Consider the following 72,089-nt stretch of genomic DNA (forward strand, 5'->3'; position numbering starts at 1 on the left):
AGTGATATACCAGAGGACAGGTGATTTTTACACTCCACGATTCAGAACTTGTCCGCCCTGCTTTTTGAGTTTGCATGGTCCACCGCTTTGTATCTGAGCTGTCGTTACTCCTAAAAGCTTCTACTTTACAATATTAGTGCTTAAAACTGATTTGGGCAGATCTAGCAGATAATAATAATAGCACTTACAGGTGACCAGGGCAGATCTAGCAGATAAAAATAATAGCACTTACAGTTGACCGGGGCAGGACTAGCAGATAATATCACTTACAGGTATATGGGAACGATCTAGCAGATCTGAAATTTCATGAACGGAGTTGTGGTAAAGGTGGCATCCTACGACAGTGCCACGTGTAAAGTCACTAATCTCTGCAGTATGACCCACACTACTAGCAATGTCTGTCAATGGAGATTACATGACTGTTGCTTGATTTTATGCACCTTTTTGCAATTGGTGTGGCTGAAACCCCTGAACTCAATAATTGGAGGGGTGTCCAAAGTCTTTTGCCCATATTGTATGTCTGCCTTTGTTCGGCATCTTTCATGATCATTTGGGGCAGGAAAAGATATTAACAGAAAATGGTCTAAATAAAAGGTTCATTTTTGTGTATCTACTGACATGTCAAATGTCATTGGTGGGGGCATATTATCTGGGACCGCACCACGGCTTGTTTGACAGCTATTTGAATGGGACTGTAATGCAGATGCTCGGTAGAGTCCCAAAGATGGACCCTGTCTAATCCCACAACTGTTGTGGGGGGTAGGAAATGCAGCAAAAGTCACTACAGCTGCTTAATATTCATTACCCAGCATGAAATGTGGTCAAGAACCAAAACCTCTTTTTAGATGGTCTCTCCTATTTGAATAAAAGAGGGGAGCCTAAGTGTGTACACCCCCATCCCATTACCAACAGCTTTTGCCCTAATGCCTCCACCTTTTAATAAGTTAAACTCCTGGATGTCTTATGTAACTATGTAAATAAACGGACACAAAAAGTGATGAGTGTTAAAGTTTTCTATATACAGGATTTTATTTCATGCAAACAGATAACGTGACAGCTCGTTGCATGAAGGATTGAAAAAAAACTATCGCCAAAAATATTGATAAAAAATACTCCACGGAATAACTTAACAGCATTAAAGATTATTTTATAAATACAGTACAAAAAATCCTTCACACATGAGAAGAGTCCAAGTTACGATTCAGAAGACAGATCTTGTCCCCCATCATTCAAAATGGTATCACCCGCTAATTACAGCTATCTATATTAACCCATTCCCGCTGTAGCCACTTTTGACCTTCCTGACAGAGCCTCATTTTTCAAATCTGACATGTTTCACTTTATGTGGTAATAACTTCGGAATGCTTTTACCTATCCAAGCGATTCTGAGAGTGTTTTCTCATGACACATTGGACTTTATGTTACTGGCAAAACTTGCTCGATATGTTCAGTATTTAATTGTGGAAAAACACCAAAATGTAACGAAAAATTTCAAAATTAGTATTTTTCTCAACTTAAATGTATCTGCTTGTAAGACAGGCAGTTATAACACACAAAATTGTTGCTAATTAACATCCCCCATATGTCTACACTAGATTGGCATCGTTTTTTGAACATCCTTTTATTTTTCTAGGACGTTACAAGGCTTTGAACTTTAGCAGCAATTTCTCACATTTTCAAGAAAATTTAAAAAGGCTATTTTTACAGGGGTCAGTTCAGTTGTGAAGTGGCTTTGAGGGCCTTATACAGTGAAGGAAATAAGTATTTGATCCCTTGCTGATTTTGTAAGTTTGCCCACTGTCAAAGACATGAACAATCTAGAATTTTTAGGCTAGGTTAATTTTACCAGTGAGAGATAGATTATATATAAAAAAAAAAAAACAATCGCATAGTTAAAATTATATATATTTATTTGCATTGTGCACAGAGAAATAAGTATTTGATCCCTTTGGCAAACAAGACTTAATACTTGGTGGCAAAACCCTTGTTGGCAAGCACAGCAGTCAGACGTTTTTTGTAGTTGATGATGAGGTTTGCACACATGTTAGATGGAATTTTGGCCCACTCCTCTTTGCAGATCATCTGTAAATCATTAAGATTTCGAGGCTATCGCTTGGCAACTCGGATCTTCAGCTCCCTCCATAAGTTTTCGATGGGATTAAGGTCTGGAGACTGGCTAGGCCACTCCATGACCTTAATGTGCTTCTTTTTGTAATGGCAGGGGGTAGGGAGACGGACAAGTGAGCCCTAATCTACCCGCCACTCTGTCCCTGCCTACTTGCAACGACCCGCCCTAGGCGACGGGGTACAACTGGGCGGCAGTCCCTGCGCTCAGTAAGTGCACGACAAACACGACAAACATACAAGGAACACAAGCAAGGAAAAGGGGCCGTTGCCCACGGCAACACCGTGAGCAACCAGAGTGGTGAACGAGCCGAGTCAAGCCAGGAGTGTGCGAGGTACAAAACGAAAAGCAGAAGAGTAGTCGGTAAGCCAGGGTCGGTATGGAGCAGGATCAAAAATAGCAGGAGCTGTAGCTGGGCCAGGAAACCACAAGGAAAGAAACAAAAGCAATAACAAGCACAGAGGGACAGGAAGTGCAGGCTTAAATAGACCGAGGGCGGGAGCTAGCTGAGTCTGGCCAGGTTACGATAGGCTCTCCCACTCCTAAGCCTGCCAGCCTGAATGGTGGAAGCAGGAGTCAGTCTCAGGGATGTATTCTCAGGTGCTGACTGATTAGTTCTGGGAGTTAACCCTGCTGTGCCAGGCAGATCCTTTACAGTACCCCCCCTTTTATGAGGGGCCACCGGACCCTTTCTAAGTGGACCTGGCTTACTGGGGAAACGCAGGTGGAACCTCCTGACCAATACCCCAGCGTGAACATCCCGGGCGGGTACCCAAGTCCTCTCCTCGGGCCCGTATCCTCTCCAATGGACCAGGTACTGGAGGGAGCCTTGCACCATCTTGCTGTCCACAATCCTGGCCACCTCGAATTCCACCCCCTCCGGGGTGAGGATGGGAACAGGAGGTCTCCTCGAGGGAGCCAAGGACGGGGAGCAGCGTTTGAGGAGGGAGGCATGAAACACGTCGTGTATCCGAAAAGACGGGGGTAACTCCAGCCGGAAGGAGACAGGATTGAGGACCTCAATGACCTTATACGGCCCAATAAACCGGGGAGCAAACTTCTTGGACGGAACCTTGAGACGCAAGTTCCTAGACGACAACCACACCAGATCCCCGACCATAAACAGGGGGTTAGCAGAACGTTTTTTATCAGCCTGAGTTTTTTGTACGCTCTGGGACACCTCTAGATTTTTCTGAACCTGGGCCCAGACTGTGCACAGTTCCCGATGAACGACCTCTACCTCAGGATTGTTGGAACTACCAGGTGAAACGGAGGAGAACCGTGGATTAAACCCAAAATTACAAAAAAAAGGAGAGACCCCTGACGAGTTACTGACCCGGTTATTAAGGGAAAATTCGGCGAGGGGAATGAAAGAGACCCAATCAAATTGACAGTCAGAGACAAAACACCTTAAGTATTGTTCTAGAGATTGATTAGTCCTCTCCGTTTGGCCATTGGTTTCAGGATGGAAGGCAGAGGAGAAGGACAGATCAATCCCCAACTTCATACAGAAGGCTCTCCAAAACAATGAAACAAATTGTACCCCTCTGTCCGAAACAATATTGACAGGGACCCCATGGAGACGCAGGATGTGTTTGACAAACAAGGTAGCCAACGTTTTGGCGTTGGGTAGTTTCTTGAGGGGCACAAAGTGGCACATCTTACTGAAGCGGTCCACCACCACCCACACCACCGACTTGCCTTGGGATGGAGGCAAATCGGCGATAAAATCCATGGAGATATGTGTCCAAGGTCTCTGGGGAATGGGCAACGAACGCAGTAAGCCCGCTGGTCGGGACCTGGGAGTCTTGGACCTAGCACAAACCTCACAAGCGGCGACGTAGGCCTTAACGTCTTTAGGCAACCCAGGCCACCAATAATTTCTGGTAATGAGGTGTTTGGTACCCAGGATGCCTGGATGGCCAGATAGTGCGGAGTCATGATTTTCCCTAAGTACCCTTAGCCGGAATTGCAGGGGAACAAACAGCTTGTTCTCAGGAAGGTTCCCGGGAGCTGCACCTTGATCAGCAGCAATTTCAGAGACTAAATCAGAATCGATCGAGGAAATTATTATACCTGGAGGCAAAATACAAGCAGGATCTTCCTCCGAAGGAGGGCTGGCCATGAAGCTACGCGACAGTGCATCAGCCTTAATATTTTTAGACCCAGCCCTATAGGTAACCAAAAAATTGAATCTGGTAAAAAATAACGCCCATCGAGCTTGTCTCGGGTTTAGCCTCCGGGCAGATTCTAGGAAAACCAGATTCTTGTGGTCGGTAAGGACCGTTACCTGGTGCCTAGCCCCCTCCAGGAAGTGGCGCCACTCTTCAAATGCCCATTTAATGGCTAAGAGTTCGCGGTTGCCAATATCATAGTTACTTTCAGTTGGCGAAAACTTCCTGGAGAAGTAGGCACAGGGGCGGAGATGGGTGAGGGACCTGGTACCCTGGGACAAGACAGCCCCCACTCCCACCTCAGATGCGTCAACTTCCACGATAAATGGCTCCATTTGGTTGGGCTGAACCAGCACCGGGGCCGAGACAAAGCACTTCTTAAGGACCTCAAAAGCCTGGACAGCCTCAGGAGGCCAGTGGAGGAGATCAGCACCTTTGCGAGTGAGGTCCGTAAGGGGCTTAGCGGTGACCGAGAAGTTAGCAATAAATCTCCTGTAGTAATTAGCAAACCCCAAAAAACACTGTAACGCCTTCAGGGAGGCAGGTTGGACCCATTCCGCCACAGCCTGAACCTTGGCGGGGTCCATGCGGAATTCATGAGGAGTGAGGATTTGACCCAAAAATGGAATCTCCTGTACCCCAAACACACATTTTTCGGTTTTGGCAAACAGTTTATTTTCCCGAAGGACCTGGAGCACCTTCCTGACATGCTCCACGTGGGAGGACCAGTCCTTGGAAAACACCAGTATGTCATCAAGGTACACTACCAGAAAAATCCCCAGGTAATTTCTCAAAATCTCATTTATGAAATTCTGGAAGACCGCAGGGGCATTACACAACCCAAAGGGCATGACGAGGTATTCGAAATGGCCTTCGGGCGTGTTAAACGCAGTCTTCCACTCATCCCCCTCTTTGATGCGAATAAGGTTATACGCCCCCCGTAGATCCAATTTAGAAAACCATTGGGCCCCCTGAACCTGATTAAAGAGATCAGGAATCAAAGGAAGGGGATACTGGTTCCTTACCGTGACCTTATTCAGGCTACGGTAGTCAATGCATGGCCTAAGACCACCATCCTTCTTCCCCACAAAGAAGAAGCCAGCACCTACCGGAGAAGAAGAGGGACGAATGTAACCCTTGGCCAGGGATTCCTGGTAATACACTCTCATAGCTTCACGTTCGGGACAAGAAAGATTAAATATCCTACCCTTAGGAAGCTTAGCTCCTGGTACCAATTCGATAGCGCAATCGTATTCTCTATGAGGAGGTAACACTTCGGAGGCCTCCCTAGAGAAAACATCAGCGAAGTCCTGAACAAACTCAGGTAGCGTATTCGCCTCCTTAGGGGGAGAAATAGAATTAACAGAAAAACATGACGTACAACATTCATTACCCCATTTGGTTAGCTCCCCAGTATTCCAGTCAAACGTAGGATTATGCAACTGCAACCAGGGAAGACCTAGAACCAAATCGTACGATAATCCCTGCATCAACAGTACAGAGCATTGCTCCAAATGCATGGAGCCAACAAGGAGTTCAAAAACAGGGGTATGCTGTGTAAAATAACCATTAGCAAGAGGAGTGGCATCGATACCCACTACCGGGACAGGTTTAGGCAAATCAATAAGAGGCATAGCAAGGGACATAGCAAATTCCACAGACATGATATTAGTAGAGGACCCTGAATCCACGAAAGCACTGCCGGTAGCAAACCTACCACCAAAAGAGACCTGAAAGGGAAGCAAGATCTTAGTACGTTTCATATTTACGGGAAATACCTGTGCGCCCAAGTGACCTCCCCGATGATCACTTAGACGCGGAAGTTCTCTGGCTGCAACCTTACGCTTAGGACAGTTGTTCACTTGATGCTTGTCGTCCCCACAGTAGAAGCAGAGACCATTCTTCCTGCGGAATTCTCTACGTTGTTGGGGGGACACGGAGGCCCCGAGTTGCATAGGTATCTCTGAATCTTTCGGGGAGGAACGAAGCAACGGAGCTTCGGGAGGCATCATGGGGGAGTCGGAGGAGAAAACACATAAACGTTCACGTTGTCGTTCCCTGAGACGTCGGTCAAGTCGTATCGCTAAAGCCATAACCTGGTCTAGGGAGTCAGAAGAGGGATAGCTAACTAGCAGGTCTTTCAGGGCATTCGACAGACCCAACCTAAACTGGCACCTTAAGGCAGGGTCATTCCACCGAGAAGCTACGCACCACTTCCGAAAGTCAGAGCAATACTCCTCAACAGGTCTCTTACCCTGACTTAAGGTCACCAGCTGACTCTCGGCAAAGGCAGTCCTGTCAGTCTCGTCATAAATAAGTCCGAGAGCAGAAAAGAAACAATCAACGGAGGAAAGTTCAGGGGCGTCAGGAGCCAAGGAGAAGGCCCACTCTTGGGGCCCTTCCTGGAGCCGGGACATAATTATACCCACCCGCTGGCTCTCAGAACCTGAGGAATGAGGCTTTAAACGAAAGTAAAGCCTACAACTCTCCCGAAAGGAGAGAAAAGTCCTCCGGTCCCCTGAGAACCGGTCGGGCAACTTGAGGTGGGGTTCAAGAGGTGCGGTGAGGGGAACTACCAGGGTAGCATCAGGCTGGTTGACCCTCTGAGCCAGGGCCTGGACCTGTAGGGAGAGACCCTGCATTTGCTGAGCCAGGGTCTCACGGGGATCCATAGTGGTGTCAGGGACCAGGGGTAGACTAGGTATGGGCTTGTTATTATGTAATGGCAGGGGGTAGGGAGACGGACAAGTGAGCCCTAATCTACCCGCCACTCTGTCCCTGCCTACTTGCAACGACCCGCCCTAGGCGACGGGGTACAACTGGGCGGCAGTCCCTGCGCTCAGTAAGTGCACGACAAACACGACAAACATACAAGGAACACAAGCAAGGAAAAGGGGCCGTTGCCCACGGCAACACTGTGAGCAACCAGAGTGGTGAACGAGCCGAGTCAAGCCAGGAGTGTGCGAGGTACAAAACGAAAAGCAGAAGAGTAGTCGGTAAGCCAGGGTCGGTATGGAGCAGGATCAAAAATAGCAGGAGCTGTAGCTGGGCCAGGAAACCACAAGGAAAGAAACAAAAGCAATAACAAGCACAGAGGGACAGGAAGTGCAGGCTTAAATAGACCGAGGGCGGGAGCTAGCTGAGTCTGGCCAGGTTACGATAGGCTCTCCCACTCCTAAGCCTGCCAGCCTGAATGGTGGAAGCAGGAGTCAGTCTCAGGGATGTATTCTCAGGTGCTGACTGATTAGTTCTGGGAGTTAACCCTGCTGTGCCAGGCAGATCCTTTACACTTTTTGAGCCACTCCTTTGTGGCCTTGGCTGTATGTTTCGGGTCATTGTCATGCTGGAAGACCTAGCCACGAGCCATTTTTAATGTCCTGGTGGAGGGAAGGAGGTTGTCACTCAGGATTTGACGGTACATGGCTCCATCCATCCTCCCATTGATGCGGTGAAGTAGTCCTGTGCCCTTAGCAGAGAAAGGGGAACGAATGTGCAGGAAGCACACTGCGAAGCCAAATTTCCCAGCCACTAATAAATATGTTGAATTAAAATATAACTTTTATTATTTTACCACTAAAGATGTCCATAGGGACATATGCAATGAGCACAGACGAATAGCACAGACGATTAAAATTTCCAGCCAGTATTAGTTTAGCAGACGCTCTATTAACACTCTCTCTGCATGCTTGCCGGACAGAGTGAGAGTGAATTGAATTTGTTGGGCCAGCAGCTGCAGACTGCTCAGCCTCAGACTGTCGTAATGAGCGTGCTCGGATTGCTAACAGGATCTGGCTGTTTAAAAGATAAAGTATAGCCCCCCCGACATGTTTCGCTGTTAACACAGCGTCCTCAGGGGATCAAACGGCCCATCGCGCCTTCCATAGACGCAAGCGGCGCGATGGCGCCATCGTGCCGCTTGCGTCTATGGAAGGCGCTGATTTGCAAGGCAGAATGACTTGCCCTGTCAATCTGCGCCTTTCAACGTTGCAAGCAGCGTGATGACGCCTTTCAATGGCGCAAAGAAGTAATCGTGCCGCTTGCGTCATTGAAAGTCGCTGAATGGCCGGGCTTGGAACATACCCGGCCATTCATCTCTTATCCCTAGGGGGGGTGGCAGCGGCTGGTTTCAGTGGCACCGCCGCCCTTAGAGAGTCAGCAGGCCGCCGACATGGACGGTGCGGCCCTGGCACCCATCCCCACCTTCCCTCTTAGTTGTGCCCGAGGCACATGTCCCGCCTGCCCCCCCCCCCCCTACCCTGGACTGACCTGTTTATTGAAAAAAAAAACAATGACAGGAAATGTGTACATCACATCCCTTGTGGTCTATGGCTGTTAACCCCTATTTTGACAAACACATTTTTTCAGTTTTATTATTGTACCCTGCCGGTACGCTGGTAGCAGGGAGTGAGTGGCGCTCGCCCCTGGCTTAAACTAACATGGGTCGGCACGGTTATGTGACGTCACCGGCCGACCCACGAGTGCGAGACCACCTGCGCACACGGGAAGTTTGAAATGTAATGACATCACTTTCAGATATGACATCACTTTCTGATCTTTGGGGACCCGACTGCTGGAGAACTGCCGCACAGCTCTATTCAAGTGAATGGGGTCGGGTTGAAGATCCCCGCACCGCTTGTGTCGTTTAACCCCAGTAAACCTGCTCAGAAGGGAGCAGGTCTGCATTGTCACCGGATGGCGCGGGAGCGGGATTAAGGTGAGTATGTAAAGTTTTTTTTATCCTAATACAAATGTGAGCAGCATTTTCTACAGGGGGGCTCTATCTACAGGGGGCTATATACAGGTGTGGGATATATGTCAGAAACTATATAAAAGGGTGGGCTATATCTACAGGGGGGCTATATACAGGGGTGGGCTATATATGGGGAACTATAGGGGATCTATATGTGAGGCTCTATATACAGGGATTGGCTATATGTGGAGCACTATTTATAGGGGGATATATAGGTAGGGCACTATCTACAGGGGTGGGCTATGTGTTTGACACTATATACAGGAATGGGCTCTATGTGGAGCACTATCTATAGCGCAAGCTATATGTGAGGCACTATCTACAGGGATGGGCTATATGTTGGACACTTGTGGGGCACTATATACAGGGGGGCTATATGTTGGGCACTATATACAGGGTTGGGCTATATGTGGGACACTATCTACAGGGGCTCTATGGAGTCACTATCCACAGGGGGATCTATGTAGGGCCCTATCTGATAGCGCAAGGGTCGCTTTAATCATCTCTCTTCAGACTGGCAAGGCCCTTGCATGGGCAAACCCTATCTGGGAGAGACAAGGACCAGAGACCCATGACTTCCGGGGATTCCTCCGGACATTTCGCGCGGTGTTTGAGGAGCCTGGACGAGTCTCCTCTGCCGTGGCTTCCTTGCTGAACCTACACCAAGGAGACATCTCCATGGGGGATTACGCCATCCACTTCCGCACCCTGGCGGGAGAACTGTTGTGGAACAATGAGGCCCTGGTGGCTAAATTCTGTCATGGACTGTCTCCTAACATTAAGGACGAACTTGCCGCTCGAGATCTGCCGTCTACCCTGGATGACCTCATCCTTCTGGCCGCCCGGATTGATAGAAGGCTCTGAGAACGGCTCCAAGAGGTTCGTCGGGAGGGAGGTCTTCCTAGTCCAGTCTCTACCTTGCTGCAACCCCTGCTGTCCTCAGATGCCAATCCTCCTAAGGAGTCTGTGAGAATGGACCAATGTAAGCTATCTACCCAAGAGAGACAACACAGACACACTTCGGGACTCTGTCTTTATTGTGGCCTCGGAGGCCATCCTGTGCGTCTGTGTCCCCAAGAGCCTCAAAGTCTAGGGTTGGAAGGAGAGACAACCTTGGTCAACGAAGGACTAAATTGTCCGTCTAAATTGTCCATACCCGTGACCATAGTGTCCGGTGAGAAAACGCATCAGGTCTCTGTGTATCTGGACTCTGGATCCGCTGCTAATTTCATTTGTAGAGACCTGGTGGACCTTCTTCAATTACCCACTACCCCTGTGGAGAGGCCGTTGATGGTTGCATCGGTAAATGGACTACCTCTGCCAGACCCAGTTATAGCTGTGACCAAGCCGCTGAGGCTCCAAGTAGGGGCTCTCCACTCTGAGCTTCTATCGTTCTATGTTCTATCCAAGGCCTTTAACCCTGTGCTCCTGGGCCTGCCTTGGCTCCGACTACATGCCCCAGTCCTGGACTGGAACTCTGGAGAGGTTCTCCAGTGGGGCCCCGAGTGTCACAGCTGTTGCCTGGTGCAGATTCGTTTGGCTCAGCCTCCTCTGCCTCGGTCATTGGCAGGATTGCATGGTCATTATGCTGCATTTTCGGACATCATCAGCAAAAGGGAGGCGGAGATGCTGCCCCCGCACCGGGCGTATGACTGTCCTATCGAGCTGATTCCTGGTGCATCCCTTCCCCGTGGTAGGGTATATCCTCTCTCCTTGCCAGAGACTCTGTCCATGTCCGGCTATGTTAAAGAGAAATTGGAGAGGGGCTTCATACGGAAGTCTTCCTCCCTGGCTGGAGCCGGGTTCATCTTCGTCAAAAAGAAGGATGGCTCACTGCGTCCTTGTATTGACTACCGGGTCTCAATCAGATCACGGTGAAAAATAAGTATCCGTAGCTACTGATCTCAGAACGGTTTGATCGTATACGTGGTGCCAAGATTTTTTCCAAACTAAACCTGCGTGGGGCTTACAACCTAATCCGGATTCTCCAGGGTGACGAATGGAAGACTGCATTTAACTCCGTAATGGAAACTATGAATATCTAGTAATGCCCTTCGGCCTGTGTAATGCTCCCGTTGTCTTCCAGGAGTTCGTTAATGACATTTTCCGTGATCTCCTCTATGTTTGTGCTGTGGTCTATCTTGATGACATCTTGATTTTTTTCTCCAGATCCTATGACGCATCAGAGACATGTCCATCAAGTTTTGCTGCAGTTGAGAATCGTCTGCACGCCAAGTTGGAGAAGTGCGTGTTTGAAAAAGATGCTCTACCCTTCATGGGCTACATTATCTCGAATATAGGTGTCAAGATGGATCCTGAAAAGGTAAAGTCTGTGCTGGAATGGCCACGCCCTCAAGGCTTGAAGGCCACACAGCGATTTCTGGGATTCGCCAATTTTTACAGACAGTTTATTCCAAACTTCTCCTCACTGACATCTCCTATCTCTGACCTCACTAAGAAGGGCATGAATGCCAAGGTGTGGACTCCTGAGGCAGAGTCCGCATTGAATAGCCTGAAGAGTGCCTTAACGTCTGCCTCTATCCTCCATCATCCAGATGTTTCCCTACAGTTCTCGTTGGAGGTGGACGCATCCTCTGTCGGTGCTGGTGCACTCCTGTACCAGAGAGGTTCCAAGGGCAAGTCAATGGTATGTGGATATTTCTCTAAGCTCTCCTGCCCAAGGACATTATGGACTTTGTTTCTTCCTGCTCAGTGTCTGCAGATAACAAGGTTGCTAGCTCCAGACCTGCTGGCCTGCTCCAGCCATTGCCTGTGCCTGATGCTCCCTGGCAGCTATAGCTATGGACTTTTTCACTGACCTGCCTCTCTCTGCTAGATGCAGTACTGTCTGGGTGGATCGATACAGCTTCTTATACCACACCGCATGGTGCTGTATTACTTCAGGACATGATCTGACAAGTCCACCCCTCCCATGTACCTATTGTAGTCCAGGATGCAGTCTGGTTTGGGGTTCTCTGTACTGGTACCTCGTACAGGTACATGGGTACTGGTGTGGCCATGTATTGTTGTCAATACAAGGACATCTCTCTTGTCCTTGACACACAATATGTTGCTGCTAGAATGTGCCCTGCTCTCACCCCTTCTTGTTTTCCCAAGCAGAGTCTTAGGAAGGCCTCTCATACTTTTTCTAGCAGTGCCGCATGCCGCAGTACTTCTGGAAGCGAGGCACATAGATAGTGGGAAGCTGGTATAAAAGTTATCCAGGTAGAGGTGGTAACCCTGGTCCAGCAGTGGATTGCACCAAATCCCACACAAGTTTTGCATTAAGTCCCAGTAAGGAGGGGCATTCTGGGGGCTGAATACTGGTGTCCTTCCCTTCATATATCCTAAATTTGTACGTATACCCTGATGCACTCTCGCACAGCTTATACATCTTCACGCCATACCTTGCCCTCTTACCCGGCAGGTACTGGCGGAATTGAATCCTCCTTTTAAAATGTACCAAGGACTCATAAATAGAAATACAATTCCCGGGGGTGTATTTTTGGGAAAACCGGGCACTGAAATAGTCTAATAGGGGTCTCTGTTTATACAAACGGTCAAAACTAGGGTAATCTCGGGGTGGGCACTGCTCATTATCAGTATAATGTAAGAAGCAAAGTATTGCGTCATAACGCATCCTGGACACGGCCATGCGGTACATCGCGGTGTGGTATAAGAAAAAGCCTCTTTTTTTGTTATTTAAGGTTCCAGTTCAGTTCTGAAGTGGCTTTGAGGGACCTATATATTAGAAACCCCTTTAACCCCTTCCCGCTCCTTGACGTACTATTACGTCATGGCAGCTGTATCGTTCGCGCTCCATGACGTAATAGTACGTCACGGGAGTAACGGCCGTTTCGGCCGTCCTCCCGACACATACAGGAGCTGTGACGCTGCTGTCTTGTTCAGCAGCTGTCACAGCTCCTACAGCGGGGACCGATCGCTGTGTCCCCGCTGATTAACCCCTTAAAAGCCGCGTTCTATAGAGATCGCGGCTTTTTAGGGGTTAAGCTGCCATCGCCGGCCTGCTACGCGATAGCGGCCGGCGATGGTGACTATGGCAACCGGACACCAAACAATGGCGTCCGGCTATGCCATAGACGGAAGCCTAGTGGGTCCTGACAACGTCAGGACCCACTATGCTTGCTGTCAGTGAGTAGCTGACAGTTCTAATGCACTGCACTACGCATGTAGTGCAGTGTATTAGAATAGCGTTCAGGGCCTCCTACCCTCAAGTCCCCTAGTGGGACAAAGTAATAAAGTAAAAAAAAAGTTAAAAAAAGATGTGTAAAAATAAGAAAATAAAAGATTTAAAAGTAATAAAAGTAAAAATTCCCCCTTTTCCCTTATCAGTCCTTTATTATTAATAAAAATATATAAACAAACAAATAAACTATACATAATTGGTATCGCCGCGTCCGTAACGGCCTGAAGTACAAAACTATTTCGTTATTTATCCCGCACGATGAACGCCGTAAAATAAAATAATAATAAACCGTACCAGAATCACAATTGTTTGGTCACTTCACCTCCCAAAAAATGGAATAAAAAGAGATCAAAAAGTCGCATGTACCTAAAAATGGTACTGATCGAAACTACAGTTCGTTACGCAAAAAATAAGTCCTCGCACGGCTTTATTGATTGAAAAATAAAAACGTTATGGCTCTTAGAATAAGGTAACACAAAAAGTTAATGATTGTTTACAAAACATATTTTATTGTGCAAACGCCATAAGACATAAAAAAAAACTATAAACATCTGGTATCGCCGTAATCGTATCGCCCCGCAGAATAAAGTGAATATGTGATTTATAGCGCACGGTGAACGCTGTAAAAAAAAAAAGAATAAAAAAACAAATAGTAGAATTGCTGTTTTTTAGTCACCACGCCACTTAAAAATAGAATAAAAACTGATCAAAAAGCCGCATGCACCCCAAGAAAACTACAATGGATTCCTCAAGGGGTCTAGTTTCCAAATTGGGGTCACTTTTGGGGGGTTCCCAATGTTTTGGCACCACAAGACCTCTTCAAACCGGACATGGTGCCTAATAAAAAAGAGGCCTCAAAATCCACTAGGTGCTCCTTTGCTTCGGAGGCCGGCGCTTCAGTCCATTACCGCCCGAGGGCCACATGTGGGATATTTCTCAAAACTGCAGAATCTGGGCAATAAGTATTGAGTTGCGTTTCACTGATAAATCCTTTTGTGTTATAAAAAAAATGGTATAAAGAGGATTTTCTGACAAAAAAAATAATTTACATTTCACCTCTACATTTTTGTGAAACACCTAAAGGGTTCATAAACTTTCTAAATGCTGTTGTGAATACTTTGAGGGGTCTAGTTTCTAAAATGGGGTATTTCATAGGGGTTTCTAATATATGGGCCCCTCAAAGCAACTTCAGAACTGAACTGGAACCTAAAAAAATAAATAAATGAGGCAATACTTCGCTTCTTACATTATACTGATAATGAGCCGTGCCCACCCCGAGATGACCCCAGTTTTGACCGTTTGTATAAACGGAGACCCCTATGAGACCGTTCCAGTGCCCGGTTTTCCCCAGCATACACCCCGAGAAGTTTATTTCTATTGATGAGTCCCTGTTACATTTTAAAGGGAGGGTTCAATTCCGCGAGTACCTGCCGGGTAAGAGGGCAAGGTATGGCGTGAAGATGTATAAGCTGCGAGAGTGCATCAGGGTATACCTACAGGTTTAGGATATATGAAGGAAAGGCCACCCCCAAACCAGACTGCATCCTGGACTACAATAGGTACATGGGAGGGATGGACTTGTAAGATCAAGCCCTGAGGCCCTACAGCGCTATGCGGTGTGGTATAAGAAGCTGGCCGGGCACATCATACAGATGGCTTTGTACAATGCGTACGTGCTACGTCGATGTGCAGGCCAGACGGGAACTTTCCTGGAATTTCAAGAGGTGATTATCAAGAACCTAATCTTTAGGGACCAAGAAGGGGGGGCACCCAGTACTTCTGGAAGCGGGGCCACACGCATCGTACCAGGGCGGCAACACTTTCCAGGGGAAGTTCCCCAAACTGGCAAGAAGGGAAAAAGTCAAAAGAGGTGCAAAGTCTGCTATAAGAGGGCGATAAGGGATGACACAATATATCAATGTGACACGTGTCCCGAATAACCAGAGCTCTGTATGAAAGAGTGTTTTAAAATTGATCATACATCCCTTGGTTTATAATTTACCCCAATTTTACTTACCCTGATGCACTCCGCACAGCTTATCCCCCCTCGTCTTTCCCCTCTGAGCCCTGCTGTGTGCCCAGGCAGCTGATAACAGCCACATGTAGGGTATTGCCATACCCGGGAGAACCCACATTACAGTTTATGGGGTGTAAGTCTCCGGTCAAAATGCTCACTACACCTCTAGATGAATGCCTTAAGGGTGTAGTTTTTAAAACGGGGTCACTTCTTGCGGGTTTCAACTGTACTGGTACCTCAGGTGCTTCTGCATACATGACTTCGCACTAGAAAATCCCCAGTAGGGCAAATGGTGGTCCTTTCCTTCTAAACCCTCCCATGGGCCCAAACGGCAGTTTATCACAACAAATGGGGTATTGTGGCCCTCACAACAAATTGCGCAACAGAATGGGGTATTTTGTTTCTTGGGAAAATAAGAAATTTTCAGCCAAAACTACATATTATTTGTAAAAAATAATTTTGTTTTCATTCCCAGCCCAATTCAAATAAGTTCTGTGAAGAAACTATGGGGTCTAAATGGTCACATTACCCATAAATGAATTCCTTGAGGGGTGTAGTTTCCAAAATGGGGTCACTTCTGGTGGGTTTCCATTGCTTTGATACCTCTGGGGCTCTGCAAATGCGACATGGCAGCCGAAAACCAATCCAGCAAAATCTGGACTCCAAAGAACACACAGCGCTCCTTCCCTTCTGAGGCCTCCCATGGGCCCAAACGGCAGTTTATTGCCACAAATGGGGTATTGCTGCACTCAGGAGAAATTGGGCAACAAAATTGAGCATTTTGTTCCCTGTGAAAATAAGAAATTTTGATCACAAATGACATTTTATTGGAAAAAATGTCATTTTTTTAATGTCACAGCCCAATTGAAATAGGTGCTGTGAAAAAACTGTGTGCTCAAAATGCTAACAACAACCATAAATGAATTCCTTGAGGGGTGTAGTTTCCAAAATGGGGTCACTTTTGGTGGGTTTCCATTGCTTTGATAAACCTGAGGCTCTGCAAATGCGACATGGCACCCGAAAACCAATCCAGCAAAATCTGGACTACAACAAACATATAGCGCTCCTTTCCTTCTGAGCCCTCCCATGGGCCCAAACGGCAGTTTATCACCACAAATGGGGTATTGCCACACTAAGGACAAACTGGGCAACCAAATGGGGTATTTTGTTCCCTGTGAAAATAAGAAATTTTGATCACAAATGACATTTTATTGGAAAAAATGACATTTTTTTCATTTCACAGCCCAATTCAAATAGGTGCTGTGAAAAAACTGTGCGGTCAAAATGGTAACAACAACCATAAATTAATTCCTTGAGGGGTGTAGTTTCCAAAATGGGGTCACTATTGGGGGATTCCTACTGTTTTGGCACCTCAACACCTCTTCAAACCTGGCATGCTGCCTAAAATATATTCTAATAAAAAAGAGGACTCAAAATGCACTAGGTGCTTCTTTGCTTCTAGGGCTTGTGTTTTAGTCCACGAGCGCAGTAGGGCCACATGTGGGACATTTCTAAAAACTGCAGAATCTGGACAATACATATTTAGTAGTGTTTCTCTGGTAAAACCTTCTGTGTTACAGAAAAAAAAATGAATAAAATTGAAATTCCGCAAGAAAAATGAAATTTGCAAAGTTCACCTCCACTTTGCTTTAATTCCTGTGAAATGCCTGAAGGGTTAAAAAACTTTCTAAATGCTGTTTTGAATACTTTGAGGGGTCTAGTTTTTAAAATGGGGTGTTTTATCAGGGTTTCTAATACATAGGCCCCTCAAAGCCACTTCAGAACTGAACAGGTACCTTAAATAAAAGGCATTTGACATTTTCTTAAAAATATGAGAAACTGCTGTTTATGTTCTAAGCCTTGTAACGTCCAAGAAAAATAAAAGAATGTTCAAAAAACGATGCCAATCTAAAGTAGACATATGGAAAATGTGAACTAGTGACTATTGTGGGTGGTATAACCGTCTGTTTTACAAGCAGATGCATTTAAATTCTGAAAAATGCAATTTTTTCAAAATTTTCTCTAAATTTTGCAATTTTTCACCAATAAACAATGAATATATCGACCAAATTTTACCACGAACATGAAGCCTAATGTGTCACAAGAAAACAATCTCAGAATCGCTTGGGTAGGTTTAAGCATTCCCACGTTATTACCACATAAAGTGAAATATGTCAGATTTGAAAAATGGGCTCTGAGCCTTAAGGCCAAAACTAGGCTGCGTCCTTAAGGGGTTAAAAACACCCCATTTTCGAAACTAGGCCCTCAAAGTATTCAAAACAGCATTTAGAAAGTTTATTAACCATTTAGGTGTTTCACAGGAATTTAAAGCAAAGTAGAGATGAAATTTACATATTTCTTTTTTTTCTGTTAGAAAATCCTTATTATTCAATTTTTTTCTGTAAAACATAAAGATTTACCCGAGAAACGCAACTGAATACGTATTGCCCAGATTCTCCAGTTTTCAGAAATATCCCACATGTGGCCCTAGTGTGGTAAAGGACTGAAGAACCGGCCTCCGAAGCAAAGCAGCACCTAGTGGATTATGAGGCCTGCTTTTTATTAGGTACCATGTCCGGTTTGAAGAAATCTTGTGGTACCAAAACAGTGGAAAACCCACAAAAGTGACCCTATTTTGGAAACTAGATCCCTTGAGGAATTCATTGTAGTTTTCATGGGGTACATGCGACTTTTTGATCAGTTTTTGTTCTAGTTTTAAGAGGCGTGGTGACTATAAAACAGCAATTCTACTATTATTTTTTATTCTATTTTTTTTACAGCGTTCACCGTGCGCTATAAATGACATATTCACTTTATTCTGCGGGGCGATACGATTGCGGCGATACCATATGTTTATAGTTTTTTTTTATGTCTAATGGCGTTTGCACAATAAAATACTTTTTATTAAAAATCATATACTTTTTGTGTTGCAATATTCTATAATGGATTTTTTTCCTATCAAAAAAGCAGTGCGAGGACTTGTTTTTTGCGTATCGAACTGCAGTTTCGATCAGAACCATTTTTAGGTACATGCGACTTTTTGATCACTTTTTATTCCATTTTTTGGAAAGTGAAGTGACCAAAAAATTGTGATTCTGGTATGGCTTATTATTATTTTCTTTTACCGTGCGGGATAAATAACTAAATACTTTTGTAGTTCAGGCCATTACGGACGTGGCGATACCAATTATGTATAGTTTATTCGTTTATTTATTTTTATTAATAATAACGGACTGATAAGGGAAAAAGGGGGATTTTTACTTTTGTTACTTTTAAAACTTTTCTTTTCTTATTTTTAAACAGCTTTTCTTTAACTTTATTACTTTATCCCACTAGTGTACTTGAGGGCAGGAGGCCCTGATCGCTATTCTAATACACTGCACTACATGCGTAGTGCAGTGTATTAGAGCTGTCAGCTACTCACTGACAGCAAGCATAGTGGGTCCTGACTTAGTAAGGACCCACTGGGCTTCCGTAGATGGTATAGCCGGACGCCATTATTAGGCATCCGGTTGCCATAGCCACCATCGCCGGCCGCTATCGTGTAGCGGGCCGACGATGGTAGCTTAACCCCTAAGAAGCTGCGATCGCTATTGAACGCGGCTTACAAGGGGTTAATCAGCGGGGACACAGAGATCGGTCCCCGCTGAAGGAGCTGCGTCAACTGCTGTATGAGACAGCAGCTGTCACAGCTCCTGTATGTGTCGGGAAGATGGCCAAAATGGCCGTTACTCCCGCAACGTACTATTCCGGCGCTAAGCGCAAACGATGCACTTAGCACGACGGAATAGTACGTCGCTAAGCGCTAAGGGGTTAACAAACAAAGGAAAGCACAATTTCATCACTGATTACAATAGTGGACAAAAAACCCTCAGGAACATCCTACAGAAACATTGGAACATTTTGCGCAGTGACCCAGTGCTAAAGACAATTATACCAGAGAGGCCAGGCTTCACATATAGAAAGGGACGTAGCATCAAAAACATCATTGCACCAAGTAGATTAAAGGAAGACAAAAGACCTATACCTGTCAGGGTTACTTTCCCTGTGATTTCACACCGAATAACCACCTCTGTAAATTTGAAACTGAGTGCATGCGTAGAAGAAATACACCAGACAGAGAAGTGTTGGTACAGCCCCTTCTAGGTAGTGCCGCATAGCCCGTTATAGATAGCGCCACACAGCCCACTTGTAGATAGCGCAACACAGCCCACTTGTAGATCGCGCCACACAGCCACCATGTAGAACACGCCACACAGCCACCATGTAGATCGCGCCACACAGCCCCCTTGTAGATCGCGCCACACAGCCCCCTTGTGGATCGCGCCACACAGCCCCCTTGTGGATCGCGCCACACAGCCCCCTTGTGGATAGCGCCACACAGCCCCCTTGTGGATAGCGCCACACAGCCCCAATGTGGATAGCGCCACACAGACCCTTGTGGATAGCTCCACACACAGACCCCTGTAGATAGCGCCACACACAGCCCCCTGTATATAGCGTCACACACAGCCCCCCCTGTAGATAGCGCCACACACAGCCCCCTGTAGATAGAGCCACACACAGCCCCCCTGTAGATAGCTCCACACACAGTTCCCCTGTAGATAGCTACACACACAGCCCCCTGTAGATAGCGCCACACACAGTCTCCCTGTATATAGCGCCAGACACAGCCCCCCTGTAGATAGCGCCACACACAGCCCCCTGTAGATAGCGCCACGCACAGCCCCCCTTGTACATCGCTCCACGCACAGCCCCCTGTAGATAGGTCCACACATAGCCCGCCTGTAGATAGCTCCACACACAGCCCCCCTGTAGATAGCTCTACACAAAGCCCCCCTATAGATAGCTCCACACAAAGCCACCTGTAGATAGCGCCACACACAGCCCCCTGTAGATAGCGCCACACAGCCCCCCTGTAGATAGCGCCACACACAGACCCCCTTTTGGACATAGCACCACACAACCCCCTCCCCCTTGTACATAGCGTCACACAACCCCCCTCCCCCTTGTACATAGTGCCACACAATCCCCCTCCCCCTTGTACATAGTGCCACACAACCCCCCTCCCCTTGTACATAGTGCCACACAACCCCCCTCCCTGCTTGTACATAGTGCCACACAACCCCCTCCCCCTTATACATAGTGCCACACAATCCCCTTATACTTTGTGCCCCAATGCCGCCAGAGCGGAGAGAAGTAGAGGTAGACTATATATAAGATTGGATCATATCACATGCTAGAGCTCAGTACAAATCGTATGGTGCCAACCAGTAAGTATGAACTGTTATAATGAGAAAAGGGGAAAGGGGCAGAGGGAACTGGGAAAAGGGCAAGGAAGAAGGAAAAACGTCAGACTGATGGATGACTGTCACAGTCCAGATCATCCTCACATGATTACAATACTAGTGATTATACTTCCAGTGATAGGGAGGATAGCCAAGGTAGAGTACCCCTACCACAAGGCAAAACTAAAGTACCAAATGCTCACTCAAATCACGTTGGTTTTTTAGGAGAGGCAAGATGAGAAGAGGGAAGAATCACACGAGGGAGAAGCCGCCAGAGACTAAAATAACTGATGTGTTAGGGTGTGAGAATAATATCATCAATCTCACTGATTTCACACTTTCCCCGGCGCATATTACTTTGTTTCGTGGTCTGTCTTTTGTGCCCACTGTGGGAGGAAATGAATTTGAAGTCTCTAAAGATATTAAATTATTTGTACGGAAAATTCTACTGCGATTATTTCATTCACAGAGGACTCAACACGATTCAAAAAAGGAAAATCAGGAACAAGATTACTTGTTCTTGGATAACCTTACCACTTGTGAAAAAGAAACCCTTGATGCCCTTGAGGAATTATATAGCGAATGTGAGACCCTTACTCCCCCCGATGAACAACTAAAAATATCAGAATTTACTAAACTAAAACCACCTTGTTTGACTTTGCCTCCTATTTCCTCTAATAGATATGTTAGAGCCTTCATGGAAGGAGTTAGTAGTGATTTGGGCTTGACTAATTGGACAGATCTAACAGAATATAATCTTCCATATACTGAACGTATGGCTTTAAAGTTATTGAGAGAACTTAAAGGAATTGTCACAAAGCCCAGTGACAAAGGAGGCAATGTTGTTCTCCTGAAAGAGGAATACTACATTGGGGAAATAGTCAAACAATTGGAATCAAAGAATTATAGACGAGTTCATGAAAATCCTATGGCTGACATCACTAAAAAACTTAAATCGGAAATTACAATTTGCCTTTGAAGAGGGACTTATCACCAAAAATTTGTATAAATATCTTTCACTTAAGGAACCTAAAATGCCCACAATATATGTCCTTCCGAAGGTTCACAAGGATAGACAGCTGCCACCTGGACGCCCTATAATTTCGAGGATGGATGGACCCACAGATAGACTCGGTCAATTTATTGATCTAAAATTAAAAACTTTTGTGAAATTGTTACCATCATTTGTCTTGGACACTGGTGATATACTAACTAAACTGTATGACCTACGCATCCCTCCCAAATGTCTATTAGTGGGACTTGATGTTGAATCGCTCTACACCTCGATTCCCCATTGGGCTGGTCTAAAAGCTGTGGAATATTACTTTGACAGGTACCGGCCACAATTCTCTCATTAAAATGAGTTTATTGTGGATATGTTGGAATTTGTTCTTACTCTTTTGTTTCTGTTTTGACAACAAATATTATTTGCAGGTGGAAGGTGCTGCAATGGGATCATCATGTGCTCCCTCTTATGCATGCCTCCACCTTGGTTACTGGGAATCGGTGGCTGTCTATACTTGTGAGCAATTTGAGGGACATGTCTTCTGTTGGTATAGATATATAGACGATATCTTTATGATATGGAAAGGCACAAATGAGCAGTTGGAGAACTTCGTAGGGGTGCTAAATTCCAATAATTTTAATATCCATCTGACATATACTGCCAGCTCTCAGGAGATCAGCTTTTTTGATCTCTTGATTCGGAAAAACAATGATAAATTGGAGACTAGCACTTTTAGATAACCAACTGTAGGTAATACTCTTTTGCTAGCACAAAGCCATCCCCCAAAGTCCCTTATACGGGGCATCCCGGTAGGTCAGTTTCTGCGTCTTCGCAGAAACTGTACTGATTTTGACCAATTTAAAAAGGAAGCCCATGACCTTGCACTTAGCTTCAAACAAAGGGGATATTCAGGAAAAAGCATAAAAAGAGGATATAATAGGACTCTACACACCAATAGAGAGGATCTCCTATATAATCAAAGTAAGGAAAAAACTAAGAAAAATCTGGTTGCCTCAAAAACTGAAAATAAAGTCAGATTTATCTCTATATATGGCCAACACTGGGGAAACATAAGAGAAATACTGCAAAAGAATTGGTCTCATTTAACACTCTGCGACGAAATACACAACATGGTGGGTGATTATCCTAGCATGACTGCTAGAAGAGCACCCAATTTGCGTGATCTCCTTGTCAGATCGGAGTTCAGAAGATCTGATGTTCCATCATGGCCAACTCACCCCTTTAAGGGAATGTTAAAGTGTGGCACATGCTCCCAATGTAAATTTGTAAAAAAATCAAATACATTCTCAGACTCCCGTGGCTGTAAAGAATTTAATGTTCGAAGTTTCCTTAATTGCCGTTCATCAATGGTTGTATACGTAATATACTGTCCATGTAAAAAAATATATGTAGGGAAAACTATAAGGGAAGTACAGCTAAGAATTTCTGAACATGTGAGGGATATACGGAAGGGAGAAGAAAAGAGTCCCCTAGCTATGAATTTTAAAGAATATCATCAACAATCGCCAGAAGGATTATCATTTATGGCTATCTATCAACTCCCAAGAGGAAATAGGGGCGGTAACCGTGATCGGTTGCTGCTACAGAAAGAGAGCATGTGGATTTACACCCTTAAAACCAGGGGCGTAACTAGGAAAGACTGGGCCCCATAGCAAACTTTTGATTAGGGCCCCCCCTCTGCTGGGTATCACGCAACCCCCCCCCCTTTGTAGATAGTGCCTCCCTATAGATTCCACCACACAGCGCCCCCCTATAGATAGCACCATACACAGCCCCCTGCAGATAACGCCATACAGCCCCCCTGTAGATAACGCCATACAGACCCCCTCTGTAGATAACGCCATACAGCCCCCCTGTAGATAACGCCATACAGTCCCCCCTGTAGAGAATGCCATACAGCCCCCCCTGTAGATAATGCCATACAGAACCCCTCTGTAGATAACGCAATGTACCCCCCCCAAAAAAAAACGGCCTATAGTTTGTCCTACAAAAGACATGCATCCCCTATCCACAGGATAGGGGATACATGTGTGATCGCTGGCAGCGATAAGGAGAATGGGGGACCGAAAGTCCCCCGAAGTTCTCCATGACTAACCTCGGACTTCCGGCGTCTGCGCAGTTCAATAAAAATGAAAGGAGCGCTAGTCACGCATGCGCACAAGCGCGACCGGCGCTCCATTCATTTCTACGGAGCTGCCGACACAGACCCCGGAAGTCCGAGGTTTGTCATGGAGAACTTAGGGGGGACTTTCGGTCCCCCGTTCTCCTCATCGCTGCCAGCGATCACACATGTATCCCCTATCCTGTGATTAGGGGATACATGTCTTATGTAGGAACAACCCCTTCAGTGGCGTCGTGCTGTAGCAGCCATAGCGGCTGCTAGCGGAGCCTGCTGCCATGGGAGGGGGCCGTGCCGGCGGGTGGCACGGGCCCCCTCATGCTGCAGGCCCTGTAGAAGTCGCTACGGCTGCTATAGCGGTAGTTACGCCACTGCGTATAGGTTTGTACGGCGTAAAACTACAGCTCCCTGCATGGCCTGAACAATGATAAGGATATGCTGGGAGATGCGGTTTCACAAAAAAAATCCTATCACCATCATCTCGCTGCAGATCATACAGTGACTACATTACTGATTAGAGGCAGAATAAACATTTACATTAAGTGACTCACCGGTGACGTCTCAGATTCTAGTTCTTTTCTTCTCCCTCCGGTTCAGACATCTATGATGGATTTCTACCGGCCATGACCCATTTCTGCAGTTTTCCGTTCAGATGTCTTCAGCTTCTCACTTTTAAAACATTTCTGCACCTGTAAACAAAGTTAAAATTCTCAACACATCTAAATATAACTGTCACAAACACACGTGGCCCCTGTAGATAGTGACCTACATAGAAGCCCCTATAGATAGTGCCCACATATGGACTCCAGAGCTGCAAGGCAATAGTGCTAACCACTGAGCCACGGTGCTGCCCTACATATAGCTTCCCCTATAGTTCTTGCTCCACGTATAGCCCACCTCTGTACATAGTGTCTCACATATAGCTCCCCCTGTATATAGTGTCCCACATATAGCCCACCCCTGTAGACTGTGCACTACATATAGCCACCCTGTTGCTAGTGCCCCACAGGTAACCCACCCCTGTATATAGTGGCCCACATATAGACCCCCCTGTATATAGTGGCCCACATATAGAGCCCCCTGTATATAATGGCTCACATATAGAGCTCCCTGTATATAGTGGCCAACATATAGACCCCCCCTGTATATAGTGGCCCACATATAGAGCCCCCTGTATATAATGGCCCACATATAGAGCCCCCTGTATATAGTGGCCCACACCCCCACATATAGACCCCCCCTGTAGCTACTGCCCCACATATAGACCCCCCTGTAGCTACTGCCCCACATATAGAACCCTATATATAATAGCCCACATAAAGATGACACCCCCCCCCCCCCACTATAGATAATGCCATTCACATTTTTATGAGGGGAAAAAAACAAAAACTTGACATACTCACATTCTCCGGTTCCCACGCTGTTCACTGGCGATGCAGACATGCTCTCTTCTGAGCATGTCTGCAGGAGCTGAACGAGCGTCCTCCAATGACGCTGATTGGCGGGGCAGAATGACTTGCCCCGCCAATCAGCACCTTCTAAGCATGGAAGCGGCGCGATGATGTCATCGCGCCGCTAGCCAATCAGTGTCATTGTAAGGCACTGGATGGTCAGGCACGGAACATGCCCGGCCATTCAGTGCTAATACATGTATTTGGCTGCCGCTAGCACTGGGGCCCCCTCCGGTGCTAGCGACACCTACAGGCATGAGAGGGCCTGTGTAAGGCTCGGCGTCGCGGGCCCCACAGTAGCGACGCTACCGCTGTAGTAGCCATAACGGCTGCTAGCGGCGCCACCGGGCCCCCTCAAGCCCCGGGCCCCGTAGCAGCCGCTACTGCTGCTACCGCGGTAGTTACGCCACTGCTTAAAACTATTAATCCCCTGGGTTTAAATAATGAACTTAAACTACATATGTTCCTGTGATGCGGTATGGGTCCCGGGACTCTGTTCACATGACTTTGTCGCGTGGACGGACTCCCGGGACCCAGCCTGCATCTTTGTCTGTTTCTGCTCTGTTTTCCTTTTCTTTTTCCTCTTTTTTCTTTCTTGCTTTCTGTCCACTTTCTTACTTTCTTGATATCCACCTGGCAATGATCTAAAATTAAGTATTAACACAAACAAGTCAACCTACACTTCAGAAGCCATAATTATTGGCGAGAAGTATACTATTTGACATGTGCTGTTGAACGAATCTTGTTGGCTAAAATCTGCATGCTATGTTGATGCAATTTATTGCAATCTTGCGTTGTAATTTCCTACAGCGAGCTCTATAGGCTATACATATTGCTTACATCCCTTTCATTTCCCACCGGTGAAGTCAGATGACAGGTCAGGTGACTGGACTGGTCCACTCCCGGGCAGGCATCGATCCCAGTCATTACACCGCCGCAAGATTCCTGCCTTGTTCTGATCGCTGCTGCAGACGTCTGGCATGCAGGTCGTCTGTCAGCAGCGATCAGGTATTTTGATACAGCTGCAGCGCCCAGGACGGCGGGACAGCGGTGAGAAACCGGGACTGTCCCGCCGGATCCGGGACGGTTGGGAGGTATGCATACAGGGTCCTGGGAAAGCTGGGTGCGGCCCCTGTGGGGGGAGTAACGGTGGCTATACTAGTTGTCACCCAGCTTTCCTGACAACTCAAGGACCTGTAGATGCGCTCTTCCAGCTGTGGTGACCCTACAAGTACCAGCATGCACACACTTCTATACTATGACTTACTAGACCCATAGGTGTCTAACCGTTGGGTCTTTGACTGCAGGTAACGTGGGTAAAAAACTAATAGGGCCCCAGGTAGGGATTCGGCTATTTGTGTGTGCCCAGCAAGGGTAGGGACTAATACGTTTCTTACCTCTGGCTGCTTTTCTTAGCCCCCTCCGCCCTGGGGGAGGGGTTATGGTCCTTCTCCTTCCTGTTGGATTTAAGGAGCTGTCTTCCGGGTTTCGGCCTCTTTTGGCCATTACATTCAATCTCCCTCCCTCCCGCCCCTTTTGAAAATTAATGTTAGGTGTTTTTTTAATTAAAAAAAAAAAATGGTACCATCACAGGCATTCGTAGGGTCAGGGTAGCTGGTTTGCCTTGCGGTTAGCAATACTTCAAGGTTGCAGTGGCAGATGGTACTGCCTTCCGAGTGTTTGTTTTTTTCTACAATTGTATTGTGTGGTATTTTGCACCACCTATGTTAGTAGGCCGGCATACGGGTGTTTACCTTAAATTAAATTATTTTTGTTATATTTATAATAAAAGCTGTGGCCGACCCCGAGTCAACCCACGTTAAAGGAACGTTCATGTTGTCCTGTGTCAATTTACTATTAGGCTATCCCTAGCTATGTTATCTAATGGTTATGGTATACATGCAGTCATCCCCAGCAGTGGCCATTACTCACCTACGCACCTGGACAGCCCCAGCTCCTCATTGAGCCACTGGCAGATGATGGCAGGCATGGGTCTCGCCTGCCCGGGATCATCACACGCCGCTCGTTACCCTGCAGTTGTCACCGGAGCTTCCAGGCCGCGTCCCGTCTCTATGACGACAGGCTCCGCAGCGACCGTTAACGAGGCCACAGTGTACTGGCAAGCTGGCTATATTACTCTAGTGCGCCACCTGCTGTCAGGTGATGTCCAGTACTCCAGGAGCTCAGAAAACTTCAGTACTCCTGCTGTTATGAAACTACAACACCCAGCATGCCCTGACAACTACAGACTTAATTTTCCAGGCAAAGGCTGTGAATTGTAGTTTCACATAAGCTGGCGTGCTGAAGGTTACTGACCCCTTGTTTATAAATCATATAGTAACCTCCTGTCACATTATAATATAACTACAGTCACTAACGTCACCTGTCAGGGTGAATTTTGATGGGGCACGTGACATATTGGAATATAAGGCGAAGTTCACACACTGGCGTAATGGTTTCTGTTTATAATGGCGCTGTAATGTTTCCATCGTACGACAGATCAAAATTGTGGCCTATAAACGCCACTGAATTACAATGGGATCAATCTGGCTTCTGTTGAGGTTTACGCCATTGTGACGGCACAGAGAGAACGCCGCATGCTGCGCTATTTTTGCCCTAAAAAGGGGCGAAAACCTTGACAGATTCCCCAAAAAGAACGCCGAACGAGGAAAGTGAATGTTACACTTTTCTATAATAAATAATTGTAATGAATACTGATTGTTATCTGGGCTTCATATGTTGCGGTACTGCGCGCACGGTCAAAAATCAAGCACGTTTTACCGCCAATTAAAATGGTTTTGCAATGCGGTTGTGTCCACCCCGGCATCAGCTGCTGCAGTACCTCATAATACACATCTCAGCTGCTGCAGACCCTCATAATACACATCTCAGCTGCTGCAGAACCTTATAATACACATCTCAGCTGCTGCAGAACCTCATAATACACATCTCAGCTGCTGCAGAACCTCATAATACACATCGCAGCTGCTCCAGAACCTCATAACACACATCTCAGATGCTGCAGAACCTCATAATACACATCTCAGCTGCTGCAGAACCTCATAATACACATAAGGGTGTTACATATCAGTCAGTGGTGAACAGGCATCTCCCACTTAGGCTTTATACACACGTTGCGTAATTTGATGCGGAAAATACGCATCAAAACCGCAAGAAAGCGCAGGAATTTTGCAGGTAAAAACTGCACCCAACTGCGCGTTTTTCGATGCGGTTTTTACGTTTTCATGCTGCTGATTTTGGTGCGTTTTTCCTTAGAACTAGGCAGTTATAATTTGCAAGTGGAAACGCTGTGGATTTAACGCAGCACGTACATGAGATTTTTGCACACAAAACCGCAAGTAATACGCATTGTGTGCTAGGCTTCATACACATGTTGCAAAATTCAATACAGAAAATTCGGATCAAAACCGCAGATAAACGCACGTAAAATCCGAACATAAAAACGTTGTTAGGTACTTTAGACGCGGAAATATGCGGATTATATCATTTCAACGACGGTGATGCAAAATAAATAAATAAACATGCCTTATATATATATATATATTGTATTATAGCAGAAGACATCTTTCCGATCTGCTATATGGAGTCATTATTTGGCTGCAAGTAACATGGCCGCCTGACTGCAATGATGTCACAAAGCTAAAATCAGGGTTGAAGGTCACTTATTATGACAGGGTGTTGTCACTGTAGTGATGTCACAGAGCTAATATCAGGGTTGGGGATCACTTATTATGACAGGGTGTGGTCACTGTAGTGATGTCACAGAGCTAATATCAGGGTTGGGGATCACTTATTATGACAGGGTGTGGTCACTGCAATGATGTCACAGAGCTAATATCAGGGTTAAAGGTCACTTATGAGAGGGTGAGGTCACTGTAGTGATGTCACAGAGCTAATATCAGGGTTGGGGGGGTCACTTATTATGAGAGGGTGAGGTCACACTCACATATGATGTCATAATGACACTCACATATGATGTCATAATGACAAGAAGTTATATAAGCCCTGAGCATGGTGACATCAGCGCCATTTCCTGAGTTGATGCTTTTGCTGACACTTCATTTTGGTTCCGGAAGAGCGATCTAGTTTGTATTACACATCTAGTATTTACTTCCCGAGCTTCTTATTGATCCTTGATCAAGGCCCAATAACACTGGGGCCACCTGAGAACATAGTTCTCAAATTTTCCATCAATCCAGCCTCAAGTAACTAAGCCATGAGTTCCCGAGAGCTGCGTCAGCTGACTGCTGACAATGATGTATGGCTGAGCCGACCTGAAAATCAAGGTAAGTGACATGTTTGGGGAGAGATAGACAATATTCTCCCACCCTGTAGGAGCTTTCCTGGGAGGGGTTATCCCTGGGGTCTGTTAGGCAATGTTTTAGTTAGACAGTGCATTTTCCAACTTTCTTTTCCTTGGGGGCGGTTTTACCTTCAGCCCAGTTCCACCCCTGCCTTGTGACGTCTATACTCAGCAGCTTTACTCAGCCCATAGTTGAACTGATCTTTGCAGGGGTTCCCCTCTTTCGAATTCCCATAACAGCAGCAGGGTCCGTCCCTATGACCCAAAACTAATTGATAAAAATTGGTAAAATTCGAATAAATTATAACCTCTTTATAGGTCAGGCCATTATTATCCAAAGATTCAGGACTTCCCAAAGAGAACAGGGAAGACCTCCTACCATCGATGATGTCACTGGGAGGAGAGAGAGACGGGTCAGAGTTCCTCTGCGGCGCAGGGGACAAGAAGAGAGCAGGGAAAGAAGCCGCTCTCCACTAAGACCCGTCCCAGCGGAGCCCTCCAGAATAACAGGAGAGAGCAGCAGGGATGACACCCGTCAAGCAAGTGGATCTGCAACCAGCACCACTGGATTTGAATTCAGGCGGCCAAATGCCATTCCACCCCTCCGCAGACCCATAGAGGTACCAGCTCCGAGCAGACCTCCTGCCGTGATGACACCACCGCCACAGGCAATGCCACAGGTGCAGCCACCACCACCACCTGCACAAAACCTGCCTATGCAGGGAAGACGGCAGCCTAGGCCCAGAGGGAGAGCGCTGCAAATTCAGAACCTCCCAACAAGGAATATATTATCTCCAGAGGAGACAGAGTCATGTGTCATCTGCATGACTGAGTATGAGACCGGGGAGCTGGTCACAGTGCTACCATGTACCCATACCTTCCATCAGGGCTGCGTCTCTACCTGGCTCCGCACCAACCCTCAGTGCCCCCTGTGCCGTAGCCACTGCTTCCAATGAAGCACCAAAAACCAACAAAAAGCTTCAAGAAAGAGGAGAAGATCCTGGCGCTGGCAGGGGAAGAGAACATCTTGTATTCATAGGAACACTGATCCCATCATGTGCGGTGATCCTGATAACTGCGACATCTCCAGACTCGGATGTTGTCATATATTCCATCCATTGTCAAATTATTCCTAAATATAAAACTATTTACCATCTTTATATCTGGCGTGTAGAGTTATTGTTTACTAAATATATCATAATACACCACAGCTGCTGCAGAACATCATAATACAGAATACACACCTCAGCTAACGCAGAACTTCATAATACATATATCTGCTGCTGCAGAAGATTATGAAAGTCCTCAGCTGCTGCAGAACGTTACAAAACCCACCACAGCTGCTTCAGAGAAACACAATACAGACCTCCGCTGCTGCAGAACATCACAATAGAGACCTCAGCTGCTGTAGAACATTATAATACACACCTCAGCTGCTGCAGAACGTTATAAAACCCACCACAGCTGCTTCAGAGAATCACAATACAGACCTCAGCTGCTGCAGAGCAGCACAATAGAGACCTCAGCTGCTGCAGAACAAGATAATACATAATACACACCACAACTGCTGCAGAACCTCATAATACACATCTCAGCAGCTGCAACATTTTATTAAAAGAATGATAGTGCTACATATCACTCAATGGTTAAAATTAATATCTCTCTACTCTTTAGAAAGAGGTTCTGGAGCAGCTGGGTGTGTATATAAGAAATAATGTGCCTCTACTATAAAGTATAAAGAACATGAGGAGTCCCCTACGGCCTTGTGCTTTTCTATGGTCACAGGTGATCTTGGGCTTGTGTGCAGCGACCATGGAAACCCATTTTATGAAGCTCTGGACACACAGATCTGGTGCTGATGTCACTACTAGAAGCAGTGTGGATCTCTGTAGTGAGTGATATACCAGAGGACAGGGGATTTTTACACTCCACGATTCAGAACTTGTCCGCCCTGCTTTTTGAGTTTGCATGGTCCACCGCTTTGTATCTGAGCTGTCGTTACTCCTAAAAGCTTCTACCTTACAATATTAGTGCTTAAAACTGATTTGGGCAGATCTAGCAGATAATAATAATAGCACTTACAGGTGACCAGGGCAGATCTAGCAGATAAAAATAATAGCACTTACAGTTGACCGGGGCAGGACTAGCAGATAATATCACTTACAGGTATATGGGAACGATCTAGCAGATCTGAAATTTCATGAACGGAGTTGTGGTAAAGGTGGCATCCTACGACAGTGCCACGTGTAAAGTCACTAATCTCTGCAGTATGACCCACACTACTAGCAATGTCTGTCAATGGAGATTACATGACTGTTGCTTGATTTTATGCACCTTTTTGCAATTGGTGTGGCTGAAACCCCTGAACTCAATAATTGGAGGGGTGTCCAAAGTCTTTTGCCCATATTGTATGTCTGCCTTTGTTCGGCATCTTTCATGATCATTTGGGGCAGGAAAAGATATTAACAGAAAATGGTCTAAATAAAAGGTTCATTTTTGTGTATCTACTGACATGTCAAATGTCATTGGTGGGGGCATATTATCTGGGACCGCACCACGGCTTGTTTGACAGCTATTTGAATGGGACTGTAATGCAGATGCTCGGTAGAGTCCCAAAGATGGACCCTGTCTAATCCCACAACTGTTGTGGGGGGTAGGAAATGCAGCAAAAGTCACTACAGCTGCTTAATATTCATTGCCCAGCATGAAATGTGGTCAAGAACCAAAACCTCTTTTTAGATGGTCTCTCCTATTTGAATAAAAGAGGGGAGCCTAAGTGTGTACACCCCCATCCCATTACCAACAGCTTTTGCCCTAATGCCTCCACCTTTTAATAAGTTAAACTCCAGAAGAGGCTGGACGCAGCCGCAGGGTTAAGGGAAGCCGGCATGACCGTCCTGGTAGGGAAAGGGTTAATGAGGTGAGGGAAAGTTGGGTTGGAAGGAGCTGAAGGAGGGACGGGGAGGAGTTAAGGGGGACGGGGGGGCTGTTACTGCGCTTCCCGCTGTTTCTCGGCATTGAGCCGGAAGCAGCGGGAGGAGTAACATAGAGTAAGCAAGCTCCCCGTTGCCCGGTTTTTTAGAAATGGCAGAAGCCATTATGTTAGAGCGGCTGCGGGCCGCTGCTGTGCACCACGGTCCCGGATGGCTAGAGGAGACCGTGGCTGCAATAACGAGGATCCCGGACGCCGTTTCGCCACGTCGGGCACGGCGTTCGGGGTCTGTTGAAAGGGACAGGCTCCCCTCCCCCGGCCCCCTTACGAGCATGGCTATGGCGGCGGGGGGGGAGTCGGCAACAACCGCTCCTGCGCTGGGCAGGCAGAGAGCGGTGCCAGGGGTGACGGCGATGCAGGCTGGGTCGACCCGTCCCTCTCGGCGGTCCCGACCTCCAGAGCGCCTCAGTCCGGAGGTAGTCCCGCGGACACGGCGTCGCAGAGGGAGCCCGATCCCGGACGCTGCAGGCCAGGCAGCTGGGAGGACCGCCCCTTCCCAGGCCCTGCGTCCTGGCAGGAATCCCAGGCCGCGACGGGGTCCGGCGGTAAGCAGGGAGTCGCAGGCTGGGCTCCCTGTCACCCCTCCACCATCAGATGGAAGACGTGGAGAACAAGGTACGGCCGCCCCGCATGGTGATGTTCCGGCCAGGGGGCAGGCTTCGTCAGGATCGTCTAGACGGACGCCTAGAGCTGCAGCGACGTCGAGGCAACAGGTCCGGTCGGAAGTCTGGGTCCCGGCGGTCGGGCGGCAGGTTGCCGGCCCATTGGTCAGCGCGTCCTCATCCCCGTTCCGAAGAGGTCGTTGGGAGGGACAGTCGTCGGCGAGAGAAGAACTGGAGGAAGGTGAACTGGACGTGTATCGTCGAGGTCAGGATGGTCCGGCTGACGGGAACACAGCGCCTGTGCAGCCCGGTGAGTGTATAACTCCATCATTGTCTTATCCAGCGATTTTTATGTCGGGTGTCGGCGGGGGGGCTGCTAGCATTGCATCGGGGGCTGGTAGTGGCGCGGGCGGACGCGACGGAGCGGGTTTGGCAGATTTAGTGGGTTGCTTACGGGAGCTGGTGGGGCGCCTGGATAGGGCCGCGGCGCCGGTAGTAACGGAAGTGTCTCCTGCGATAGTTTGGGAAGGCCCCAGGAACGTGGGAGCGTTACAGGCGCGTCCTGCGGTGGCGGTTAGAGAGGCGGTCGCGGTGTCGGTACAGACCGAGGCACAGAAGGACGGCGATCGAGTGCGTATGGACGATCGTGCTCGGGGGGAGGTGTATGTTTGTTTTGAGGGTCCGTTGGGTGCGCATTTAAAGCAGGAGGTGCGCGATCGGATCTGGAAAGACGAATATGTTGAAATTTTTTCTCTCTTGCCGCTGGCTAAATTTAATTTGGATAAGAGCAAGCGGGATGAGAGTAAAAAGGACGAGGAGGAACGGCGGCGGTATAGGCTGATCCCGCAGACGTTCGTTAATTGGTCGCAGGCGTTCGCCATATTGGCTAGTGTGATAGGGGAAAAGGCGCCGGAAAATTGTTCGGCGCTGTTTTGTTATTTTGATGCCATTGGGGAGGCTCATAGGGCGTATGGGGGTCAGGCGTGGCTGCGATATGATGAGCAATTCCGTCAGCGGAAGGCGGTTCGGCCGGCGATTCGGTGGGACCAGAAGGATATTGCTCTCTGGTTACGGGTTACGGCTCCGGTTAGGCAGCCCTTTCCCGGGAGCGGTGGCCAGGGAGGCCAGTCTAGTCAGAGTGGACAAAGCGGCGGGGGAAAGGCGGGGTTTTGCTGGCAATTTAATGAAGGTCAGTGCAAGTTCGGGGCCACGTGCAAGTTCAAGCACGTGTGCTCCGAGTGTAATGGTGCATCACACGGGGCGGCAAAATGCCTGCGAAAAAAGAGGTCAGGGAACCAGCACGGGACTGGTCAAGGGGGTGTCGCCGGTGAGGGTGGAAAGGATGGCCCCTTATCTAAATGAGTATCCGGATAGGGCGGCAGCTAAGTTGCTTTATGAAGGGTTTCGTGTTGGGTTTGTTATTCCTCCACCTCCTTATGAGGTTCCGGTTACGCGGAGGAATTTAAAATCGGCTTACTTGCATGCGGAAGTCGTGTCGGAAAAGTTGTTAAAAGAAGTTTCGTTGGGTCGCATGTCGGGGCCATTTGTTGAGTCGCCGGTAAAAGATTTAGTTGTGTCCCCTTTGGGTATTGTCCCTAAACGCGAGCCCGGAAAGTTTCGTTTGATCCAACATTTATCGTATCCCAAAGGTTCGTCGGTAAATGACGGGATTGATCACGAGTTGTGTTCCGTAGTTTATACCTCATTCTATAAGGCGGTGGGGTTAGTGCGGGCTGCGGGTCCTGGGGCGCTGCTAGCAAAAACTGACATCGAGGCGGCGTTCAGGTTGTTGCCGGTTCATCCAGAAAGCCAACGGCTGTTGGGTTGTTTTTGGAATGGGGCTTTTTACGTGGATCGGTGCCTTCCGATGGGGTGTTCCCTTTCTTGTGCATACTTCGAGGCGTTTAGTAGCTTCGTGGAGTGGGTAACGAGGGGGGCATCCGGGGTCGACTCGTTGATCCATTACTTGGATGATTTTTTGTGCGTTGGCCCGGGGGGTTCGCCGGTTTGCGGTAATCTGCTTCATGCTCTACAGAAGGTGGCGAGGGATTTTGGGATTCCTTTGGCGCCGGAAAAAACGGAGGGCCCGGTAGCGACGATTTGTTTTTTGGGAATCGAAATAGACTCGGTGGCAATGGAGTGTCGTCTCCCGGCGGATAAGTTGGGTGCTTTGAGGCTGGAGGTTCGACGGGCTTGTAGAAGGAAGAAAATGTCGCTGAGGGAGCTTCAGTCGCTGCTGGGGAAGTTGAATTTCGCCTGCCGGATTATGCCGATGGGAAGGGTGTTTGGTAGAAGGTTGGCGGCGGCAACGGCGGGAGTGCGTGCGCCGCATCATTTTGTGCGGCTCAAGGAGGAGCACCGAGCTGATCTTCAGGTTTGGGATGACTTCTTGGGCCAGTACAATGGTCGCTCGCTATGGATGGCCCCAGCGCAGGATACGAGTGATTTGAATATTTTCACGGATGCGGCTGGGGCGGGTGGCTTTGGAGCTTACGGGGGAGGTCCGTGGTGCGCAGGTCAATGGCCGGCTAGCTGGGTGTCCAGTGGACTCACGCGGAATCTGGCCCTGCTCGAGCTGTTTCCCATCGTGGTGGCGGCTACCATTTGGGGGGACAGGCTCAGGGATAAGAAGGTCCGTTTTTACTGCGACAACATGGGGGTGGTGCTTGCCATTAACAACATCACGGCGTCTTCTCCTCCGGTAGTTCAATTGTTGCGACATTTAGTGTTGGTGTGTTTGTCGTTGAACGCGTGGGTGGTGGCGGTGCATGTCCCGGGTGTACGGAATTGTATTGCTGATGCTCTTTCTCGCTCGCAGTGGGACCGGTTTCGGCAATTGGCCCCGGGAGCGGAACGTCTCGGTTTGGCTTGTCCGGAGCATCTTTGGGATCTGGTATCGGTCCCGTAGAGCAGCTGTTACAAAGGTCTTTGGCGCGCACGACGTGGAGTGCTTATGCTGCTTGTTGGAGGCAGTGGGAGGAGTGGGTAAGAGAGTTGGGTGACGTCAATACGGATAGAGACAGGTTGGTGGCACTTTTGTATTGGTTAGGGGATGCCTGGGAGGCGGGGTTTTCAGTAGCGAAGGTGAACCGGTTCATATCTGCTGTGGCGTTTGGGCTTAAGTTGCGGGGCTTGCGGGATGTATCGAAGGAATTTCTGGTATCGCAGGCTTTGAAGGGGTTGCGCAGAGGTAGGGTGGAGGCGGATAGTAGAAGGCCGGTGTCGTTTGCTTTGCTTGGCTCGTTGGGGGGTTCATTAGCATCGGTATGTCGTTCTTCAGATGAAATGGATCTGTTCTGGTTGGCTTTTTCGTTAGCGTTCTTCGGAGCATTTAGAATAGGTGAGTTGGTGTCGCCAAGTACTAAACAGGCAGGGGGGCTGAGATCTGGGGAGGTGAGCCTTTTTGCAGATCGGCTGGAGGTATGGTTGCGTAGATCTAAAACTGACCAAGTAGGGAAGGGTAAACTGATAGTTTTGTTCGCTCTCCCGGGGTCGGTCATGTGCCCAGTGGAGTGCATGCGGGGTTTTACGAGAAACAGGGGGTCTCCAGATTTGCCTTTGTTACGTCATGAGGACGGGTCGTTTTTGTCCAGGTTTCAGTTTGGAGCTGTATTTAAAAAATGTTTGACGGCAGTGGGGGTTGCGGCAGGCTCATATTCATCTCATTCCTTCCGGATTGGCGCAGCAACGGAAGCGGAGCGCTGGGGGTTGGATGACGAGGGGGTGAGGCGTATTGGTCGTTGGGAGTCTAAAAGGTTTAAGTCCTATGTCCGCCCCCATATGTTGTAATTTTGTTGTTTATGCTTGAAAATGTTATATGGTGGTGCCTAACTGTGTTTTCCGTTTCAGATTCGCCTCCTTGTCTGGTGTGGTTGATGGGTCATTCGTACGTGCACTGGGGGGCTTTGAGGGCGGACGTCCGCCCGGATGGTCGCCAGTTGCGCATTCCGCGACAGGATGCGGTTGTGCATTGGCTGGGTTTTAGAGGTATGTCTTGGAACAGGGTGTTGGCGGAATTCCAGACATATGTGCGGCTTGATAGGGTTCCGGAGGTTCTAGTGTTGCACGTGGGTGGGAATGATTTAGGAGTCCGCCCTTTTCGTGAGTTGGTGCGGGATATCAAACATGATATGTTGTGTTTGTGGGTATCTTATCCCAAGTTGGTGGTAGTGTGGTCGGACATAGTCCCAAGAAAGCATTGGCGGTTAGCTAGATCGGTGGAGAGAGTCAATAAGGCTCGCATAAAAGTTAACCGGGCGGTGTCTCGTTTTGTGGCAAAGAACGGGGGCATTTGCGTGAGGCATAGGGATTTGGAGTCAGGAGTGGGGAATTTCTGGAGAAGTGACGGGGTTCATCTGACCGAGGTTGGCATTGATCTTTGGAGCTTGGCGATAGCAGAAGGCATAGAAAGGGCGGTGGTGGTGTGGAGGAACTCACAGGCTTAAGGTGGTCAAGGCCTGTTTCGCGGTGGCGGGGGGAGTCCTTGAGGCCAGTCAGTACAAAATGGTGGGGGGGTCGCATCGGGGGTATGCGTCCCCCAAAAAAGGTACATGGTTGAAGACTTCATCGGGTGTTATCCCTTTGAAGTGGTCTTCTGGTAGAAGGTATATCACTTGAAGGCTTCATCGGGTGTTATCCCTTTGAAGTGGACTTCTAGTGGTCGGTATATCACTTGAGGGCTTCATCGGGTGTTATCCCCTTGAAGTGGACTTCTAGTGGTTGGAGCCATCTGCAGAGGTGAACGGTGCTTCCGAGCTGGTTTACGGCTGGAGGTAATTGGTGGTTTGCAGATGGCTAATTCGGTGTGTTCTTGAAAGGAACATCTGAAGGGGCTTCAAGGACTTCCTCTGCTCGGGTTAATGTTAACGTTTAATTGTTATTTATGATTCTGACCCATGTTGGGTCATGTGAATTATTAGGAGGAATTCTCTGGTGGATTCCTAACTAGTTATCCGAATGTTTCGGATTTAAATTGTTTTTATAAAACTGTGAAATTAATAAACGGCTGCTGTGGCCATTTCACATCCAACCTCGGTGTCATGTGTCTTTACTAAATGGGGGTGGGGGGATAGTATGGTCTAAGGTTAACACACGACTCTACCTAGGCAGGTCATGGATGTCTTATGTAACTATGTAAATAAACGGACACAAAAAGTGATGAGTGTTAAAGTTTTCTATATACAGGATTTTATTTCATGCAAACAGATAACGTGACAGCTCGTTGCATGAAGAATTGAAAAAAAACTATCGCCAAAAATATTGATAAAAAATACTCCACGGAATAACTTAACAGCATTAAAGATTATTTTATAAATACAGTACAAAAAATCCTTCACACATGAGAAGAGTCCAAGTTACGATTCAGAAGACAGATCTTGTCCCCCATCATTCAAAATGGTATCACCCGCTAATTACAGCTATCTATATTAACCCATTCCCGCTGTAGCCACTTTTGACCTTCCTGACAGAGCCTCATTTTTCAAATCTGACATGTTTCACTTTATGTGGTAATAACTTCGGAATGCTTTTACCTATCCAAGCGATTCTGAGAGTGTTTTCTCATGACACATTGGACTTTATGTTACTGGCAAAACTTGCTCGATATGTTCAGTATTTAATTGTGGAAAAACACCAAAATGTAACGAAAAATTTCAAAAATTAGCATTTTTCTCAACTTAAATGTATCTGCTTGTAAGACAGGCAGTTATAACACACAAAATTGTTGCTAATTAACATCCCCCATATGTCTACACTAGATTGGCATCGTTTTTTGAACATCCTTTTATTTTTCTAGGACGTTACAAGGCTTTGAACTTTAGCAGCAATTTCTCACATTTTCAAGAAAATTTAAAAAGGCTATTTTTACAGGCGTCAGTTCAGTTGTGAAGTGGCTTTGAGGGCCTTATACAGTGAAGGAAATAAGTATTTGATCCCTTGCTGATTTTGTAAGTTTGCCCACTGTCAAAGACATGAACAATCTAGAATTTTTAGGCTAGGTTAATTTTACCAGTGAGAGATAGATTATATATATTAAAAAAAAAAACAATCGCATAGTCAAAATTATATATATTTATTTGCATTGTGCACAGAGAAATAAGTATTTGATCCCTTTGGCAAACAAGACTTAATACTTGGTGGCAAAACCCTTGTTGGCAAGCACAGCAGTCAGACGTTTTTTGTAGTTGATGATGAGGTTTGCACACGGCCCCGTTTGATCCCCTGAGGACGCTTTGTTAACAGCGAAACATGTCGGGGGGGGCTATACTTTATCTTTTAAACAGCCAGATCCTGTTAGCAATCCGAGCACGCTCATTACGACAGTCTGAGGCTGAGCAGTCTGCAGCTGCTGGCCCAACAAATTCAATTCACTCTCACTCTGTCCGGCAAGCATGCAGAGAGAGTGTTAATAGAGCGTCTGCTAAACTAATACTGGCTGGAAATTTTAATCGTCTGTGCTATTCGTCTGTGCTCATCGCATATGTCCCTATGGACATCTTTAGTGGTAAAATAATAAAAGTTATATTTTAATTCAACATATTTGTTAGTGGCTGGGAAATTTGGCTTCGCAGTGTGCTTCCTGCACATTCGTTCCCCTTTGTATTCGCTACTTGCCTGCCAACCACTAGAGTCCCCTCTTTATTTCTTTATTCTTAGCAGAGAAACACCCCCAAAACACAATGTTTCCACCTCCATGCTTGACAGTGGGGACGGTGTTCTTTGGGTCATAGACAAGGGACAAGATCATAGACCTGCACAAGGCTGGAATGGGCTACAAAACCATAAGTAAGACGCTGGGTGAGAAGGAGACAACTGTTGGTGCAATAGTAAGAAAATGGAAGACATACAAAATGACTGTCAATCGACATCGATCTGGGGCTCCATGCAAAATCTCACCTCGTGGGGTATCCTTGATCCTGAGGAAGGTGAGAGCTCAGCCGAAAACTAAGGGGGAACTTGTTAATGATCTCAAGGCAGCTGGGACCACAGTCACCAAGAAAACCATTGGTAACACATTACGCCGTAATGTATTAAAATCCTGCAGTGCCCGCAAGGTCCCCCTGCTCAAGAAGGCACATGTACAGGCCCGTCTGAAGTTTGCAAATGAACATCTGGATGATTTTGAGAGTGATTGGGAGAAGGTGCTGTGGTCAGATGAGACTAAAATTGAGCTCTTTGGCATTAACTCAATTCGCCGTGTTTGGAAGAAGAGAAATGCTGCACCCTGGACAGTACTATGCTCGGCGCATGGAAACGGGAACACGGAGTGCACACGGAAATCACATGGCCGCTAAAACGGGTTCACGGACCCGTCAAGAGCGGCCGTGAAAACGGTGATGTAAGTGTGCATGAGGCCTTAGACTTTTCACAGGCATTAAAGCAAAGTAGAGGTGAAATTTACAAATTTCATCTTTTTTTGTAGAAATTAATTTTTAATCCAATTTCCTTTATAACACAGAAAGTTTTACCAGAGAAATGCAACTCAATATTTATTGCCCAGGTTCTGCAGTTTTAGGAGATATCCCACATGTGGCCCTAGCGTGCTACTGGACTGAAGCACCGGCCTCAGAAGCAAAGGAGCACCTAGTGGATTTTGCAGCCTTATTTTTATTACAATATATTTTAGGCACCATGTCAGGTTTGAAGGGCTCTTGCGGTGCCAAAACAGTGGAAATCCCCCAAAAGTGACCCCATTTGGGAAACTACACACCTCAAGGAAATGATCTAGAGGTGTAGTGAGCATTTTGACCGCACAGGTTTTTTACAGAAATTATTGGAAGTAGGCCGTGAAAATTAAAATCTAAATTTTTTCAAAGAAAATGTAGGTATAGCATTTTTTTTTCTCATTTCCACAAGGACTAAAGGAGAAAAAGCACCACCAAATTTGTAAAGCAATTTCTCCCGAGTAAAACAATACCCCACATGTGGTCATAGACGGCTGTTTGGACATACGGCAGGGCTTAGAATGGATGGAGCGCTATTTGGCTTTTGGCGTTCACATTTAGCAGGAATGGTTTGCGGATGCTATGTCACATTTACAAAGCCCCTGAGGGGACAAAACAGTGGAAACCCCCCACAAGTGACCCCAATTTGGAAACTACACCCATTGAGGAAATTATCTAGGGGTATAGTAAGCGTTTTGACCCCACAGGTTTTTTGCAGAAATTATTGGAAGTAGGCCCGGAAAAAAAAAATTTACATTTTCTTCAAAGAAAAGGTAGCTTTAGCTAATTTTTTATCATTTCCACAAGGACTGAAGGAGAAAAAGCACCGCAAAATTTTTAAAGCAATTTCTCCTGTGTAAAACAATACCCCACATGTGGTTATAAATGGCTGTTTAGACACACGGCGGGGCTTAGAAGGGAAAGAGCGCTATTTGGCTTTTGGAGATCCCATTTAGCAGGAAAGGTTTGCAGAGGCAATGTCACATTTGCAAAGCCCCTGAGGGGACAAAACAATGAAAATGCCCATAAAGTGATTCCATTTAGGAATCTACACCCCTTGAGGAATTCATCTAGGGGTGTAGTGAGCACTTAGACCCCATAGATGTTTCATAGAATTATTTAGAAATGGGCAGTGAAAATAAAAACAATCCTTTTTCTTCAATAAGAGGTAGCTTTAGGACAAAATTTTTCATTTTCTCAACAAATAAACGAAAAAAAAAAACGCAATTCTGGCATAGTTTTATTTCGGTTTTTTTATACAGCGTTCACCATGCGTTATAAATGCTAGGCAGACCGGGAAGCCAGTATTAGGCCTCCGGTTTCCATTGCAGCCACCGGAACCCCGGCAATTTCATTGCTGGGGTTCCGATGAGCTGCAAACACCTTAAGTGCAGGACTCGCATTTGAGCGCTGCACTTAAGGGGTTAATGGCGGGTATCGAAGCTAATTTCGGTCCCCGCCGTTACAGTCGGATGTCAGCTGTAAGATACAGCTGAGATCCGGTGATTATGGCATCGGCTTCGCAAACATTTGGCGTATGGGTACGGCAATTTGCAGGAATTCAATGCTTTCCATGGCGTACCCATACGGCAAATGTCGGGAAGGGGTTAAGATAAATTATTTAAATCCACACTGATAATTACATCCTAAATATGTACATACTGGACTAAAAACATGAATAATACAATTGCTCTCTATCGGTTTATTTTTTAGAGGGTTTCTGACTAGTGGGGGTCCGAATTCCGCGACCCCCACTGATCCTGAGAATAAAGGGACCACAATGCTAGTTTAGTGCTGTGGCCCATTTCAAGTTTTTTCCTTCACAGCGATGCTCCCGGCCATTGGCTGTGCAGGGAACTTCAACCCGACCCCATTCACTTGAATAGAGCTGTGCGGCAGTTCTCCAGCAGTCGGGCCCCCAAAGATCAGAAAGTGATGTCATATCTGAAAGTGATGTCATTACATTTCAAACTTCCCGTGTGCGCAGGTGGTCTCGCGCTCATGGGTCGGCCGGTGACGTCACATCACCGTGCCGACCCATGTTAGTGTTAGCCAGGGGCGAGCGCCACTCACTCCCTGCTACCAGCGTACCGGCAGGGTACAATCATAAAACTGAAAAAATGTGTTTGTCAAAATAGGGGTTAACAGCCATAGACTACAAGGGATGTGAAGTACACATTTGCAGTGCATTGTTTTTTTTTTTTCAATAAACAGGTCAGTCCAGGGTAGGGGGGGCAGGCGGGGCATGTGCCTCGGGCGCAACTAAGAGGGAAGGTGGGGGTGGGTGCCAGGGCCGCACCGTCCATGTCGGCGGCCTGTTGACTCTCTAAGGGCGGCGGTGCCACTGAAACCAGCCGCCGCCACCCCCCCCCCCTAGATATAAGAGATGAATGGCCGGGTATGTTCCATGCCCGGCCATTCAGCGACTTTCAATGACGCAAACGGCGCGATTACTTCTTTGCGCCATTGAAAGGCGTCATCGCGCTGCTTGCATCATTGAAAGGCGCAGATTGACAGGGCAAGTCATTCTGCCTTGCCAATCAGCGCTTTCCATAGACGCAAGCGGCGCGATGGTGCCATCGTGCCGCTTGCGTCTATGGAAGGCGCTGATTTGCAAGGCAGAATGACTTCCCCTGTCAATCTGCGCCTTTCAACGTTGCAAGCAGCGTGATGACGCCTTTCAATGGCGCAAAGAAGTAATCGCGCCGCTTGCGTCATTGAAAGTCGCTGAATGGCCGGGCTTGGAACATACCCGGCCATTCATCTCTTATCCCTAGGGGGGCTGGCAGCGGCTGGTTTCAGTGGCACCGCCGCCCATAGAGAGTCAGCAGGCCGCCGACATGGACGGTGCGGCCCTGGCACCCATCCCCACCTTCCCTCTTAGTTGTGCCCGAGGCACATGTCCCGCCTGCCCCCCCCCCCTACCCTGGACTGACCTGTTTATTGAAAAAAAAAACAATGACAGGAAATGTGTACATCACATCCCTTGTGGTCTATGGCTGTTAACCCCTATTTTGACAAACACATTTTTTCAGTTTTATTATTGTACCCTGCCGGTACGCTGGTAGCAGGGAGTGAGTGGCGCTCGCCCCTGGCTTAAACTAACATGGGTCGGCACGGTTATGTGACGTCACCGGCCGACCCACGAGTGCGAGACCACCTGCGCACACGGGAAGTTTGAAATGTAATGACATCACTTTCAGATATGACATCACTTTCTGATCTTTGGGGACCCGACTGCTGGAGAACTGCCGCACAGCTCTATTCAAGTGAATGGGGTCGGGTTGAAGATCCCCGCACCGCTTGTGTCGTTTAACCCCAGTAAACCTGCTCAGAAGGGAGCAGGTCTGCATTGTCACCGGATGGCGCGGGAACGGGATTAAGGTGAGTATGTAAAGTTTTTTTTATCCTAATACAAATGTGAGCAGCATTTTCTACAGGGGGGCTCTATCTACAGGGGGCTATATACAGGTGTGGGATATATGTCAGAAACTATATAAAAGGGTGGGCTATATCTACAGGGGGGCTATATACAGGGGTGGGCTATATATGGGGAACTATAGGGGATCTATATGTGAGGCTCTATATACAGGGATTGGCTATATGTGGAGCACTATTTATAGGGGGATATATAGGTAGGGCACTATCTACAGGGGTGGGCTATGTGTTTGACACTATATACAGGAATGGGCTCTATGTGGAGCACTATCTATAGCGCAAGCTATATGTGAGGCACTATCTACAGGGATGGGCTATATGTTGGACACTTGTGGGGCACTATATACAGGGGGGCTATATGTTGGGCACTATATACAGGGTTGGGCTATATGTGGGACACTATCTACAGGGGCTCTATGGAGTCACTATCCACAGGGGGATCTATGTAGGGCCCTATCTGATAGCGCAAGGGTCGCTTTAATCATCTCTCTTCAGACTGGCAAGGCCCTTGCATGGGCAAACCCTATCTGGGAGAGACAAGGACCAGAGACCCATGACTTCCGGGGATTCCTCCGGACATTTCGCGCGGTGTTTGAGGAGCCTGGACGAGTCTCCTCTGCCGTGGCTTCCTTGCTGAACCTACACCAAGGAGACATCTCCATGGGGGATTACGCCATCCACTTCCGCACCCTGGCGGGAGAACTGTTGTGGAACAATGAGGCCCTGGTGGCTAAATTCTGTCATGGACTGTCTCCTAACATTAAGGACGAACTTGCCGCTCGAGATCTGCCGTCTACCCTGGATGACCTCATCCTTCTGGCCGCCCGGATTGATAGAAGGCTCTGAGAACGGCTCCAAGAGGTTCGTCGGGAGGGAGGTCTTCCTAGTCCAGTCTCTACCTTGCTGCAACCCCTGCTGTCCTCAGATGCCAATCCTCCTAAGGAGTCTGTGAGAATGGACCAATGTAAGCTATCTACCCAAGAGAGACAACACAGACATACTTCGGGACTCTGTCTTTATTGTGGCCTCGGAGGCCATCCTGTGCGTCTGTGTCCCCAAGAGCCTCAAAGTCTAGGGTTGGAAGGAGAGACAACCTTGGTCAACGAAGGACTAAATTGTCCGTCTAAATTGTCCATACCCGTGACCATAGTGTCCGGTGAGAAAACGCATCAGGTCTCTGCGTATCTGGACTCTGGATCCGCTGCTAATTTCATTTGTAGAGACCTGGTGGACCTTCTTCAATTACCCACTACCCCTGTGGAGAGGCCGTTGATGGTTGCATCGGTAAATGGACTACCTCTGCCAGACCCAGTTATAGCTGTGACCAAGCCGCTGAGGCTCCAAGTAGGGGCTCTCCACTCTGAGCTTCTATCGTTCTATGTTCTATCCAAGGCCGTTAACCCTGTGCTCCTGGGCCTGCCTTGGCTCCGACTACATGCCCCAGTCCTGGACTGGAACTCTGGAGAGGTTCTCCAGTGGGGCCCCGAGTGTCACAGCTGTTGCCTGGTGCAGATTCGTTTGGCTCAGCCTCCTCTGCCTCGGTCATTGGCAGGATTGCATGGTCATTATGCTGCATTTTCGGACATCATCAGCAAAAGGGAGGCGGAGATGCTGCCCCCGCACCGGGCGTATGACTGTCCTATCGAGCTGATTCCTGGTGCATCCCTTCCCCGTGGTAGGGTATATCCTCTCTCCTTGCCAGAGACTCTGTCCATGTCCAGCTATGTTAAAGAGAAATTGGAGAGGGGCTTCATACGGAAGTCTTCCTCCCTGGCTGGAGCCGGGTTCATCTTCGTCAAAAAGAAGGATGGCTCACTGCGTCCTTGTATTGACTACCGGGTCTCAATCAGATCACGGTGAAAAATAAGTATCCGTAGCTACTGATCTCAGAACGGTTTGATCGTATACGTGGTGCCAAGATTTTTTCCAAACTAAACCTGCGTGGGGCTTACAACCTAATCCGGATTCTCCAGGGTGACGAATGGAAGACTGCATTTAACTCCGTAATGGAAACTATGAATATCTAGTAATGCCCTTCGGCCTGTGTAATGCTCCCGTGGTCTTCCAGGAGTTCGTTAATGACATTTTCCGTGATCTCCTCTATGTTTGTGCTGTGGTCTATCTTGATGACATCTTGATTTTTTTCTCCAGATCCTATGACGCATCAGAGACATGTCCATCAAGTTTTGCTGCAGTTGAGAATCGTCTGCACGCCAAGTTGGAGAAGTGCGTGTTTGAAAAAGATGCTCTACCCTTCATGGGCTACATTATCTCGAATATAGGTGTCAAGATGGATCCTGAAAAGGTAAAGTCTGTGCTGGAATGGCCACGCCCTCAAGGCTTGAAGGCCACACAGCGCTTTCTGGGATTCGCCAATTTTTACAGACAGTTTATTCCAAACTTCTCCTCACTGACATCTCCTATCTCTGACCTCACTAAGAAGGGCATGAATGCCAAGGTGTGGACTCCTGAGGCAGAGTCCGCATTGAATAGCCTGAAGAGTGCCTTAACGTCTGCCTCTATCCTCCATCATCCAGATGTTTCCCTACAGTTCTCGTTGGAGGTGGACGCATCCTCTGTCGGTGCTGGTGCACTCCTGTACCAGAGAGGTTCCAAGGGCAAGTCAATGGTATGTGGATATTTCTCTAAGCTCTCCTGCCCAAGGACATTATGGACTTTGTTTCTTCCTGCTCAGTGTCTGCAGATAACAAGGTTGCTCACTCCAGACCTGCTGGCCTGCTCCAGCCATTGCCTGTGCCTGATGCTCCCTGGCAGCTATAGCTATGGACTTTTTCACTGACCTGCCTCTCTCTGCTAGATGCAGTACTGTCTGGGTGGATCGATACAGCTTCTTATACCACACCGCATGGTGCTGTATTACTTCAGGACATGATCTGACAAGTCCACCCCTCCCATGTACCTATTGTAGTCCAGGATGCAGTCTGGTTTGGGGTTCTCTGTACTGGTACCTCGTACAGGTACATGGGTACTGGTGTGGCCATGTATTGTTGTCAATACAAGGACATCTCTCTTGTCCTTGACACACAATATGTTGCTGCTAGAATGTGCCCTGCTCTCACCCCTTCTTGTTTTCCCAAGCAGAGTCTTAGGGAGGCATCTCATACTTTTTCTAGCAGTGCCGCATGCTGCAGTACTTCTGGAAGCGAGGCACATAGATAGTGGGAAGCTGGTATAAAAGTTATCCAGGTAGAGGTGGTAACCCTGGTCCAGCAGTGGATTGCACCAAATCCCACACAAGTTTTGCATTCTGGGGGCTGAATACTGGTGTCCTTCCCTTCATATATCCTAAATTTGTACGTATACCCTGATGCACTCTCGCACAGCTTATACATCTTCACGCCATACCTTGCCCTCTTACCCGGCAGGTACTGGCGGAATTGAATCCTCCTTTTAAAATGTACCAAGGACTCATAAATAGAAATACAATTCCCGGGGGTGTATTTTTGGGAAAACCGGGCACTGAAATAGTCTAATAGGGGTCTCCGTTTATACAAACGGTCAAAACTAGGGTCATCTCGGGGTGGGCACTGCTCATTATCAGTATAATGTAAGAAGCAAAGTATTGCGTCATAACGCATCCTGGACACGGCCATGCGGTACATCGCGGTGTGGTATAAGAAAAAGCCTCTTTTTTTGTTATTTAAGGTTCCAGTTCAGTTCTGAAGTGGCTTTGAAGGACCTATATATTAGAAACCCCTTTAACCCCTTCCCGCTCCTTGACGTACTATTACGTCATGGCAGCTGTATCGTTCGCGCTCCATGACGTAATAGTACGTCACGGGAGTAACAGCCGTTTCGGCCGTCCTCCCGACACATACAGGAGCTGTGACACTGCTGTCTTGTTCAGCAGCTGTCACAGCTCCTACAGCGGGGACCGATCGCTGTGTCCCCGCTGATTAACCCCTTAAAAGCCGCGTTCTATAGAGATCACGGCTTTTTAGGGGTTAAGCTGCCATCGCCGGCCTGCTACGCGATAGCGGCCGGCGATGGTGACTATGGCAACCGGACACCAAACAATGGCGTCCGGCTATGCCATAGACGGAAGCCTAGTGGGTCCTGACAACGTCAGGACCCACTATGCTTGCTGTCAGTGAGTAGCTGACAGTTCTAATGCACTACGCATGTAGTGCAGTGTATTAGAATAGCGATCAGGGCCTCCTGCCCTCAAGTCCCCTAGTGGGACAAAGTAATAAAGTTAAAAAAAAGTTAAAAAAAGATGTGTAAAAATAAGAAAATAAAAGATTTAAAAGTAATAAAAGTAAAAATCCCCCCTTTTCCCTTATCAGTCCTTTATTATTAATAAAAATATATAAACAAACAAATAAACTATACATAATTGGTATCGCCGCGTCCGTAACGGCCTGAACTACAAAACTATTTCGTTATTTATCCCGCACGATGAACGCCGTAAAATAAAATAATAATAAACCGTACCAGAATCACAATTGTTTGGTCACTTCACCTCCCAAAAAATGGAATAAAAAGAGATCAAAAAGTCGCATGTACCTAAAAATGGTTCTGATCGAAACTACAGTTCGTTACGCAAAAAATAAGTCCTCGCACGGCTTTATTGATTGAAAAATAAAAACGTTATGGCTCTTAGAATAAGGTAACACAAAAAGTGAATGATTGTTTACAAAACATATTTTATTGTGCAAACGCCATAAGACATAAAAAAAAACGATAAACATCTGGTATCGCCGTAATCGTATCGCCCCGCAGAATAAAGTGAATATGTCATTTATAGCGCACGGTGAACGCTGTAAAATAAAAAAGAATAAAAAAACAAATAGTAGAATTGCTGTTTTTTAGTCACCACGCCACTTAAAAATAGAATAAAAACTGATCAAAAAGCCGCATGCACCCCAAGAAAACTACAATGGATTCCTCAAGGGGTCTAGTTTCCAAATTGGGGTCACTTTTGGGGGGTTCCCAATGTTTTGGCACCACAAGACCTCTTCAAACCGGACATGGTGCCTAATAAAAAAGAGGCCTCAAAATCCACTAGGTGCTCCTTTGCTTCGGAGGCCGGCGCTTCAGTCCATTACCGCCCGAGGGCCACATGTGGGATATTTCTCAAAACTGCAGAATCTGGGCAATAAGTATTGAGTTGCGTTTCACTGATAAATCCTTTTGTGTTATAAAAAAAATGGTATAAAGAGGATTTTCTGACAAAAAAAAAAATTTACATTTCACCTCTACTTTGCTCTACATTTTTGTGAAACACCTAAAGGGTTCATAAACTTTCTAAATGCTGTTGTGAATACTTTGAGGGGTCTAGTTTCTAAAATGGGGTATTTCATAGGGGTTTCTAATATATGGGCCCCTCAAAGCAACTTCAGAACTAAACTGGAACCTAAAAAAATAAATAAATGAGGCAATACTTAGCTTCTTACATTATACTGATAATGAGCCGTGCCCACCCCGAGATGACCCCAGTTTTGACCGTTTGTATAAACGGAGACCCCTATGAGACCGTTCTAGTGCCCGGTTTTCCCCAGCATACACCCCGAGAAGTGTATTTCTATTGATGAGTCCCTGTTACATTTTAAAGGGAGGGTTCAATTCCGCGAGTACCTGCCGGGTAAGAGGGCAAGGTATGGCGTGAAGATGTATAAGCTGCGAGAGTGCATCAGGGTATACCTACAGGTTTAGGATATATGAAGGAAAGGCCACCCCCAAACCAGACTGCATCCTGGACTACAATAGGTACATGGGAGGGATGGACTTGTAAGATCAAGCCCTGAGGCCCTACAGCGCTATGCGGTGTGGTATAAGAAGCTGGCCGTGCACATCATACAGATGACGTTGTACAATGCGTACGTGCTACATCGATGTGCAGGCCAGACGGGAACTTTCCTGGAATTTCAAGAGGTGATTATCAAGAACCTAATCTTTAGGGACCAAGAAGGGGGGGCACCCAGTACTTCTGGAAGCGGGGCCACACGCATCGTACCAGGGCGGCAACACTTTCCAGGGGAAGTTCCCCAAACTGGCAAGAAGGGAAAAAGTCAAAAGAGGTGCAAAGTCTGCTATAAGAGGGCGATAAGGGATGACACAATATATCAATGTGACACGTGTCCCGAATAACCAGAGCTCTGTATGAAAGAGTGTTTTAAAATTTATCATACATCCCTTGGTTTATAATTTACCCCAATTATACTTACCCTGATGCACTCCGCACAGCTTATCCCCCCTCGTCTTTCCCCTCTGAGCCCTGCTGTGTGCCCAGGCAGCTGATAACAGCCACATGTAGGGTATTGCCATACCCGGGAGAACCCACATTACAGTTTATGGGGTGTAGGTCTCCGGTCAAAATGCTCACTACACCTCTAGATGAATGCCTTAAGGGTGTAGTTTTTAAAATGGGGTCACTTCTTGCGGGTTTCAACTGTACTGGTACCTCAGGGGCTTCTGCATACATGACTTCGCACTAGAAAATCCCCAGTAGGCCAAATGGTGGTCCTTTCCTTCTAAACCCTCCCATGGGCCCAAACAGCAGTTTATCACAACAAATGGGTTATTGCGGCCCTCACAACAAATTGCGCAACAGAATGGGGTATTTTGTTTCTTGTGAAAATAAGAAATTTTCAGCCAAAACTACATATTATTTGTAAAAAATAATTTTGTTTTCATTCCCAGCCCAATTCAAATTAGTTCTGTGAAAAAACTATGGGGTCAAAATAGTCACAACACCCATAAATGAATTCCTTGAGGGGTGTAGTTTCCAAAATGGGGTCATTTGTGATTGGTTTCTATTGCTTTGATAGCTCTGGGGCTCTGCAAATGCGACATGGCACCCGAAAACCAATCCAGCAAAATCTGGACTCCAAAGAACACACAGCGCTCCTTTCCTTCTGAGCCCTCCCATGGGCCCAAACGGCAGTTTATCACCACAAATGGGGTATTGCCGCACTCAGGACAAATTGGGCAACAAAATGGAGTATTTTATTTCTTGTGAAAATAAGAATTTTTTAGCTAAAATGACATATTATTGGAAAAAATATATTTTTTTTTAAATTCCCAGCCCAATTCAAATAAGTTCTGTGAAGAAACTATGGGGTCTAAATGGTCACATTACCCATAAATGAATTCCTTGAGGGGTGTAGTTTCCAAAATGGGGTCACTTCTGGTGGGTTTCCATTGCTTTGATACCTCTGGGGCTCTGCAAATGCGACATGGCAGCCGAAAACCAATCCAGCAAAATCTGGACTCCAAAGAACACACAGCGCTCCTTTCCTTCTGAGCCCTCCCATGGGCCCAAACGGCAGTTTATCACCACAAATGGGGTATTGCCACACTAAGGACAAACTGGGCAACCAAATGGGGTATTTTGTTCCCTGTGAAAATAAGAAATTTTGATCACAAATGACATTTTATTGGAAAAAATGACATTTTTTTCATTTCACAGCCCAATTCAAATAGGTGCTGTGAAAAAACTGTGCGGTCAAAATGGTAACAACAACCATAAATTAATTCCTTGAGGGGTGTAGTTTCCAAAATGGGGTCACTATTGGGGGATTCCTACTGTTTTGGCACCTCAACACCTCTTCAAACCTGGCATGCTGCCTAAAATATATTCTAATAAAAAAGAGGACTCAAAATGCACTAGGTGCTTCTTTGCTTCTAGGGCTTGTGTTTTAGTCCACGAGCGCAGTAGGGCCACATGTGGGACATTTCTAAAAACTGCAGAATCTGGACAATACATATTTAGTAGTGTTTCTCTGGTAAAACCTTCTGTGTTACAGAAAAAAAAATGAATAAAATTGAAATTCCGCAAGAAAAATGAAATTTGCAAAGTTCACCTCCACTTTGCTTTAATTCCTGTGAAATGCCTGAAGGGTTAAAAAACTTTCTAAATGCTGTTTTGAATACTTTGAGGGGTCTAGTTTTTAAAATGGGGTGTTTTATCAGGGTTTCTAATACATAGGCCCCTCAAAGCCACTTCAGAACTGAACAGGTACCTTAAATAAAAGGCATTTGACATTTTCTTAAAAATATGAGAAATTGCTGTTTATGTTCTAAGCCTTGTAACGTCCAAGAAAAATAAAAGAATGTTCAAAAAACGATGCCAATCTAAAGTAGACATATGGAAAATGTGAACTAGTGACTATTGTGGGTGGTATAACCGTCTGTTTTACAAGCAGATGCATTTAAATTCTGAAAAATGCAATTTTTTCAAAATTTTCTCTAAATTTTGCAATTTTTCACCAATAAACACTGAATATATCGACCAAATTTTACCACGAACATGAAGCCTAATGTGTCACAAGAAAACAATCTCAGAATCGCTTGGGTAGGTTTAAGCATTCCCACGTTATTACCACATAAAGTGAAATATGTCAGATTTGAAAAATGGGCTCTGAGCCTTAAGGCCAAAACTAGGCTGCGTCCTTAAGGGGTTAAAAACACCCCATTTTCGAAACTAGGCCCTCAAAGTATTCAAAACAGCATTTAGAAAGTTTATTAACCATTTAGGTGTTTCACAGGAATTTAAAGCAAAGTAGAGATGAAATTTACATATTTCTTTTTTTTTTGTCAGAAAATCCTTATTATTCAATTTTTTTCTGTAAAATAGAAAGTTTTACCCGAGAAACGCAACTCAATACGTATTGCCCAGATTCTCCAGTTTTCAGAAATATCCCACATGCGGCCCTAGTGTGGTAAAGGACTGAAGAACCGGCCTCCGAAGCAAAGCAGCACCTAGTGGATTATGAGGCCTGATTTTTATTAGGTACCATGTCCGGTTTGAAGAGGTCTTGTGGTACCAAAACAGTGGAAACCCCCCAAAAGTGACCCTATTTTGGAAACTAGATCCCTTGAGGAATTCATTGTAGTTTTCATGGGGTGCATGCGACTTTTTGATCAGTTTTTGTTCTAGTTTTAAGAGGCGTGGTGACTATAAAACAGCAATTCTACTATTATTTTTTATTCTATTTTTTTTACAGCGTTCACCGTGCGCTATAAATGACATATTCACTTTATTCTGCATGGCGATACAATATGTTTATAGTTTTTTTTTTATGTCTAATGGCGTTTGCACAATAAAATACTTTTTATTAAAAATCATATACTTTTTGTGTTGTAATATTCTAGGAGCCATAATGGATTTTTTTCCTATCAAAAAAGCAGTGCGAGGACTTGTTTTTTGCGTATCGAACTGCAGTTTCGATCAGAACCATTTTTAGGTACATGCGACTTTTTGATCACTTTTTATTCCATTTTTTGGAAAGTGAAGTGACCAAAAAATTGTGATTCTGGTATGGCTTATTATTATTTTCTTTTACCGTGCGGGATAAATAACTAAATACTTTTGTAGTTCAGGCCATTACTGACGTGGCGATACCAATTATGTATAGTTTATTCGTTTATTTATTTTTATTAATAATAACGGACTGATAAGGGAAAAAGGGGGATTTTTACTTTTGTTACTTTTAAAACTTTTCTTTTCTTATTTTTAAACAGCTTTTCTTTACCTTTATTACTTTATCCCACTAGTGTACTTGAGGGCAGGAGGCCCTGATCGCTATTCTAATACACTGCACTACATGCGTAGTGCAGTGTATTAGAGCTGTCAGCTACTCACTGACAGCAAGCATAGTGGGTCCTGACTTAGTCAGGACCCACTGGGCTTCCGTAGATGGCATAGACGGACGCCATTATTAGGCATCCGGTTGCCATAGCCACCATCGCCGGCCGCTATCGTGTAGCGGGCCGACGATGGTAGCTTAACCCCTAAGAAGCTGCGATCGCTATTGAACGCGGCTTACAAGGGGTTAATCAGCGGGGACACAGAGATCGGTCCCCGCTGAAGGAGCTGCGTCAACTGCTGTATGAGACAGCAGCTGTCACAGCTCCTGTATGTGTCGGGAAGACGGCCAAAATGGCCGTTACTCCCGCAACGTACTATTCCGGCGCTAAGCGCAAACGATGCACTTAGCACGACGGAATAGTACGTCGCTAAGCGCTAAGGGGTTAACAAACAAACAAAAGCACAATTTCATCACTGATTACAATAGTGGACAAAAAACCCTCAAGAACATCCTACAGAAACATTGGAACATTTTGCGCAGTGACCCAGTGCTAAAGACAATTATACCAGAGAGGCCAGGCTTCACATATAGAAAGGGACGTAGCATCAAAAACATCATTGCACCAAGTAGATTAAAGGAAGACAAAAGACCTATACCTGTCAGGGTTACTTTCCCTGTGATTTCACACCGAATAACCACCTCTGTAAATTTGAAACTGAGTGCATGCGTAGAAGAAATACACCAGACAGAGAAGTGTTGGTACAGCCCCTTCTAGGTAGTGCCGCATAGCCCGTTATAGATAACGCCACACAGCTACCTTGTAGATAGCGCCACACAGCCCACTTGTAGATAGCGCAACACAACCCACTTGTAGATCGTGCCACACAGCCCCCTTTTAGATAGCACCACACAGCCCACTTGTAGATCGTGCCACACAGCCACCATGTAGAACGCGCCACACAGCCACCATGTAGATCGCACCACACAGCCCCCTGTAGATAGCGCCACACACAGTCTCCCTGTATATAGCGCCAGACACAGCCCCCCTGTAGATAGCGCCACACACAGCCCCCTGTAGATAGCGCCACGCACAGCCCCCCTTGTAGATCGCTCCACGCACAGCCCCCTGTAGATAGCTCCACACACAGCCCCCCTGTAGATAGCTCCACACAAAGCCCCCCTATAGATAGCTCCACACAAAGCCCCCTGTAGATAGCGCCACACACAGCCCCCTGTAGATAGCGCCACACAGCCCCCCTGTAGATAGCGCCACACACAGACCCCCTTTTGGACATAGCACCACACAACCCCCTCCCCCTTGTACATAGCGTCACACAACCCCCCTCCCCCTTGTACATAGTGCCACACAATCCCCCTCCCCCTTGTACATAGTGCCACACAACCCCCCTCCCCTTGTACATAGTGCCACACAACCCACCTCCCTGCTTGTACATAGTGCCACACAACCCCCTCCCCCTTATACATAGTGCCACACAATCCCCTTATACGTTGTGCCCCAATGCCGCCAGAGCGGAGAGAAGTAGAGGTAGACTATATATAAGATTGGATCATATCACATGCTAGAGCTCAGTACAAATCGTATGGTGCCAACCAGTAAGTATGAACTGTTATAATGCGAAAAGGGGAAAGGGGCAGAGGGAACTGGGAAAAGGGCAAGGAAGAAGGAAAAACTTCAGACTGATGGATGACTGTCACAGTCCAGATCATCCTCACATGATTACAATACTAGTGATTATACTTCCAGTGATAGGGAGGATAGCCAAGGTAGAGTACCCCTACCACAAGGCAAAACTAAAGTACCAAATGCTCACTCAAATCACGTTGGTTTTTTAGGAGAGGCAAGATGAGACGAGGGAAGAATCACACGAGGGAGAAGCCGCCAGAGACTAAAATAACTGATGTGTTAGGGTGTGAGAATAATATCATCAATCTCACTGATTTCACACTTTCCCCAGCGCATATTACTTTGTTTCGTGGTCTGTCTTTTGTGCCCACTGTGGGAGCAAATGAATTTGAAGTCTCTAAAGATATTAAATTATTTGTACGGAAAATTCTACTGCGATTATTTCATTCACAGAGGACTCAACACGATTCAAAAAAGGAAAATCAGGAACAAGATTACTTGTTCTTGGATAACCTTACCACTTGTGAAAAAGAAACCCTTGATGCCCTTGAGGAATTATATAGCGAATGTGAGACCCTTACTCCCCCCGATGAACAACTAAAAATATCAGAATTTACTAAACTAAAACCACCTTGTTTGATTATGCCTCCTATTTCCTCTAATAGATATGTTAGAGCCTTCATGGAAGGAGTTAGTAGTGATTTGGGCTTGACTAATTGGACAGATCTAACAGAATATAATCTTCCATATACTGAATGTATGGCTTTAAAGGAATTGAGAGAACTTAAAGGAATTGTCACAAAGCCCAGTGACAAAGGAGGCAATGTTGTTCTCCTGAAAGAGGAATACTACATTGGGGAAATAGTCAAACAATTGGAATCAAAGAATTATAGACGAGTTCATGAAAATCCTATGGCTGACATCACTAAAAAACTTAAATCGGAAATTACAATTTGCCTTTGAAGAGGGACTTATCACCAAAAATGAGTATAAATATCTTTCACTTAAGGAACCTAAAATGCCCACAATATATGTCCTTCCGAAGGTTCACAAGGATAGACAGCTGCCACCTGGACGCCCTATAATTTCGGGGATGGATGGACCCACAGATAGACTCGGTCAATTTATTGATCTAAAATTAAAAACTTTTGTGAAATTGTTACCATCATTTGTCTTGGACACTGGTGATATACTAACTAAACTGTATGACCTACGCATCCCTCCCAAATGTCTATTAGTGGGACTTGATGTTGAATCGCTCTACACCTCGATTCCCCATTGGGCTGGTCTAAAAGCTGTGGAATATTACTTTGACAGGTACCGGCCACAATTCTCTCATTAAAATGAGTTTATTGTGGATATGTTGGAATTTGTTCTTACTCTTTTGTTTCTGTTTTGACAACAAATATTATTTGCAGGTGGAAGGTGCTGCAATGGGATCATCATGTGCTCCCTCTTATGCATGCCTCCACCTTGGTTACTGGGAATCGGTGGCTGTCTATACTTGTGAGCAATTTGAGGGACATGTCTTCTGTTGGTATAGATATATAGACGATATCTTTATGATATGGAAAGGCACAAATGAGCAGTTGGAGAATTTCGTAGGGGTGCTCAATTCCAATAATTTTAATATCCATGTGACATATACTGCCAGCTCTCAGGAGATCAGCTTTCTTGATCTCTTGATTCGGAAAAACAATGATAAATTGGAGACTAGCACTTTTAGATAACCAACTGTAGGTAATACTCTTTTGCTAGCACAAAGCCATCACCCAAAGTCCCTTATACGGGGCATCCCGGTAGGTCAGTTTCTGCGTCTTCTAAGAAACTGTACTGATTTTGACCAATTTAAAAAGGAAGCCCATGACCTTGCACTTCGCTTCAAACAAAGGGGATATTCAGGAAAAAGCATAAAAAGAGGATATAATAGGGCTCTACACACCAATAGAGAGGATCTCCTATATAATCAAAGTAAGGAAAAAACTAAGAAAAATCTGGTTTCCTCAAAAACTGAAAATAAAGTCACATTTATCTCTATATATGGCCAACACTGGGGAAACATAAGAGAAATACTGCAAAAGAATTGGTCTCATTTAACACTCAGCGACGAAATACACAACATGGTGGGTGATTATCCTAGCATGACTGCTAGAAGAGCACCCAATTTGCGTGATCTCCTTGTCAGATCGGAGTTCAGAAGATCTGATGTTCCATCATGGCCAACTCACCCCTTTAAGGAAATGTTTAAGTATGGCACATGCTCCCAATGTAAATTTCTAAAAAAATCAAATACATTCTCAGACTCCCGTGGCTGTAAAGAATTTAATGTTCGAAGTTTCCTTAATTGCCGTTCATCAATGGTTGTATACGTAATATACTGTCCATGTAAAAAAATTTACGTAGTGAAAACTATAAGGGAAGTACAGCTAAGAATTTCTGAACATGTGAGGGATATACGGAAGGGAGAAGAAATGAGTCCCCTAGCTATGGATTTTAAAGAATATCATCAACAATCGCCAGAAGGATTATCATTTATGGCTATCTATCAACTCCCAAGAGGAAATAGGGGCGGTAACTGTGATCGGTTGCTGCTACAGAAAGAGAGCATGTGGATTTACACCCTTAAAACTATTAATCCCCTGGGTTTAAATAATGAACTTAAACTACATATGTTCCTGTGATGCGGTATGGGTCCCGGGACTCTGTTCACATGACTTTGTCGCGTGGACGGACTCCCGGGACCCAGCCTGCATCTTTGTCTGTTTCTGTTCTGTTTTCCTTTTCTTTTTCCTCTTTTTTCTTTCTTGCTTTCTGTCTACTTTCTTACTTTCTTGATATCCACCTGGCAATGATCTAAAATTAAGTATTAACACAAACAAGTCAACCTACACTTCAGAAGCCATAATTATTGGCGATAAGTATACTATTTGACATGTGCTGTTGAACAAATCTTGTTGGCTAAAATCTGCATGCTATGTTGATGCAATTTATTGCAATCTTGCGTTGTAATTTCCTACAGCGAGCTCTATAGGCTATACATATTGCTTACATCCCTTTCATTTCCCACCGGTGAAGTCAGATGACAGGTCAGGTGACTGGACTGGTCCACTCCCGGGCAGGCATCGATCCCAGTCATTACATCGCCGCAAGATTCCTGCCTTCTTCTGATCGCTGCTGCAGACGTCTGGCATGCAGGTCGCCTGTCAGCAGCGATCAGCTATTTGATACAGCTGCAGCGCCCAGGACGGCGGGACAGCGGTGAGAAACCGGGACTGTCCCTCCGGATCCGGGACGGTTGGGAGGTATGCATACAGGGTCCTGGGAAAGCTGGGTGCGGCCCCTGTGGGGGGAGTAACGGTGGCTATACTAGTTGTCACCCAGCTTTCCTGACAACTCAAGGACCTGTAGATGCGCTCTTCCAGCTGTGGTGACCCTACAAGTACCAGCATGCACACACTTCTATACTATGACTTACTAGACCCATAAGTGTCTAACCGTTGGGTCTTTGACTGCAGGTAACGTGGGTAAAAAACTAATAGGGCCCCAGGTAGGGATTCAGCAATTTGTGTGTGCCCAGCAAGGGTAGGGACTAATACGTTTCTTACCTCTGGCTACTTTTCTTAGCCCCCTCCGCCCGGGGGGAGGGGTTATGGTCCTTCCGGGTTTCGGCCTCTTTTGGCCATTACATTCAATCTCCCTCCCTCCCGCCCCTTTTGAAAATTAATGTTAGGTGTTTTTTTAATAAAAAAAAAAAAAATGGTACCATCACAGGCATTCGTAGGGTCAGGGTAGCTGGTTTGCCTTGCGGTTAGCAATACTTCAAGGTTGCAGTGGCAGATGGCACTGCCTTCCGAGTGTTTTTTTTTTTCTACAATTGTATTGTGTGGTATTTTGCACCACCTATGTTAGTAGGCCGGCATACGGGTGTTTACCTTAAATTAAATTATTTTTGTTATATTTATAATAAAAGCTGTGGCCGACCCCGAGTCAACCCACGTTAAAGGAACGTTCATGTTGTCCTGTGTCAATTTACTATTAGGCTATCCCTAGCTATGTTATCTAATGGTTATGGTATACATGCAGTCATCCCCAGCAGTGGCCATTACTCACCTACGCACCTGGACAGCCCCAGCTCCTCATTGAGCCACTGGCAGTTGATGGCAGGCATGGGTCTCGCCTGCCCGGGATCATCACACGCCGCTCGTTACCCTGCAGTTGTCACCGGAGCTTCCAGGCCGCGTCCCGTCTCTATGACGACAGGCTCCGCAGCGACCGTTAACGAGGCCACAGTGTACTGGCAAGCTGGCTATATTACTCTAGTGCGCCACCTGCTGTCAGGTGATGTCCAGTACTCCAGGAGCTCAGAAAACTTCAGTACTCCTGCTGTTATGAAACTACAACACCCAGCATGCCCTGACAACTACAGACTTAATTTTCCAGGCAAAGGCTGTGAATTGTAGTTTCACATGAGCTGGCGTGCTGAAGGTTACTGACCCCTTGTTTATAAATCATATAGTAACCTCCTGTCACATTATAATATAACTGCAGTCACTAACATCACCTGTCAGGGTGAATTTTGATGGGGCACGTGACATATTGGAATATAAGGCGATGTTCACACACTGGCGTAATGGTTTCTGTTTATAATGGCGCTGTAATGTTTCCATCGTACGACAGATCAAAATTGTGGCCTATAAACGCCACTGAATTACAATGGGATCAATCTGGCTTCTGTTGAGGTTTACGCCATTGTGACGGCACAGAGAGAACGCCGCATGCTGCGCTATTTTTGCCCTAAAAAGGGGCGAAAACCTTGACCGATTCCCCGAAAAGAACGCCGAACGAGGAAAGTGAATGTTACACTTTTCTATAATAAATAATTGTAATGAATACTGATTGTTATCTGGGCTTCATATGTTGCGGTACTGTGCGCACCGTCAAAAATCAAGCACGTTTTACCGCCAATTAAAATGGTTTTGCAATGCGGTTGTGTCCACCCCGGCATCAGCTGCTGCAGTACCTCATAATACACATCTCAGCTGCTGCAGACCCTCATAATACACATCTCAGCTGCTGCAGAACCTTATAATACACATCTCAGCTGCTGCAGAACCTCATAATACACATCTCAGCTGCTGCAGAACCTCATAATACACATCGCAGCTGCTCCAGAACCTCATAACACACATCTCAGATGCTGCAGAACCTCATAATACACATCTCAGCTGCTGCAGAACCTCATAATACACATAAGGGTGTTACATATCAGTCAGTGGTGAACAGGCATCTCCCACTTAGGCTTTATACACACGTTGCGTAATTTGATGCGGAAAATACGCATCAAAACCGCAAGAAAGCGCAGGAATTTTGCAGGTAAAAACTGCACCCAACTGCGCGTTTTTCGATGCGGTTTTTACGTTTTCAAGCTGCTGATTTTGGTGCGTTTTTCCTTAGAACTAGGCAGTTATAATTTGCAAGTGGAAACGCTGTGGATTTAACGCAGCACGTACATGAGATTTTTGCACACAAAACCGCAAGTAATACGCATTGTGTGCATTAAGCCTTAGGCTTCATACACATGTTGCAAAATTCAATACGGAAAATTCGGATCAAAACCGCAGATAAACGCACGTAAAATCCGAACATAAAAACGTTGTTAGGTACTTTAGACGCGGAAATACGCGGATTATATCATTTCAACGACGGTGATGCAAAATAAATAAATAAACATGCCTTATATATATATATATATATATATTGTATTATAGCAGAAGACATCTTTCCGATCTGCTATATGGAGTCATTATTTGGCTGCAAGTAACATGGCCGCCTGACTGCAATGATGTCACAAAGCTAAAATCAGGGTTGAAGGTCACTTATTATGACAGGGTGTTGTCACTGTAGTGATGTCACAGAGCTAATATCAGGGTTGGGGGTCACTTATTATGAGAGGGTGAGGTCACTGTAGTGATGTCACAGAGCTAATATCAGGGTTGGGGGGGTCACTTATTATGAGAGGGTGAGGTCACACTCACATATGATGTCATAATGACACTCACATATGATGTCATAATGACAAGAAGTTATATAAGCCCTGAGCACGGTGACATCAGCGCCATTTCCTGAGTTGATGCTTTTGCTGACACTTCATTTTGGTTCCGGAAGAGCGATCTAGTTTGTATTACACATCTAGTATTTACTTCCCGAGCTTCTTATTGATCCTTGATCAAGGCCCAATAACACTGGGGCCACCTGAGAACATAGTTCTCGAATTTTCCATCAATCCAGCCTCAAGTAACTAAGCCATGAGTTCCCGAGAGCTGCGTCAGCTGACTGCTGACAATGATGTATGGCTGAGCCGACCTGAAAATCAAGGTAAGTGACATGTTTGGGGAGAGATAGACAATATTCCCACCCTGTAGGAGCTTTCCTGGGAGGGGTTATCCCTGGGGTCTGTTAGGCAATGTTTTAGTTAGACAGTGCATTTTCCAACTTTATTTCTTTTCCTTGGGGGCGGTTTTACCTTCAGCCCAGTTCCACCCCTGCCTTGTGACGTCTATACTCAGCAGCTTTACTCAGCCCATAGTTGAACTGATCTTTGCAGGGGCTCCCCTCTTTCGAATTCCCATAACAGCAGCAGGGTCCGTCCCTATGACCCAAAAGTAATTGATAAAAATTGGTAAAATTCGAATAAATTATAACCTCTTTATAGGTCAGGCCATTATTATCCAAAGATTCAGGACTTCCCAAAGAGAACAGGGAAGACCTCCTACCATCGATGATGTCACTGGGAGGAGAGAGAGACGGGTCAGAGTTCCTCTGCGGCGCAGGGGACAAGAAGAGAGCAGGGAAAGAAGCCGCTCTCCACTAAGACCCGTCCCAGCGGAGCCCTCCAGAATAACAGGAGAGAGCGGCAGGGATGACGGCCGTCAAGCAAGTGGATTTGCAACCAGCACCACTGGATTTGAATTCAGGCGGCCAAATGCCATTCCACCCCTCCGCAGACCCATAGAGGTACCAGCTCCGAGCAGACCTCCTGCCGTGATGACACCACCGCAACAGGCAATGCCACAGGTGCAGCCACCACCACCACCTGCACAAAACCTGCCTATGCAGGGAAGACGGCAGCCTAGGCCCAGAGGGAGAGCGCTGCAAATTCAGAACCTCCCAACAAGGAATATATTATCTCCAGAGGAGGCAGAGTCATGTGTCATCTGCATGACTGAGTATGAGACCGGGGAGCTGGTCACAGTGCTACCATGTACCCATACCTTCCATCAGGGCTGCGTCTCTACCTGGCTCCGCACCAACCCTCAGTGCCCCCTGTGCCGTAGCCACTGCTTCCAATGAAGCACCAAAAACCAACAAAAAGCTTCAAGAAAGAGGAGAAGATCCTGGCGCTGGCAGGGGGAAGAGAACATCTTGTATTCATAGGAACACTGATCCCATCATGTGCGGTGATCCTGATAACTGCGACATCTCCAGACTCGGATGTTGTCATATATTCCATCCATTGTCAAATTATTCCTAAATATAAAAACTATTTACCATCTTTATATCTGGTGTGTAGAGTTATTGTTTACTAAATATATCATAATACACCACAGCTGCTGCAGAACATCATAATACAGAATACACACCTCAGCTAACGCAGAACTTCATAATACATATATCTGCTGCTGCAGAACATTATGAAAGTCCTCAGCTGCTGCAGAACGTTACAAAACCCACCACAGCTGCTTCAGAGAAACACAATACAGACCTCCGCTGCTGCAGAACATCACAATAGAGACCTCAGCTGCTGTAGAACATTATAATACACACCTCAGCTGCTGCAGAACGTTATAAAACACACCACAGCTGCTTCAGAGAAACATAATACAGACCTCAGCTGCTGCAGAGCAGCACAATAGAGACCTCAGCTGCTGCAGAACAAGATAATACATAATACACACCACAACTGCTGCAGAACCTCATAATACACATCTCAGCAGCTGCAACATTTTATTAAAAGAATGATAGTGCTACATATCACTCAATGGTTAAAATTAATATCTCTCTATTCTTTAGAAAGGGGTTCTGGAGCAGCTGGGTGTGTATATAAGAAATAATGTGCCTCTACTATGAAGTATAAAGAACATGAGGAGTCCCCTACGGCCTTGTGCTTTTCTATGGTCACAGGTGATCTTAGGCTTGTGTGCAGCGACCATGGAAACCCATTTTATGAAGCTCTGGACACAGATCTGGTGCTGATGTCACTTCTAGACGCAGTGTGGATCTCTGTAGTGAGTGATATAGCAGAGGACAGGAGATTCAGAACTTGTCCGCCCTGCTTTTTGAGTTTGCATGGTCCACCGCTTTGTATCTGAGCTGTCGTTACTCCTAAAAGCTTCTACTTTACAATATTAGTGCTTAAAACTGATTTGGGCAGATCTAGCAGATAATAATAATAGCACTTACAGGTGACCGCGGCAGATCTAGCAGATAATAATAACACTTACAGGTGACCAGGGCAGATCTAGCAGATAAAAATAATAGCACTTACAGTTGACCGGGGCAGGACTAGCAGATAATATCACTTACAGGTATATGGGAAAGATCTAGCAGATCTGAAATTTCATGAACGGAGTTGTGGTAAAGGTGGCATCCTATGACAGTGCCACGTGTAAAGTCACTAATCTCTGCAGTATGACCCACACTACTAGCAATGTCTGTCAATGGAGAGGACAAGACTGTGTGCTTGATTTTATGCACCTTTTTGCAATTGGTGTGGCTGAAACCCCTGAACTCAATAATTGGAGGGGTGTCCAAAGTCTTTTGGCCATATTGTATGTCTGCCTTTGTTCGGCATCTTTCATGATCATTTTGGGCAGGAAAAGATATTAACAGAAAATGGTCTAAATAAAAGGTTCATTTTTGTGTATCTACTGACATGTCAAATGTCATTGGTGGGGGCATATTATCTGGGACCGCACCACGGCTTGTTTGACAGCTATTTGAATGGGACTGTAATGCAGATGCTCGGTAGAGTCCCACAGAATGGACCCTGTCTAATCCCACTACTGTTGTGGGGGGTGGGAAATGCAGCAAAAGTCACTACAGCTGCTTAATATTCATTACCCAGCATGAAATGTGGTCAAGAACCAAAACCTCTTTTTAGATGGTCTCTCCTATTTGAATAAAAGTGGGGAGCCTAAGTGTGTACACCCCCATCCCATTACCAACAACTTTTGCCCTAATGCCTCCACCTTTTAATAAGTTAAACTCCTGGATGTCTTATGTGACTATGTAAATAAACGGACACAAAAAGTGATGAGTGTTAAAGTTTTCTATATACAGGATTTTATTTCATGCAAACCGATAACGTGACAGCTCGTTGCATGAAGAATTGAAAAAAAAACTATCGCCAAAAATATTGATAAAAAATACTCCACGGAATAACTTAACAGCATTAAAGATTATTTAATAAATACAGTACAAAAAATCCTTCACACAGGCATGAGAAGAGTCCAAGTTACTATTCAGAAGACAGATCTTGTCCCCCATCATTCAAAATGGTATCACCCGCTAATTACAGCTATCTATATTAACCCATTCCCGCTGTAGCCACTTTTGACCTTCCTGACAGAGCCTCATTTTTCAAATCTGACATGTTTCACTTTATGTGGTAATAACTTCGGAATGCTTTTACCTATCCAAGTGATTCTGAGAGTGTTTTCTCATGACACATTGGACTTTATGTTACTGGTAAAACTTGCTCGATATGTTCAGTATTTAATTGTGGAAAAACACCAAAATGTAACGAAAAATTTCAAAAATTAGCATTTTTCTCAACTTAAATGTATCTGCTTGTAAGACAGGCAGTTATAACACACAAAATTGTTGCTAATTAACATCCCCCATATGTCTACACTAGATTGGCATCGTTTTTTGAACATCCTTTTATTTTTCTAGGACGTTACAAGGCTTTGAACTTTAGCAGCAATTTCTCACATTTTCAAGAAAATTTAAAAAGGCTATTTTTACAGGGGTCAGTTCAGTTGTGAAGTGGCTTTGAGGGCCTTATACAGTGAAGGAAATAAGTATTTGATCCCTTGCTGATTTTGTAAGTTTGCCCACTGTCAAAGACATGAACAATCTAGAATTTTTAGGCTAGGTTAATTTTACCAGTGAGAGATAGATTATATTTTAAAAAAAACAATCGCATAGTCAAAATTATATATATTTATTTGCATTGTGCACAGAGAAATAAGTATTTGATCCCTTTGGCAAACAAGACTTAATACTTGGTGGCAAAACCCTTGTTGGCAAGCACAGCAGTCAGACGTTTTTTGTAGTTGATGATGAGGTTTGCACACATGTTAGATGGAATTTTGGCCCACTCCTCTTTGCAGATCATCTGTAAATCATTAAGATTTCGAGGCTATCGCTTGGCAACTCGAATCTTCAGCTCCCTCCATAAGTTTTCGATGGGATTAAGGTCTGGAGACTGGCTAGGCCACTCCATGACCTTAATGTGCTTCTTTTTGAGCCACTCCTTTGTGGCCTTGGCTGTATGTTTCGGGTCATTGTCATGCTGGAAGACCTAGCCACGAGCCATTTTTAATGTCCTGGTGGAGGGAAGGAGGTTGTCACTCAGGATTTGACGGTACATGGCTCCATCCATCCTCCCATTGATGCGGTGAAGTAGTCCTGTGCCCTTAGCAGAGAAAGGGAAACGAATGTGCAGGAAGCACACTGCGAAGCCAAATTTCCCAGCCACTAACAAATATGTTGAATTAAAATCTAACTTTTATTATTTTACCACTAAAGATGTCCATAGGGACATATGCAATGAGCACAGACGAATAGCACAGACGATTAAAATTTCCAGCCAGTATTAGTTTAGCAGACGCTCTATTAACACTCTCTCTGCATTCTTGCCGGACAGAGTGAGAGTGAATTGAATTTGTTGGGCCAGCAGCTGCAGACTGCTCAGCCTCAGACTGTCGTAATGAGCGTGCTCGGATTGCTAACAGGATCTGGCTGTTTAAAAGATAAAGTATAGCCCCCCCGACATGTTTCGCTGTTAACACAGCGTCCTCAGGGGATCAAACGGGGCCGTTGATTCGCTACTTGCCTGCCAACCACTAGGGTCCCCTCTTTATTTCTTTATTCTTAGCAGAGAAACACCCCCAAAACACAAGGTTTCCACCTCCATGCTTGACAGTGGGGACGGTGTTCTTTGGGTCATAGACAAGGGACAAGATCATAGACCTGCATAAGGCTGGAATGGGCTACAAAACCATAAGTAAGACGCTGGGTGAGAAGGAGACAACTGTTGGTGCAATAGTAAGAAAATGGAAGACATACAAAATGACTGTCAATCGACATCGATCTGGGGCTCCATGCAAAATCTCACCTCGTGGGGTATCCTTGATCCTGAGGAAGGTGAGAGCTCAGCCGAAAACTAAGGGGGAACTTGTTAATGACCTCAAGGCAGCTGGGACCACAGTCACCAAGAAAACCATTGGTAACACATTACGCCGTAATGTATTAAAATCCTGCAGTGCCCGCAAGGTCCCCCTGCTCAAGAAGGCACATGTACAGGCCCGTCTGAAGTTTGCAAATGAACATCTGGATGATTTTGAGAGTGATTGGGAGAAGGTGCTGTGGTCAGATGAGACTAAAATTGAGCTCTTTGGCATTAACTCAATTCGCCGTGTTTGGAAGAAGAGAAATGCTGCACCCTGGACAGTACTATGCTCGGCGCACGGAAACGGAAACACGGAGTGCACACGGAAATCACATGGCCGCTAAAACGGGTACACGGACCCGTCAAGAGCGGCCGTGAAAACGGTGATGTAAGTGTGCATGAGGCCTTAGACTTTTCACAGGCATTAAAGCAAAGTAGAGGTGAAATTTACAAATTTCATATTTTTTTGCAGAAATTAATTTTTAATCCAATTTCCTTTATAACACAGAAAGTTTTATCAGAGAAATGCAACTCAATATTTATTGCCCAGGTTCTGCAGTTTTAGGAGATATCCCACATGTGGCCCTAGCGTGCTACTGGACTGAAGCACCGGCCTCAGAAGCAAAGGAGCACCTAGTGGATTTTGCGGCCTTATTTTTATTACAATATATTTTAGGCACCATGTCAGGTTTGAAGGGCTCTTGCGGTGCCAAAACAGTGGAAATCCCCCAAAAGTGACCCCATTTGGGAAACTACACGCCTCAAGGAAATGATCTAGAGGTGTAGTGAGCATTTTGACCGCACAGGTTTTTTACAGAAATTATTGGAAGTAGGCCGTGAAAATTAAAATCTACATTTTTTCAAAGAAAATGTAGGTATAGCATTTTTTTTTCTCATTTCCACAAGGACTAAAGGAGAAAAAGCACCACCAAATTTGTAAAGCAATTTCTCCCGAGTAAAACAATACCCCACATGTGGTCATAGACGGCTGTTTGGACATACGGCAGGGCTTAGAATGGATGGAGCGCTATTTGGCTTTTGGCGTTCACATTTAGCAGGAATGGTTTGCGGATGCTATGTCACATTTACAAAGCCCCTGAGGGGACAAAACAGTGGAAACCCCCCACAAGTGACCCCAATTTGGAAACTACACCCATTGAGGAAATTATCTAGGGGTATAGTGAGCGTTTTGACCCCACAGGTTTTTTGCAGAAATTATTGGAAGTAGGCCCGGAAAATAAAAATTTACATTTTCTTCAAAGAAAAGGTAGCTTTAGCTAATTTTTTATCATTTCCACATGGACTGAAGGAGAAAAAGCACCGCAAAATTTTTAAAGCAATTTCTCCTGTGTAAAACAATACCCCACATGTGGTTATAAATGGCTGTTTAGACACACGGCGGGGCTTAGAAGGGAAAGAGCGCTATTTGGCTTTTGGAGATCCCATTTAGCAGGAAAGGTTTGCGGAGGCAATGTCACATTTGCAAAGCCCCTGAGGGGACAAAACAATGAAAATGCCCAAAAAGTGATTCCATTTAGGAATCTACACCCCTTGAGGAATTCATCTAGGGGTGTAGTGAGCACTTAGACCCCATAGATGTTTCATAGAATTTTTTAGAAATGGGCAGTGAAAATAAAAACAATCCTTTTTCTTCAATAAGACGTAGCTTTAGCGCAAAATTTTTCATTTTCTCAACAAATAAACGAAAAAAAAAACGCAATTCTGGCATAGTTTTATTTCGGTTTTTTTATACAGCGTTCACCATGCGTTTTAAATGCTAGGCAGACCGGGAAGCCAGTATTAGGCCTCCGGTTTCCATTGCAGCCACCGGAACCCCGGCAATTTCATTGCTGGGGTTCCGATGAGCTGCAAACACCTTAAGTGCAGGACTCGCATTTGAGCGCTGCACTTAAGGGGTTAATGGCGGGTATCGAAGCTAATTTCGGTCCCCGCCGTTACAGTCGGATGTCAGCTGTAAGATACAGCTGAGATCCGGTGATTATGGCATCGGCTTCGCAAACATTTGGCGTATGGGTACGGCAATTTGCAGGAATTCAATGCTTTCCATGGCGTACCCATACGGCAAATGTCGGGAAGGGGTTAAGATAAATTATTTAAATCCACACTGATAATTACATCCTAAATATGTACATCCTGGACTAAAAACATGAATAATACAATTGTTCTCTATCGGTTTATTTTTTAGAGGGTTTCTGACTAGTGGGGGTCCGAATTCCGGGACCCCCACTGATCCTGAGAATAAAGGGACCACAATGCTAGTTTAGTGCTGTGGCCCATTTCAAGTTTTTTCCTTCACAGCGATGCTCCCGGCCATTGGCTGTGCAGGGAACTTCAACCTGACCCCATTCACTTGAATAGAGCTGTGCGGCAGTTCTCCAGCAGTCGGGCCCCCAAAGATCAGAAAGTGATGTCATATCTGAAAGTGATGTCATTACATTTCAAACTTCCCGTGTGCGCAGGTGGGCTCGCGCTCATGGGTCGGCCGGTGACGTCACATCACCGTGCCGACCCATGTTAGTGTTAGCCAGGGGCGAGCGCCACTCACTCCCTGCTACCAGCGTACCGGCAGGGTACAATAATAAAACTGAAAAAATGTGTTTGTCAAAATAGGGGTTAACAGCCATAGACTACAAGGGATGTGAAGTACACATTTGCAGTGCATTGTTTTTTTTTTTCAATAAACAGGTCAGCCCAGGGTAGGGGGGGCAGGCGGGGCATGTGCCTCGGGCGCAACTAAGAGGGAAGGTGGGGGTGGGTGCCAGGGCCGCACCGTCCATGTCGGCGGCCTGTTGACTCTCTAAGGGCGGCGGTGCCACTGAAACCAGCCGCCGCCACCCCCCCCCCCCTAGATATAAGAGATGAATGGCCGGGTATGTTCCATGCCCGGCCATTCAGCGACTTTCAATGACGCAAACGGCGCGATTACTTCTTTGCGCCATTGAAAGGCGTCATCGCGCTGCTTGCATCATTGAAAGGCGCAGATTGACAGGGCAAGTCATTCTGCCTTGCCAATCAGCGCCTTCCATAGACGCAAGCGGCGCGATGGTGCCATCGTGCCGCTTGCGTCTATGGAAGGCGCTGATTTGCAAGGCAGAATGACTTCCCCTGTCAATCTGCGCCTTTCAACGTTGCAAGCAGCGTGATGACGCCTTTCAATGGCGCAAAGAAGTAATCGCGCCGCTTGCGTCATTGAAAGTCGCTGAATGGCCGGGCTTGGAACATACCCGGCCATTCATCTCTTATCCCTAGGGGGGCTGGCAGCGGCTGGTTTCAGTGGCACCGCCGCCCATAGAGAGTCAGCAGGCCGCCGACATGGACGGTGCGGCCCTGGCACCCATCCCCACCTTCCCTCTTAGTTGCGCCCGAGGCACATGCCCCGCCTGCCTCCCCCCTACCCTGGACTGACCTGTTTATTGAAAAAAAAAACAATGACAGGAAATGTGTACATCACATCCCTTGTGGTCTATGGCTGTTAACCCCTATTTTGACAAACACATTTTTTCAGTTTTATTATTGTACCCTGCCGGTACGCTGGTAGCAGGGAGTGAGTGGCGCTCGCCCCTGGCTTAAACTAACATGGGTCGGCACGGTTATGTGACGTCACCGGCCGACCCACGAGTGCGAGACCACCTGCGCACACGGGAAGTTTGAAATGTAATGACATCACTTTCAGATATGACATCACTTTCTGATCTTTGGGGACCCGACTGCTGGAGAACTGCCGCACAGCTCTATTCAAGTGAATGGGGTCGGGTTGAAGATCCCCGCACCGCTTGTGTCGTTTAACCCCAGTAAACCTGCTCAGAGGGGAGCAGGTCTGCATTGTCACCGGATGGCGCGGGAACGGGATTAAGGTGAGTATGTAAAGTTTTTTTTATCCTAATACAAATGTGAGCAGCATTTTCTACAGGGGGGCTCTATCTACAGGGGGCTATATACAGGTGTGGGATATATGTCAGAAACTATATAAAAGGGTGGGCTATATCTACAGGGGGGCTATATACAGGGGTGGGCTATATATGGGGAACTATAGGGGATCTATATGTGAGGCTCTATATACAGGGATTGGCTATATGTGGAGCACTATTTATAGGGGGATATATAGGTAGGGCACTATCTACAGGGGTGGGCTATGTGTTGGACACTATATACAGGAATGGGCTCTATGTGGAGCACTATCTATAGCGCAAGCTATATGTGAGGCACTATCTACAGGGATGGGCTATATGTTGGACACTTGTGGGGCAATATATATACAGGGGGGCTATATGTTGGGCACTATATACAGGGTTGGGCTATATGTGGGACACTATCTACAGGGGCTCTATGGAGTCACTATCCACAGGGGGATCTATGTAGGGCCCTATCTGATAGCGCAAGGGTCGCTTTAATCATCTCTCTTCAGACTGGCAAGGCCCTTGCATGGGCAAACCCTATCTGGGAGAGACAAGGACCAGAGACCCGTGACTTCCGGGGATTCCTCCGGACATTTCACGCGGTGTTTGAGGAGCCTGGACGAGTCTCCTCTGCCGTGGCTTCCTTGCTGAACCTACACCAAGGAGACATCTCCATGGGGGATTACGCCATCCACTTCCGCACCCTGGCGGGAGAACTGTTGTGGAACAATGGGGCCCTGGTGGCTAAATTCTGTCATGGACTGTCTCCTAACATTAAGGACGAACTTGCCGCTCGAGATCTGCCGTCTACCCTGGATGACCTCATCCTTCTGGCCGCCCGGATTGATAGAAGGCTCTGAGAACGGCTCCAAGAGGTTCGTCGGGAGGGAGGTCTTCCTAGTCCAGTCTCTACCTTGCTGCAACCCCTGCTGTCCTCAGATGCCAATCCTCCTAAGGAGTCTGTGAGAATGGACCAATGTAAGCTATCTACCCAAGAGAGACAACACAGACACACTTCGGGACTCTGTCTTTATTGTGGCCTTGGAGGCCATCCTGTGCGTCTGTGTCCCCAAGAGCCTCAAAGTCTAGGGTTGGAAGGAGAGACAACCTTGGTCAACGAAGGACTAAATTGTCCGTCTAAATTGTCCATACCCGTGACCATAGTGTCCGGTGAGAAAACGCATCAGGTCTCTGCGTATCTGGACTCTGGATCCGCGGCTAATTTCATTTGTAGAGACCTGGTGGACCTTCTTCAATTACCCACTACCCCTGTGGAGAGGCCGTTGATGGTTGCATCGGTAAATGGACTACCTCTGCCAGACCCAGTTATAGCTGTGACCAAGCCGCTGAGGCTCCAAGTAGGGGCTCTCCACTCTGAGCTTCTATCGTTCTATGTTCTATCCAAGGCCGTTAACCCTGTGCTCCTGGGCCTGCCTTGGCTCCGACTACATGCCCCAGTCCTGGATTGGAACTCTGGAGAGGTTCTCCAGTGGGGCCCCGAGTGTCACAGCTGTTGCCTGGTGCAGATTAGTTTGGCTCAGCCTCCTCTGCCTCGGTCATTG

The sequence above is a fragment of the Rhinoderma darwinii genome, chromosome 1, assembly GCF_050947455.1.
Source record: "Rhinoderma darwinii isolate aRhiDar2 chromosome 1, aRhiDar2.hap1, whole genome shotgun sequence".
In the NCBI taxonomy this organism is placed as follows: Eukaryota; Metazoa; Chordata; class Amphibia; order Anura; family Rhinodermatidae; genus Rhinoderma; species Rhinoderma darwinii.